The 72089-nt window shown below is 37.4% G+C and overlaps 1 protein-coding gene across 4 annotated transcripts; it reads left to right on the forward strand.

The window, feature by feature from the left end:
• Positions 1-2846: 2846 nt before the first annotated feature.
• Positions 2847-58928, forward strand: Cyp2c7 (cytochrome P450, family 2, subfamily c, polypeptide 7). 4 transcript variants are annotated; one of them, XR_015684655.1, is made up of 9 exons: positions 2847-3129; positions 12186-12348; positions 12514-12663; positions 21283-21443; positions 23262-23438; positions 36647-36799; positions 54110-54297; positions 57347-57488; positions 58506-58928. XR_015684655.1 is itself a non-coding variant. In NM_017158.2 (9 exon segments), coding segments are annotated over 9 exon segments (1473 nt in total). In that variant the 5' UTR covers positions 2941-2961; the 3' UTR covers positions 58688-58923.
• The last annotated feature ends 13161 nt before the right edge of the window (positions 58929-72089 follow it).

Raw genomic sequence — 72089 nt, forward strand, 5'->3', positions numbered from 1 at the left:
GGGCTCATAGGCTCACAGGGTCACAGGCTTACAGTCCCACAGACCCACATTAGAGACACGCTCCACTCAGAGACTGTAAGACCAAGTAACATCGGAAACAACTAGATTGTGAGAGGCAAGAGCAAGAACCTAAGCACAAGAAACCAAGACTACTTGGCATAATCAGAACCCAGGTCTCCCAACACAGTAAATACTGGATATCCCAACATACCTGAAAAGTAAGATTTGGCTTTAAAATCACATCTCATGATGCTGTTAGAGGACTTTAAAGAAGGACATAAACAACTACCTTAAAGAATTACAGGAAAACCCAACCAAAAGGGTGAAGGAATTGAACAAAGCCATCTAGGATCTAAAAATAGGAATAGAAACAATAAAGAATTTACAAAGCAGGATAACACTGGATATAGAAAACATAGGAAAGAGATCATGAGTCATAGCTGCATTCATCACCAATAGGATACAAGAGATTGAAGAGAGAATCTCAGGGACAAAAGATACCATAGAAAACATTGACATAATAGTCAAAGAAAATTCAAAAGCAAAAATCTCCTAACCCAAAACTTTCAGGAAATCCAGGCCATGGGGACCCACATGAAGACAAGATGCACATATGTTGCATATGTACAGGTGTACGGGTATGTTCAGTCCATACTTGCTCTTGGTTGGTAGTTCAATCTCTGGGAATCTCCAGGGGTCCAAGTTAGTTGATTCTGTTGGAGTGCCTATCTTCTTGTGGTCTCTCAATCCTTCCCCAACTCTTTCACTAGACTCTCTGTGCTTTATTTAATGTTTGGATTTGTGTATCTGTATCTGTTTCCATTGGCGTCTGGGTAGAGCCTCTCAGATGACTGTTATGCTAGGCTCTGGTCTGCAAGCATAATCTATTATGTCTAGTATCCTTAATAGTGTCCAGGATTGGATTTTGCTCATGGGATGGATCTCGATTTGGTTGGCTCTTCCTCCATCTTTGCTCCTTCTTTGTCTCTGCACATCTTGTAGGCAGACTACACTTTAGGTAGAAAGTTTTGTGGGTGAGTTGGTGTCTTTATTTATCCACTTTGAGTCCTGCCTGGCTCCAGGCCATGGTCACTTCAGATGCCACATCCCGCACTGCTAGAAGTCTCAGCTAGAGTCACTCCCATAGATTCCCTGGGGCCTCCCCTTTGAGATATTTATTAACAAAGAGTGTAGTCTATGACATGGAAGGACATTTTAGAAGAGAAATATTATTAGGATTCCTAATGTGGAAGAAACAACTGGTAAAAAAAGTGTTTATAATTTCCAAGTCATTACATAATGACTTGATATTAATAAAATGGTATTATGAATTCTATTCAATTTTGTAATCAATATGCACTAATATTTTTTTTCAAAATGACATAGAAATGCTTCAAAATATGTGTTGATGGGTGAAGATACATGCCAATAAATGAAATGATATGAAGAAAAGTGTCAAGAAAAAGTTTACACAAAATCTTTAATCTTAGATAGAGTTGCAATGATTGCTGATACGCCATGCATCACTAACAGCTCCTTCCTCAAAAATCAAGCAAAATGTAGTCTACTTGAGCTCAGAGCCTCATCTCTCTCTAAGTATTCTGTAATTCTTATATTTGATAAAGGAAAAGTTGATCCAAAGGCCCAAAATGTCTTATAAGTAAGTGAAATTGTACCAGAATCAATATCTCTCCAGGCATAAAAAGATATCTGATTGTATGCATACATATAATCTATTTTTTGGGGGGGATTTTAGAGTTATATAATATGATAACAACAAACTTCTTCTTTCTCTGCTGTAAATGATGAGAATAACCCTGACATTGGGCCACTGAAGTTCTGAACATTACAAAATAAATAAACCTTTTTGACTCTAAGGTTAAAGAATATAATTATTAACTAGAGTCATGTTTATTTTTTGTGATAGTGGTTATCATCAATATATTTACATAATGAATAGTCAAGTAATTATGGACATAATAGTTCAGAATTGAGCTTTTGTTTATGTAGAAATGTCCTCCTTAGCCTCAGACATTTGAACACTAGGTACCCAGTTGGTACTGCTGTTTGGGAACACTTAGCTGGTATCAGTTATTGTTATTTTCTCTGTACAGAATCATGCTTAACCAGTTTCATATGTGCATTAGTGGAAAATGGAGAATCATGAAACTTTTCTTCAAGAATCTATAATAAAGTCAGGGTAATAAGCATGCTCGTTAGATATTCACAGTGGATTTTAAATTCTTCCAACTATGATCTGTGAGATACTGACAGTTCTTTTTGTTTCACCACCCTTAGAAAAAGAATAATGGTCTTTTATAATTGAGTAAAGATGTGTGACTGACATGTATGTTTCTGTTCTTTGTTTTGTATTGGACAAGAGTAAAATAAGGAGCTATAAAGCATATGTTATTGAACAAAATCTGTTGGAATGTTTAGTATAGAAAATAAACATTTTAAGTATGCATGATCTTTGTGGTATGTAAATATATTTCTGGTTATTGGGGCAATGTAGCAGAAGAGCTGTCAGTTAGAGACCTGCCTATGTTATATAGTATGATTTTGTTAAAAATAAACATATTTCATTGAGTATATAAATATCATAAGTAATATATGACTTAAGTCATATATGGAGGAGTTTTCTTGAATCTTAAAATTAATATATTAATTCTGAAGAATTACCACACATTAGAAAATATTTGTTTACTTTTATTATCAGTAATTGGGCACCAATCCTTAGTATTAGCCAGAAATTCAAATGGGCACTGTATAAAGGTCAAAGTAAATGATATCTTATATTTATCTCTATCAAAGGGACAAAGATCACTTGATAGAGAGCAAGTGGGATTAAAGATTCCCTAATGGACTAATCAATGATGCTCAAAGAGGTGCATGTTGTTTCAGCATGTTATAAAATCTCTGTGCTGCCTGATCACAACTGCATCAGTAAGGAGGGTCTCCATGGATCTGGTCACTTTCCTGGTACTTACTCTCTCCTCTCTCATTCTCCTCTCACTCTGGAGACAGAGCTCTAGGAGAAGGAAGCTCCCTCCTGGCCCCACTCCTCTCCCAATTATTGGTAATTTCCTCCAGATAGATGTGAAGAACATCAGCCAATCCTTAACCAAGGTAAGTATTGTCGGTGATCCTGTAATAACTTGATAAGGAAGATAAATTAGAACTTCTTTTAAATGAAAATATAGTACTGAAGACAGTAATGTTATAAATAATCATAAAGTCATACCTCTCACCAAGTATTGTGTAGCTTATGCCTTTTATAACTGGCACTTGTCAGGAATTGAATAATGAACAAGGTTTCATGTTGAAGAAAGTTAGGTCATGGCATTAATTTATTAATTATTTTAGTAACTCAAATCCTGACTGTAGTTTCTTCTTAGCTCTTCCTAATATTTGGTTGTTAGTTTCCATCTATTTCCAACTGCTGATTGTTGAAGCCTATCAGATGACAGTTATGCTAGTCTCATGTCTGTAAGTATAGCAGAATATCATTAATAGGGTCATGGATAGGCTTTTTCTTAAGGAATGTCTCTCAAGTTGGGCCAGGCATTGTTTGGTAATTTCTTCAAATTTTGCTCCAGCTTTATCCATGCACAACTTGTAGACATGAAAAATTGTGACTTGAAGGTTTTGTGGCTGGGATGGTGTCCCTGCCTGTCCACTAAAGTTTTGCCTGGTCTTAGCAGGTGGCTATTTTAGCGTCTATATCCCCTACTGAAACAGTTATGGCTACAGTCACCCTCATAGATTACTGGAGTTTCTATTTTACTAGGTTCCTAGCTTGTTCAAGAAGGATTTCTTTTCTTTTCTTTCCCTTCCTTCCTTCCTTCCTTCCTTCCTTCCTTCCTCCCTCCCTTCCTCCCTTCCTTCCTCCCTTCCTTCCTCCCTCCCTTTCTTTCTTTCTTCCTTTCTTCCTTTCTTCCTTTCTTTCTTTCTGTCTGTCTGTCTGTCTGTCTTTCAATACACACCCCAGGGGATCAATGAGTTTGAGGCCCTTTCCATGTTCTCTCAGATAAATCATCTAAACTGACCCACGAGCCCAAGGCAAAAGAAGCAGTCATTAGAAGTCTGCCAACCAAAGATTAAAACAGGGGCAGAAGGAACACCCATTCAGAGCCCGCCCCACATGTGGCCCATACATATAGAGCCACCAAATTATACAAGATGGATGAAGCAAAGAAGTGCAGGCCGACAGGAACCGGATGTAGACCTCTCCTGAGAGCAACAGCCAGAATACAGCAAATACATAGGCGAATGCCAGCAGCAAACCACTGAACTGAGAACGGTACCCCCATTGAAGGAATCAGAGAAAGGACTGGAAGAGCTTGAAGGGGCTCTCAACCTTACATGGACAACAATGCCAACCAACCAGAGCTTCCAGAGACTAAGCCACTACCCAAAGACTATACATGGACTGACCCTGGGCTCCAACCTCATAGGTAGCAATGAATAGCCTAGTAAGAGCACCAGTGGAAAGGGAAGCCCTTGGTCCTGCCAGACTGAACCCCCAGTGAACGTGATTGTTGGGAGGAGGGCAGTAATGGGGGGAGAATGTGGAGGGGAACACCCATATAGAAAGCGACGGGGAGGAGTTAGGGGGATGGTGGCCCAGAACCGGGAAATGGAATAACAATAAAATGTAAATAAAAAATACCCAAATTAATAAAGATGGAAAATAAAAGAATACTTAAAAAATATAAATGTTACCCCCTTTCCAGGTTTACTGTCCGTCAGCCCCATAACCCCTCCTCCCTTTCTGTAAGAGTGTTCCCCTTCCCATCCATCTCCCCCTAACCTCTGTAAACAATCCCCTGAACTGGGAGTCCAACCTTGGCAGGACCAAGGGCTTGCCCTTCCATTGGTACCCCAACAAGGCTATTCACAGCTACATGTGTAGTTGGAGCCCAAGGTCAGTCCATGTATTGACTTTGGGTGGTGGTTTAATTCCTGGAAGTGCTGGTTGGCTGTCATTGTTATTCTTTTGGGGTCGCAAGCCCCTTCAGCTCTTTCAATTCTTTATCTAATTCCTCCAACAGGGGTCCCATTCTCAGTTCAGTGGTTTGCTGCTAGCATTCACTTCTGTATTTGACACGTTCCGTTGTGTCTCTTGGGAGAGATCTATATCTGGTTCCTGTCATCATTCACTTCTTTGCTTCATGCATCTTATCTGTTTTGCTGGATATATGTATATATATATATACATATATATATATATATATATATATATATATGTATGTATGTATGTATATGGGCCACATGTGGTACCGGCTCTGAATGGCCATTCCTTCAGTCTCTGCTCTAAATTTTGCTTCCATATCCCCTCCTATGGATATTTTTTATTTTCCTTTTTAAGAAGGAATGAAGCATCCACATTTTGTTCATCTTTCCTGAATTTCATGTGATTCATGCATTGCATCTTGGGTAATTCGAGCATTTGGGCTAATATACACTTATCAATGAGTGAATACCATGTGTGTTTTTTGTGATTGGGATACTTCACTCAAAATGATATTTTCTAGTTCCTTTCATTTGCCTATGAATTTCATGAAGTCATTGTTTCCATAGCTCAGTAGTACTCTATTGTGAACATGTAATACATTTTCTGTATCCATTCCTTGATTGAAGGGCATCTGGGTTCTCTCCAGCTTCTGGCTATTATAAATAAGGCTGCTATGAACATAGTGGAGCATGTGCCTTTGTTGTATGACAGAGCACCTTTTCTTTTGAATATATGCCCAGGAGAGGTATAGTTGGGTCCTCAGGTAGTGCAATGTCCAATTTTCTGAGGATCCTCCAGACTGATTTCCAGAGAGGTTGTACTAGTTAGAAATCCCACCAACAATGGAAAAGTGTTCCTCTTTCTCCACATCCTCATCAGCATCTGCTGGTGCCTGAGTTTTAGATTTTAGCCATTCTGACTGATTTGAGGTGGAATCTCAGGGTTGTTTGATTTGCATTTCCCTGATGACTAAGGATGTTTAACATTTCTTTAGGAGCTTAGCAGCCATTTCATATTCCTTAACTGTTTATTCATTGTTTAGCGCTGTACCCCATTTCTTAATGGTGTTATTTGGCTCTCTGGATTCTAACATCTTGAGTTTTTGTATATTTTGGATATTAGCCCTCCATCGGATGTACAAGTGTTAAAGATATTTTCCAAATCTGTTGGTTACCGTTTGTTCTAATGACAGTGTTCTTTGCCTTACGGAAGCTTTGCAGTTTTTTGAGGTTCCATTTGTCAATACTTGATATTAGATTATAAGCCATTGGTGCTCTGTTCAGAAAAGTTTCCCCAGTGCCCATGTGTTCAAGACTCTTCCCTACTTTTTCTATTACTTTGAATGTATCTGGTCAGATGTGGAGAGAGTACTCTCCTCCTGTTTCTCAGAGTATATCTCCCCCCACTGTAAGTGATTTGGGTATAGGGAACGGTTTGACTGGTTAGTTCAGATCTGGGCACAGATCTGGATCTTGGGGCTCCTGCAGCTGACTGCTGCTATATATATATATATATATATATATATATATATATATATATATATTTTAACTTTTTGAAACTTAATTTTTATTTTAAATCTTTTTTTATTAACTTGAGTATTTCTTATATACATTTCGAGTGTTATTCCCTTTCCCGGTTTCCAGGGCAAACATCCCCCTCCCCCCTTCCCCCTCCCCTTTCTTATCGGTGTTCCCCTCCCCATCCTCCCCCCATTGCCGCCCTCCCCTCAACAATCTAGTTCACTGGGGGTTCAGTCTTAGCAGGACCCAGGGCTTCCCCTTCCACTGGTGCTCTTACTAGGATATTCATTGCTACCTATGAGGTAAGAGTACAGGGACAGTCCATGTATAGTCTTTAGGTAGTGGCTTAGTCCCTGGAATATCTGGTTGCTTGGCATTGTTGTTCATAAGGGGTCTCGAGCCCCTTCAAGCTCTTCCAGTTCTTTCTCTGATTCCTTCAAAGGGGGTCCTATTCTCAGTTCAGTGGTTTGCTGCTGGCATTCGCCTCTGTGATTGCTGTATTCTGGCTGTGTCTCTCAGGAGCGATATACATCCGGCTCCTATCAGCCTGCACTTCTTTGCTTCATCCATCTTGTCTAATTGGATGGCTGTATATGTATTGGCCACATGTGGGGCAGGCTCTGAATGGGTGTTCCTTCTGTGTCTGTTTTAATCTTTGCCTCTCTATTCCTTGCCAAGGGTATTCTTGTTCCCCTTTTAAAGAAGGAGTGAAGCATTCACATTTTGATCATCTGTCCTGAGTGTCATTTGTTCTAGGCATCAAGGGTAATTCAAGCATTTGGGCTAATAGCCACTTATCAATGAGTGCATACCATGTATGTCTTTCTGTGATTGGGTTACCTCACTCAGGATGATATTTTCCAGTTCCAACCATTTGCCTACGAATTTCATAAACTCGTTGTTTTTGATAGCTGAGTAATATTCCATTGTGTAGATGTACCACATTTTCTGTATCCATTCCTCTGTTGAAGGGCATCTGGGTTCTTTCCAGCTTCTGGCTATTATAAATAAGGCTGCGATGAACATAGTGGAGCACGTGTCTCTTTTATATGTTGAGGCATCTTTTGGGTATATGCCCAAGAGAGGTATAGCTGGATCATCAGGCAGTTCAATGTCCAATTTTCTGAGGAACCTCCAGACTGATCTCCAGAATGGTTTTACCAGTCTGCAATCCCACCAACAATGGAGGAGTGTTCCTCTTTCTCCACATCCTCGCCAGCATCTGCTGTCACCTGAGTTTTTGATCTTAGCCATTCTCACTGGTGTGAGGTGAAATCTCAGGGTTGTTTTGATTTGCATTTCCCTTATGACTAAAGATGTTGAACATTTCTTTAGGTGTTTCTCAGCCATTCGGCATTCCTCAGCTGTGAATTCTTTGTTTAGCTCTGAACCCCATTTTTTTAATAGGGTTATTTGTCTCCCTGCGGTCTAACTTCTTGAGTTCTTTGTATATTTTGGATATAAGCCCTCTATCTGTTGTAGGATTGGTAAAGATCTTTTCCCAATCTGTTGGTTGCCGTTTTGTCCTAACCACAGTGTCCTTTGCCTTACAGAAGCTTTGCAGTTTTATGAGATCCCATTTGTAGATTCTTGATCTTAGAGCATAAGCCATTGGTGTTTTGTTCAGGAAGTTTTTTCCAGTGCCCATGTGTTCGAGATGCTGCCCTAGTTTTTCTTCTATTAGTTTGAGTGTATCTGGTTTGATGTGGAGGTCCTTGATCCACTTGGACTTAAGCTTTGTACAGGGTGATAAGCATGGATCAATCTGCATTCTTCTACATGTTGACCTCTAGTTGAACAAGCACCATTTGCTGAAAATGCTATCTTTTTTCCATTTGATGGTTTTGGCTCCTTTGTCAAAAATCAAGTTCCCATAGGTGTGTGGGTTCATTTCTGGGTCTTCAATTCTGTTCCATTGGTCTATCTTTCTGTCTCTGTACCAATACCATGCAGTTTTTATCACTATCGCTCTGTAATACTGCTTGAGTTCAGGGATAGTGATTCCCCCTGAAGTCCTTTTATTGTTGAGGACAGTTTAAGCTATCCTGGGGGTTTGCTATTCCAGATGAATTTGCAAATTGTTCTGTCTAACTCTTTGAAGAATTGGATTGGTATTTTGATGGGGATTGCATTGAATCTGTAGATCGCTTTTGGTAAAATGGCCATTTTTACTATATTAGTCCTGCCAATCCATGAGCATGGGACATCTTTCCATCTTCTGAGGCCTCTTCAATTTCTTTCTTCAGAGTCTTGAAGTTCTTATTGTACAGATCTTTTATTTGCTTGGTTAAAGTGACACCGAGGTACTTTATATTATTTGGGTCTATTATGAAGGGTGTTGTTTCCCTAATTTCTTTCTTGGCTTGTTTCTCTTTTGTGTAGAGGAAGGCCACTGATTTATTTGTGTTAATTTTATACCCAGCCACTTTGCTGAAGTTGTTTATCAGCTTTAGTAGTTCTCTGGTGGAACTTTTGGGATCACTTAAATATACTATTATATCATCTGCAAATAGTGATATTTTGACTTCTTCTTTTCTGATCTGTATCCCCTTGACCTCCTTTTGTTGTCTGATTTCTCTTCAGATCGTATAAATCTTTTGCCGTTCTCCTATATTTCTATGCTCAGAGTCACTACGCAGTTTCCGCTTGTGCCTGTGATGTAGGCAAATGTGGGCAGAAGTTGCAGTCTGTACTGCCCTGCAGTCTCAGGATTGCCTGCACTTCTGAGTGTTCAGTTCTCTCTCCCATGGGTTTGGGAGCAGGGAGCTGTGGGCTGGGATCAGATATGTTCTGGCCACAGTCAGAAACCAGAAGTGCCCGTTCCTAGAGTACTTCTATCTTTGTGTGTCCTGAGTCCACCAGGCAGGTCACTTGGAGCAAAACAGTTGGCCTTACCTCTGCTCTCAGGCACATAGTTGCTCCTGACAGCTGGCTTTCAGCTCTTGGTGAGGGCAGCAACTGGAAGGGTCCTGCCTCTATTGCTCCTAGTTCCCTGTTCCCAGGGCAGAGATGGCACTAGGTATTTTCCTCTTTAGACCAGAAGGTGGGTAGAGAGTAGTCTCCTCTCGTATCTCAGGAGTGTCCACACTTCTGAGGGTCTAATTCTCCACCCCCACGGGCTTTGGATGCTGGGAGCTGTTTGACCTGTTCAGTTCAGATCTGGGCACAGATCTCCACCTTGCTCCTGCAGATGACTGCTCCTATATTCCTGTGTCCAGAGGCACTATGTAGTTTCCTTTTGGGCCAGGGATGAGGACAAGGCTAGGCAGAAGTGGCAGTCTGTTCTGCCCTGCAGTCTCAGGATTGCCCGCACCTCTTGGTGTTCAGCTCTCTCTCCCATGGGATTTGGGAGCATGGAGCTGTGGGCCAGGATCAGAAAAGTTACAGCCACAGTAAGAAACTGTATTTTGATTGATATTAATAACCAATGATTATGAATTGCTGTTATTCTCATGATAATGGAGTGTGTGTGTGTGTGTGTGTGTGTGTGTGTGTGTGTGTGCGCGTGCGCGCGCATACACCTTCTTTTGATTTTATTTGTAAGGAATTACTTATTTCTTGTGTTTTCATGGGTATAGTCAATATCCTTGAGTTAAAGTTTTCCTTCCAGTATCTTCTATATGGCTAGATTGTTGAAAGATATTCTTTTAAATTTGGTTTTGTCATGGAATATCCTACTTTCTCCATCTATGGTGAATTTGAATTTTGCAGTGTATAGTAGTTTAGGTTGGTTTTGATGGTTTCACAGATTCTACAAGACATTTGTCTGGGATCATTTCATTTTTAGAGTCTCTATTAAGAATTCAGTATAATTCTGTTAGATCTCCCTTTGCATGTTACTTGGTATTTCTTCCTTGGATCTTTAAATATTCTTTGTTTGTTCTTTAGGTTTTATGTTTTCATTAATATACGGTGGAAATATTTTCTTTTCTGGCTCAATCTAGTTGGAATTTTGTAAGCTTTGCATATGTTCATAGGCAGTTTTTTCTTTAGCTTGGGGAAAATTTTCTTCTATGATTTGATTGAAAATACTTTCTGGGCATGTAGCTGGCAATCTTCTTTTACTCCTATCATTCTTTGGTTTGGTCTTTCATACTGTCCCAGATTTTATTAATGTTTTGTGTCAGAAACTATTTATATTTATTATATTCTTTACAGATGAATTTATTTATTCTATCATACCTTTTTATGCTTTTGATTATTTCTTTGATATCTTTTAATTTGTAGCTTCTGTTCTTTTACCTAATTGTTTTATCTCCAGGATTTTTATATTTGTGTATTTTTTGTTTGTGTTTGTTGGTGTTTGGTATTTATTTGTTTGCTTACTTATTTACTTATTTATTGCTTTATTTCCATTTTGAGATCTTAAACAGTTTTATTCATTTCCTCTTAAAGTCCTCTATCATCTTTATTGGATTTAAGGTCATTTTTTCATGTTTTAACTATGTTAGCATATATGCGGCTTGCTAGAGTAGAATATCTAGGCTCTGGTGGTGCCATTTTGCCCAAGTTTTTCTTGATTTTGTTCTTAAGCTGCTTTTACCAAAGTGACTGTCCCAGTTACTGGCAGGCCTCCAGGAATGCAGGCAGAGTTTTGAGCTGCACAATGGAACACAAGAGACCATGTGCAGCTTAGGACCCTTTGGTATGATTTAGAGGGTATTGGTTTGCAGGGAACTTGGAGGTGAGCATTTTTACCTGGTTTCCCCCACTGCATGCAGTCTCAGAGAATGGAGATACAGGGACAAAATGGAACACAGGGGGTAACGTTCAGGTTGCTTTTGCTTGGTGGCCCCTGGAGGCAAGCAGTCTGGGGCTGGTTCTTACCAAATTATCCTTGGTCCATGTAGGTCTCCAGAAGAGTTGGAAGAGCTCAGGGGACAGGGCATAGATCGTTGGTGATGGGCATATGAGACATGGAAGGCACACTTTGTGAGGGAGGGGTCCAAATGCTTATCCCTGGTGCTTTCAGGCCTCCAGGAATACAACTGAGCTATAAGTTGTAAATGGCGCTCCAGCTCAAAACATTTTTTAAATAAAAAATAAAAATCCACTCAAACTAGAAAATTTATGAATATTTGTTTTCTTTTTTAAAAACAGCTTTTCCGATTAGTTTTGTTTGGGAGTCAATAGTGAGTAACATTTTATTCAATAAGTCAGGTATACTTTTAGACATATATCTTTATTGAGGTTATCTACTTGACACTGGACTCTAGAGAACTAATACCTAATTTATCTAAATACCAATGGACATGGAGTAACACAAGAAATGCAAAAATATCATTCTGCATATTTAGTGATATTCATATCCATTTTTGGTTCATGCATGCCTAAATCTGGTGTTAAGAATACTGCCATATAAGGGACCAGTTTTTCAGGAAATACTGTATACCTGTGGTGTTCACACCTGCTTCTGCAGTGTTCATTCTCTGTGTTTGTGATAGCAGTAAGCCAAATCTGGACTGATCAATAGAATCATTGGTGTTGTCTTAAAAATTTACACTTCAAACATTAATTGGGCCTAATTTTGCTGATTTATGTCTGCATCATTAAAATGCAAAGACAATGTTAGTGTGAATGAGGTTTACACTGTGTAGATTAAGATAACATATGTTTGCTAGTATTTGCATTTTCTTTCCTATTTCCAGTTTTCAAAAACCTATGGCCCTGTGTTCACTCTGTATTTGGGCTCACAGCCCACTGTCATATTGCATGGATATGAAGCAATAAAGGAAGCTCTGATTGATAACGGGGAGAAGTTTTCTGGTAGAGGAAGCTATCCAATGATTGAAAATGTTACTAAAGGTTTTGGTAAGTAAGTGTACATATTCATGTGTGTGTTGTATCATGTTTATATTAAGATATAAGTTTGAAAGAAAGGGGTGGACTTCCTTCTTAAGCACAGTAGGACGTCTCTATGGCTTCCATTTTCATCTGTTCCTAGCATCTATTTCTAGTATCTTCTCATTTCTTTAGGCATTGTTTTTAGCAATGGAAACAGATGGAAAGAGATGAGACGATTCACAATCATGACCTTTCGGAATTTGGGAATTGGAAAAAGGAACATTGAGGACCGTGTTCAAGAGGAAGCACAGTGCCTAGTGGAAGAACTGAGGAAAACAAAAGGTAAATACAAATTTATACATTTACATCTTAGTTAGGGTATGCATGGCTAAGTTATGTTGATAATGTTCTATCTAAAACAATTTCATTGTTTTTAATCAGAAATAACAATATATGCTTCATGTAATTTTATGCTGAGTTGTGGAACTATGTAGTCTTATTAGAATAGATGTGGTTTCCCCATTTTGTATCATTTCATCAAAGAATAAATGCTACTGATAAAGGTGGCAGATGATATTTGCTTACATTTTCTTGAACTACAGATAAATTACACTGTATTAACTACAGATTCATTCCAACATCAAACTAAATGGAGGGAAACTTGAAGAAATCCCACTAAAATTAGGGACTATCCAAGGTTGCCCACTCACTCTACATTTTCAATATAGTAGTTGGAGTCCTAGCAAAAACAATTAGACAATTAAAAGAGGTTAAAGGGATACAAATTGGAAAAGAAGATGTCAAAGTATCATTATGTGCAGATGATATGATAATACAAATTAAGTGACCCCAAAACTTCCATGAGAGGAATGCTAAACTGATAAACAATTTCAGCAAAGGAGTTACGTATAAAATTAACTCAAACAAATCAGTAATCTTCCTCTACTCAAAGGATAAACAGGCTGAGAAAGAAATTAAGGAAAAGACACCCTTTACAATATTCACAAATAATATAAAATACCTTGGTGTGACTCTAATCAAGGAAGTGAAACATCTGTATAACAAGAGCTTCAAGTCTCTAAAGAAAAAAGTTGAAGATCTCAGAAAATGAAAACATATCTCATGCCCATGGATTGGCAGGGTTAATATAATGAAAATGGCCATTTTTCTGAAAGCAATCTACAGATTCCATTCAATCTCCAGCAAAATTCCAAGTCAATTCTTCATCCACCAAACCCAGTCACTACTGCTGATACCAAGAAGTGCTTGCTGACAGGAGTCTGATAGAGGTCTCCTGAGAGGCTCTGCTATATCCTTACTAATACAGATGATGATGCTTGCAGCTAACCACTGGACTGAGCACAGGGACTCCAATGGAGGAGTTAGAGTAAACACTGAAGAAGTTGAAGTGGTTTGCAACCTGATAGGAAGAACAACAATATCAACTAACACTAACTAGACCTCTCAGAGCTTCAGGGACTAAACCACCAACCAAAGTGTTGGGAGACATTTAATGACTACTTCGATTTCTTAGGGGTTACAGAACTATTTGGATTGTTTATCTGACCCTGATTAAACTTTGGTACCTGGTATCTGTCTATAGAATTGTCCATTTCATCCAGATTTTCCAGTTTTGTTGAGTATAGTCTTTGGTAGTAGGACCTGGTAATTTTTTGAATTTCCTCAGTTTCTGTTATGTCTCCCTTTCCATTTCTGATTTTTTTAATTTGTATACACTGTCTGTTCCCTCTGGTTAGCCTGGCTAAGTATTTATCTATCTTGTTGATTTTCTCAGAGAACTAACTTGTGGTTTTGTTGATTCTTTGTATAATTATTTTTGTTTCAACATGGTTGATTTCAGCACTGTTTGATATTTTCTACATTCAACTTCTCCTGGGTGTATTTGCTTATTTTTTTCTAGAGTTTTCAGGTATGCTATCAGGATTGTTGGATACATTATATATGATTTTACAACCAAACAGCTCTGCCAAGGGTCATGCAGGAGAAATGACAAATGGCTTTAGAATTTATGTAATTCAGTCCATGGGTTACCATAGCACTATGGGAGGGCCTTTTTGTGTCACAGCCCTGAGACCTATGTGTCCCGTGGACATTATGCTGTTATGGAGTTCTGCTCTGTTTGTTGCACTCTTAGTTTAAGAGTTATATGAAAACTTTAAGCAGGCTTCCATTCCCTCACTGGGAAGTCTTGGTGGCATTCACAATATTAGTGCCTGATTTATTTTTGGCATTACTACTGGAACACCACCTTAGAGAAGAACTTAGAGATTTAGATTGTGAACAATGACTACCACCCTTAGAAAACTTTGGGAAAAATAAGTCAGTTAAGCTTGGTTGAGATAATTTTTACTACTGTCTCCGATGTAAAAAAATCTTAGGGAACAGTGTGAAGTTCAGAAAGGTACACTTTTAGTTAAGCTAGGGACCTTTTATGGTCAGGGAACAAGAACAGTGTCATTATTCTCTGATGTCATTACATCTCATTGAGGATGGACTGGTGATAACTGATTTCATATATCATTTTTTGCATTCAGCTTTCCGATATGATTTATTAACTATTGTTGATGAGTAGATGTACATTTTGAGGATTTAAGACAGATATGACTGTGAGTAAGAGAGCTGAACACCCAAAGTGCAGACCATCCTGAGACCTCAAAGCAGACTGCCACTTCTACCCACTTTTGCCAATATTGCTTGTTCAATAGGAAACTTCATAGTGCCTCTGGACACAGGAATATAGGAACAATCAGCTGCATATACCTGCCATTCTGGTCTTTGCCCAGAACTGAACTGAACTGGACAAACAATTCCCTGAACCCAATCCCTCAGGGGAGAGAGTTGGACCTACAGAAGTGCAGACACTTCTGAGAAATCAGAGGAGACTACTCTCTGCCCACATACCCCACCAAGAGGGAATCACATAGTGCCAGCTGTGCCTGCTGGAATCAGGGAACTAGGAGCAGTCAGGGACAGGACCCTTCTGATTCTTGCCTTCATCGAGAGCTGAAAGACAGTAACCAGGAGCACCTACACACCTGAGAGCAGAGATAAGACCTATTTTTCTGCTCCAAGTGACCTGCCTGGTAGACTCGAGACACACAGAGGCAGAATTCCAAATCCAAACAACCCTGAGATTCCACCTCACACCAGTCAGTCTAAGATGAAAAACTCAGGTGATAGCAGATGCTGGCAAGAATGTGGAGAAAGAGGAATACTCCTCCATTTTTGGTGGGACTGCAATCTGGTTCAACCACTCTTGAAATTAGTCTGGAGGTTTCTCAGAAAATTGGACATGGCACTTCCTGAGGAGCCAGCTATACTTCTGCTGGGCATGTACCCAAAAGATGCTCTAACATACAACAAAGACACATGCTCCACTATGTTTACAGCAGCCTTATTTCTAACAGAAGCTGGAAAGAACCCAGATGCCCTTCAAAGGAATGTATTAAGAAATTGTGGTACATCTACACAATGGACTATTACTCAGTAATCAAAATCAATGACTTCATGAAGTTCATAGGCAGATGGAATGAACTAGAAAATATCATCCTGAGTGAGGTACCCCAATCACAGAAAAACACGTATGGTATGCACTCAGTGATAAGTGGATATTAGCCAAAAATCTCGAATTACCCACGATGCAATCCACAGACCACAGGAAGCTCAAGAAGAAGGATGACCAAAATGCAGATGCTATCACTCCTTCTTAAGAGGGGTAGCAAAAATGTCCATAGGAGGGGATATGAAGGCAAAGTTCACAGCAGTGACTGAAAAATGGCCATTCAGTGCCTGCCCCATATGTGACCCATATGTATACAGCCACCAAAGCTAGATAAGATTGATGATGTTATGAAGAGCATGTTGAAAGTGATTGCATATACATCTCTCCTGAGATACACAACCAGAGTATTTCAATTACAGAGGTGAAGGCTAGCAACAAACCACTGAACTGAGAATGGTGCCCCCTTTGGGGGAATTAGACTAAGGGTTGAAAGAGCTGAAGGGTCTTCAAACCCATAAGTACAGCAATGCCAACCAACCAGCAATTCCAGGGATTAAACGACCATCCATATACTGATCCAGGGCTCTGACTGAATAAGTAGCAAAGAATAGCTTTGTTGTGGCACCAGTGGAAGGGGAAGCCCTTGGTCCTGCCAAGGGTGGACTCCTGGTTCAGGGGAATGTTGGGGGGGTTATAAGGGGTGGTTGATTGGGGAAACATCCTTATGGTGGAGAGAGAATGGGAGGGTGATTATGGACAGGAAACCGGGAAAGGGAATAACATTTGAAATGTAAATGAAGAAATATGTCTAATAAAAAAGATAGATATGACTGATTTTTATATAAAAGTTTAGATTTGTGATTATGATTTTACAGGATTACTTTTAAAGATAAATAGTATTGTAATACTTCTTTCTTTATAACAGCAAATTGCTGCCTTCCAGTAAGAGAAAAAACCGTGAGAAACTCTCTTGCTTGCTTACATTTTGTTAAACTATAGATGTTGCTTGTTTATGAATGCATATGATTTTTTAAGATTAATTTGATCTTTACATGCGCTATGTAATATTATATTTCCTAAAGTTAGGAGAAAACATACTGTTTCTTCATAATCATTCACCAGAAGAAAACTAACATGTAATCACATTATAATTATATACTGCTTGAAAGATTTTGCTGGGATATATGAGCTGTAGAAGAAAGAATAAACTAAGATAGGGTGTGGCTAGAACATTGTTTCTCTCATGCATCAACTATGTGTATGTTAATGGTTTGGCTGGGACATTGCCTCTCACAGCCATCAGCTGTAAGTGTGTGTGTAGAGTTTGTGCAAATGGGACTTGGAACATTGTTCCTTCCATCCACCAGTTGTGTGTATGTATGTATGTATGTATGTATGTATGTATGTATGTATGTATGTATGTGTGTGTCTATGTATGTATGTATATATGTATGTATGTAATACTTGGACTTTGCATGCTGAAGCTTTTTTCTAACCATTCAATAGGTGAATATTTATTTGTCTGTCTGATCATCTGTATGCATGTGTGTATGTTTGTATGTATATATGCAAGCATATTTGTGTGTATGAAGTTGGACTCTGCTTTTTGATTTGTCCATTCTGTCTGTGAGTGTGTGTGTGTGTGTGTGTGTGTGTGTGTGTGTGTGTGTGTATGAACTTTCTCTTTCATCCTCTTTCTCTCTGACCCCAAGGAGTTAAAAGAGTTCATAGGGTTTTTTTTTTTTGTTGTTGTTGTTGTTTGGCTGTTTTTCTGGGGGGCGGAGGACTGGCAATATAGAGTGCCAGACCCAGTCAATTAAGTTCCCTTCCTTCAGCAAATATGTCTGCTGAGCAACTTCTCTAATCTGCCTTTAGCAGCAGCCCCTGTAGGTATCTGGATCAACCCTTCTCAGTGACTTTAAGCACTGACCTCCAATGGTTCAGTTTACCCACCATGTGGATGACAAAGCCAGTCACTAGCAATTAACAACTTATGAAACCAATAAGTGGGCTTATCATTACAGAGGTTAATTTTCCTCACCCCATCAGTCATATATAGCTCTCTGTCTAAGGGTAGCGTTTGAGCTTTTTATCTTCCCACATTAACACTCCTAATGATTCAGTCATTTTTCTAATTATTTTTGCAGCCATGTCCAGGACAAGTTTTCACAATAGATTTCATGCTATTCTTGTTCTTACAATGTTTCTGCCTCCTCTTCTGCATGTTCCCTGATCTACAAATGGAGAAGTTGAGACTTAGATGTGTTGGTTGAAGTTGATATCCCTACAATCTGTTGATATCTGCATTGTATCCAATTGTGCCTTTCTGTGATGGTCCCACATATGCTCTAAGAAGAGATATCTTTTATAAGGTGTGGCAGCTATACTTTTAGAGGAATTTGACACTTCCTCTTCCAGAAGCTAATAATTGCAAATAATCCCTTCACTATGTACAGCACATCATGCCCAGCTACCGTTTTAGGATATGTTATGACTTTGGCTTGCACAGGTCTTGCTCATCCTATTATATTTGCTGTGACTTCATATGTGCAGCTGTCCTGCTGTGCCCAGAAGACATTTTTTCCTTGTGGTTATCCACCACCTTTCTGTTCCCTATTTCTCAATGGTCCCTGAATCTTTCAAGGAAGGAGGATAATACATAAGTTATATTTAGGACTGAACATTTTGAAGTCTCTTATTCTTTGCTCTGTGTTCTCTTGTTGTCTCTGTGTTGGTCATCATCTACTATAAACAGAAGCTTCTCTGACAGTGGTTAAGAAATGTCATGTATGTGTGGCATTCTTCTAGAGTACAATTGACATATTATAGACAGCCATACTTTTAAAGAAAGTCAAATAATTCTGTCTTAAGAACTAAGAAGTGCCAGTAATTCTTGACTATTGGTGGAACTTTGGAGCCATCTCACCTCTCCATCCTTTATGATCTAGTCGTATTCATTCCAGAGATTCAGGGACATTTTAATTAATAAAAATCAAGAAATATAATCAATTTAATTATTTCTTCTTTTATATACTCAGAATTCTGACGTATGTTCTAATAAAATACATATGACATCCCAGATCTTTAAAAATGCATAGAGAAGCTGTGGAAATATTTTCAAACTAAATCATTTTTTAAATTAAATCTCAACTATTTCAACTAACTCTGCTGCCTGCCATTTCTACACAAGTTAACTCTTTGTGAGTGTTTGTCTGAAAAAAGATTTTTCTTTTCCTACTACAGTGGATGGTACTACTCAACAAGTTTCTGAAGGAAAAATTTGATTAGCCATTTGATTTCTAATGATTTTTAAGTTAGTCTTCCAAATAAAGAGAAAGGAAAGAACGAAAAATCAAATTTAACCTGTGGGTAGCATGTATACACTCTTGAAAATTCCCAAATGTTTATCTTCCACTCCTTTTTGGTAAATTAAAACATTACTTGACAATATAGAATATAATTATGTTTTAAAAGTCCAGTATACTAACAGCAATTGTAAGGATTTTATTTTATTTAAATGTTCATTAATTTATTCAGAAAAGTGGTAATTTAATGATCCCTATGTGAAGTCTTCAGACTTAAATTAAGGATCACCTGGAAAATAAAGACTACTGATCATTTGATCAAAAAAATTCTCTATAGAAAGGACATCAGAAGAAACTTCCCTGAGAGATGGCTTATCACCTAGGAGAGTATGTTTCTCCAGAGGAGCAGCAATGGGTTCCCAGCAACTATATAAGGTAGCTCCATGACATATGACATGCTTTCCAGATCTCCCTAAGTATAAACACACACACACACACACACACACACACAACACAACACACACACAGACACACACACACAACACAACACAACGCTTCTGTGATGTATTCACAGAACTAAAAAAAAGAATTTTCTTATGAATTTTGAACCTGTAATATTATTGACATCAATGTGATGCATAATTTTAAGCATTATATTTACACAGAAATTTGATGATGATGATTTTTGAAAATGTTTACAAAAGTATAAATCTCGTTTTCCCCCAGACATTTTGTGTAGAGTGTGATTGAACATGCTTGTTATTTAGTTCTCTTGTAAAAAAAGATCAATACTAATAGTATATATAGTGAGGGTTTCATAAAGATCCTTATTGTAGTGTACCATGTGCTTTGAACATGCTCACATACCATCACCTTTCTGGAAATTCTATTTCAGTTTTTCCTATTCCTTCCTTCTCCAGAATTGTTACTTAAATATTTGTGTTTATTTTTAGTTTCTTTATATAAATGCTTACCTACAAATATAGGAGTGCACCACTAACATGCTTGGTGGTCACAGAAGTAAGGAAAGTGTGTCTGGTGATCCCCCTAACTATGCAGTTTTGAAACCAATTCTCCATTCTTTCCAATGTCTTTCTGAGGGTTCTCGGGTATCTATATGCGATCCTTTCTGTTTATCTCTCAGAATCCTGTCTACAGCTGAGATAAAGACCTAGTACTGACACTTCTCTTTTCCATAACTTGGGTACCATTAGCTAAAAATGTCTACCTATGGACTGTCTTATCTTCTAGCACCTTGTGTTGTTGAGTTCCTTTGTGAAATTTCTTAATCTTTGCCCTAAGCACCCTGAAACTTTGGCCTATGGTACAAAATTGTGAATGCAAGACATGGCACTCAGCAAAATATATCGCTTTCAGGTGACAAAATGAATATAGAAGTCTCTATCAATTCTTTCATGTTTTTCCCCTCCTAGAATATGTACGGTAAAATTTTATATTTAATTTAGTCATATCAACAAATCCACAGAGAACTGGCTGTTCTTGGAGTTGCACCATCTTCTTGTATAGCAAGGAGCAGTTCTCATCATGGTTTTTCCTCTCATACGGAAACCACCTGTAGTGTGGTCCTCTCCTCCTTTTTTGGATCAATAGTTGCTTTTTTGATTTATTGATTGTGGATACACAACTTCCAGGTATACACTTTTCTATTTCCTTCTGAGTATCAAATAGCCTATAGGCAGTGAAGTAAGATAAAATTCTGCTCTGAATCTCTGAATACATGAAAATTTTATTATAACGTTTTTGTTTCCTTTCAGTACAGAAGAGACTTTAAACTGCTGAATTGGTATAATAGATTTTCCTTAAGAGTTTTAAACCTGTAAGATCATATACTTCAATATGATGCAAAATTGTAAGCACTATATCAGCACAGAAATTTGATGATATTGGAAAATATTTACAAACCTATAAATTTTGCTTCTCCCTAGAAAAATCACCTCAGGTTTAAGATCAAAGAGATATGTGAATTTTATATATAATAAATGCTTAGCTATTAGGAAAATTGTAGGCAAGATATGATTTAAAACTCCTAAAGAATATTTACCTTTTAACAGAAACAACGTGTCTTATTTGTCTATTTTAATGGTATTTTTCTAATTTTTTCTAAATCTTCAGGCTCACCCTGTGACCCCTCCTTGATCCTGAACTGTGCTCCATGCAATGTCATCTGCTCCATTACTTTCCAGAATCATTTTGATTATAAAGATAAGGAAATGCTTACGTTCATGGAAAAAGTGAATGAGAATCTCAAGATTATGAGCTCCCCATGGATGCAGGTGATGTCAATATTTTTTTAACTTGTGAGAACACAAATGATACTTTACTGGCACAGATCTAATTCAATATTTCCCAAAAAGTGATGTGATAAGACACCTTGGTTCTGACCAATGTATTATGTAAAGAATATTCATTGATCTTCCCATGAATGTACAGAGAACTGTTGGTATAAAGCACAACATTTAATACACTTAAAGTGTGCCCAAAAAATCACAGGACATTATTCAATGCAACATTCTTGTTGTCTTTAAACTACTAAGCAATACTCATCATATTTCTGGGCAGAAATACCTTAGTTTAGAATCAATATTCTCGTAAGGAGAAAGAATATCAGTGGCAATGAAATCTGCCTTGAAAGCATGTTTATTTTCAATGCTTTGATTTTTGAGCCACAATCCTAGTGATTAGGTGACAGGTAGAAATAGAATATGAATAGTTCAATGCTGTGTAGACCACAAATGTCCTTACATGGTTGTCATAGCTCGAATTAGCATCTCCTGAATTCTGCATAATAACTTTGTGGTCATAGAGAATCTTGTAAGTGGTATGATGTACATTTGCATTCAAGGCTCTTAGGAACCCCAACCACTTCTGAATATTCACTCTTTGCTGAGACTGGTTTTAGGAAGTTAAATATACCTTTTGTTCTGTAAATCAAGTCACTTAACACTTCCCTTCTGCTATCATCTGACTACTATAAATGGCAATAATTAACATATCATATTTCAAACTCAATAATGTGGAAACTTATGATCTTTGATCAATTGGTCAGGAATTTTTCACCCAATTCTTTCTATACTCAGAGGGCATTACATTATTCCATGCCTGAAATGAAATACATTTCTTTATGTTAGACACCATTTTTATTCATGTCTGCATTCATAAACCCATGCTGGACATTGTATATATTTTAGATATGTGCATTTCTTCAAATCTATCCATTGAAAAGGATTCTTTGGCAAATGTATAATGAATATCATTTTGTATGTGTGTAGTAAATTAGCACAGAGGGTGCTTTTCTTTATCTTAGCTAGTTGCCCAACAATGACACAGATAGATCAAGACAGTTTCCAAGTTAAAACATAATATCTAGCATTAAAATTATATTGTAATTCTCTAATCAAATCTGTCTGTCTACCAGCAAAATCCCCAACCATTTGAATTTTTGGATTGGTTTGACTATCTGGAATTCAAATGTATATTGCTTTTTATGTCTGTCTAGATCCCTTCCTCATGCTGAATCCTCTCTTCCTTTCTCTTCCTTATCCCCTGGCTGGTAAAAGTCCTGCCCTATACTTTCTATTGCCTAGTTATTTCCAGCTTTTATGGACAAGTCAGAGAATAAATGATGAACCTTGTTTACACAAACCTCATACAAGAGTTGCTTAACATAAGCAGTATAACGCTGTCTCAGATTGAAACAAGAGAGTAGGATAGGGTAATCAGCATTTGAGTGATAGAAGGATACATTTTACACAGTACACAATATATTATGCCTATAGTCAGGGACTGAATAGATGCATCAGTGCTTAAGGTTGTGTGTTACCTTCCAAAGGATCTGAGTCCAATCTTCAGTACCCATGCCAGGTGGTTCACAACCACTAGTTTCAGAGGCTCTAATACATCTGGCCTTCAAAGGCACCCATCCATATATCATACACTTGCATGTGTATGTATAGACACACACAGATACACAAGCACAAACAATGACACACAGGCACACAAATACATACACATATTCACACACATACACGCACACATAAATAAAATTAAAGCAACACATATTAACAAAATAAATTATTGGTCTGGTTTTATAGGTCTGCAATAGTTTTCCTTCACTCATTGACTATTTTCCTGGAACTCATCACAAAATAGCAAAAAATATTAATTATATGAAAAGCTATTTGTTGAAGAAAATAGAAGAACACCAGGAATCATTGGATGTTACAAACCCTCGTGATTTTGTTGATTATTACCTGATTAAACAAAAACAGGTAAAATGTTAATATAAGATTATTTTATTTTTCAAACATTTTCTGGTTTGTTGAACATTGAAACGTTTGTCAGAGATGTTTGACGTCAGTATACTTTGAAAAAGATTTCTGTATATGTTATATGTTAGAATGTAGCATACATATACTTGTGATATTAAGGGAATTTGTTAATCAGAGCACATTAACTCCACTGCAGTTGTGGAGAAAACAAGCCAAAGGGCAGATAAGATTGGAAAAATGTAAAAAAAGTGTGGATGCTACAGTCCTACTCAGTAGGGGAAGAGAATAATCTCTGGGAAGTAGAGGGAGACAGGTATCTGGGAGGGAGAGAGGAGGGTGAGGGGAAAGTGAGGGCAGTTCAGATAAGGGAGGAGATTGGGAAGAAGTACAAAGAATCAAAATTTGAAGGTAAATGTGTAGAAATGGGGGAGGGGGAACTGGGGAGTAGCCACTTGAAAGTCCCAGATGCCAGGGACACAAGAGGTTTCCAGGACCCTACAGGTAGGACATTAGGCAAAATACCCAACAAAGGGGAGATAGAACCTATAGAGACCATATCCAGTGGATAAGTATGGCCCCAGGTTGAGGGATGGGACCACCCACCCACCTCAAAAATATTAATCCAGAATTCCTCCTGTCAAAAGGAAATGAAGGGACAAAGGGTGGAGCAGAAACTGAAGGAAAGGCCATCCAGAGACTGCCCTACCTAGGGATCCATCCCATCGGCTGACACCAAACCCAGACACTATTGCTGATGCCAAGAAGTGTTTCCTGAGAGAAGCCTGTTATAGCTGTCCCCTGAGAGGCTCTACAAGAACCAGACAAATACAGATGCAGATGTATACAGTCAAATATTAGACTACACATAGGGACCCAAATGGAGAAGTTAGGGCAAGGACTATAGGAGCTGAAGGGGTTTGCAACCTTATAAGAACAACAAGAATATCAACCAAACAACCCCACTAAGAGTTCCCAAGGACTAAAACACCAACCAAAGAGTATACAGGGGGTACCTATGACTCCAGATATGTAGCAGAAGATTGATTGATTTATCTGGCATCACTGGGAGGGTAACCTCTTGGCCCTCTAGAGGCCTGATGATTCTTGGTGATGGAATGCTAGGGTGCTGAGGCAGGAGTAGGTGGGCAGGTGGAGGAGGACCCTTATGGAAGAAGGGAGGTGGGAGGAGTGGATATGGGGCTTATGGAGGGGAAACAGAGAAGGGGGATAACATTTGCAATGTAGATAGGTAGAATAACAATAAAATGAAAAAAATTCTAATCAAGTAAAAAGCAACCAACTGTCATGGAAGTATGCATATTGGCAACATAAATGCACATATTGTGTGGCTAGATTTCCTGCATGTCTAGCGGATTAAACTTTATCTAGCTATATTGTTTATTTTATAATGATAGGTATAGAAGCTAATTTCTGAACGACTGAATGGTATATGAAAAGGCATGTTGTGGGAAGAGTTAGTGTATCAAAGAGCAAGACTTTGAGTATAACCTCAAGTTAATATTCACCAGAAGTGATTGAAGAGTGGTATCTGTTGCTTATCCTGGTAGCATGGACTGTGTTCGCACCATACAGTTTGCGCAAAAGACATTTCTCAACTGAATTTTCTTCAGACTCTGTATAAATGTGTTGACAATAGATTTTTGGGGTTGTTTGTGCACATCGATTCTGCTCCACTGATCTTAACTTTCTTTTGCTAGTCCACCACCATGATTTCTTCACTCCTGTAATTGTATAGCAGTACTTACTATCCAAGTGTTTAATGTCTTTGATTTTGCTGTAATTTGATTTCTCTTGAATAACTATTTTGTCTCATCTGTGTCCTTTAAATTTGTATTCTTGTAAGATTATAATTCAGAAAGTCAGATCAGGATGTTTAATTGGTACCTCAGGGCAATAACCCTGTTTCTTTTATTTTATGGTGGTATTTTATGTGCCTACAAAACACTGCAAGTGCCAGTTTCTGCTGTTTGGAGAGCATCTTATCACTATGTAACCACTTATGAAAACCCCTGATGTCCTGTGATGTCTTGTAGATTTTATTTTATTTCTTATTTTGTTATTTTGCGTTTAGGTTCTTCTAAGTGTCTCTTGGCAGTAACTTCTGTGGCACAGTTCAGATTCCCCTGGGACAACTCTCAGCAGCAGTCTTCTCTTCTACTCTCTGATCCTACTCTTTTGTCTCTTGGTCTATTCTCCTGTTTAGTCTGCAATCTTCTATTTTTTATTTTTATTTTACTGGGTTTTTAATTTACATTTCAAATGTTATTCCTTTTCCTGGTTTCAGAGATATAAGCCCCCAATAGTATTCCCCTGCCCTTCTTCTATGAGAGTGCTCCCCTCCCCATCCACTCCCTCCCTTCATGCAAGCCCCCACCACCCCATGATATTTCCCTACACCAGGGGTCAAGGGCTTGGCAGGATCAAGGGCTTCTCCTTCCACTGGTGCCCAACAAGGGCATTCTCTGCTAAATATGCAGCTGGAGCCATGGGTCAATCCGAATATGTTCTTTGGGTAGTGGTTTAGTCCCTGGAAATTCTAGTTGGTTAGCAGTGTTGTTCTTCTGGGGTTGCAAGTCCCTTCACCTCTTTCAATCCTTTCTCTAATTCTTCCAATGGGGGACCTATTCTCAGTTCAAAGGTTTACTGCTAGAATTTGCCTCTGTATTTGCCATGCACTTACTGTATCTCTCTGGAGACATCTATATCCAGTTCCTGTCAGCATGCACTTCTTAGCTTCATCAATCTTTTCTAGTTTTGGTGGCTGTATATATATGGGCCACCAAACTTTGATTCCATATCCCCTCCTATGAATATTTTTGTTCCTCCTTTTAAGGAGTGAAATATCCCTACTTTGGTAACCGTTCTTCTTGAGCTTCATATGGCCTGTGGATTGTATCTTGGATAATTTGAGCTTTTGGGCTAATATCCACTTACATAATGTGCATTTTTTTTGGTTGCGTTACCTCACTCAGGATGATATTTTCAAGTTTAATCCATTGGCGGGTGAATTACTTGAAGTCATTGTTTTTGATAGCTGAACAGTACTCCATTGTGTAGATGTACCACGTTTTCTGTATCTATTCTTCTGTTTAACAGCATCTGGGTTCTTTCCAGCTTCTGGCTATTATAAATAAGGCTGCTATGAACATAATGGAACATGTGTTTGTGAATTGGTTTGGAATTTTGATGAGAATTGCATTGAATCTGTAGATTGCTTTTGTCAAAAGGGCCATTTTTACTATACTAATTCTGCAAATCCATGAGCATGGGAGGTCCTTCCATCTTCTGAGATCTTCTTCAATTTCTTTCTTCAGAGACTTGAAGGTCTTCTCATACAGATCTTTCATTTCCTCGGTTGGAGTCCCTCTGAGGTATTATGGTATTTGGGACTATTGTGAAGGGTGTCAATTCCCTAATTTCTTTCTCAGCCTGTTTATTCTTTGAGTAGAAGAAGGGTCCTGATTTGTTTGATTTAATGTTATACCTACCCACTTTGTTTTTCAGGATTAGTAGTTCTCTGGTGGAACTTTTGAGGTAGCTTAAGTATACTACCATATCATCTGCAAATAGTGATATTTTGACTTCTTTCTTTCCTATTTTTCATCCCTTTGACCTCATTTCGTTGATGTTCCTTGAATTCCTGAACTTCCCAGGTCTTTTATCATGAAGGGGTGTTGAATTTTGACAAATGCTTTCTCAGCATCTAATGAGATGATCATGTGATTTTTATCTTTGAGTTTGTTCATGTGGGGGATTACGTTGATGCATTTCCATATATTGAACTATCCCTGCATCCCTTAGATGAAGCCTACTAGATTGTGATGAATGATAGTTTTGATGTTTTCTTGGATTCGTTTTGCAAGAATTTTATTGAGTATTTTTGTGTCAATATTCATAAGGAAAATTGTCTGAAGTTCTCTTTCTTTGTTGGGTCTTTGTGTGATTTAGGCATAAATATAACTGTGCCTTCATAGAAAGAATTTGATAGTGTTCAGTCTGTTTCTATTTTCTGTAATAGTTTTGACAGTATTGGTATTAGGTCTTCTACGAGGTCTAATAGATGTGTGCACTGAACCCATCTGGTTCTGGTCCCTTTTTGGTTGGGAGACTTTTGATAATTGCTTTTATTTCTTTAGGAGTTATGGGGGTTATTTAGGTAGTTTATCTGTTCCTAATTTAACTTTGGTAGCTGGTATCTGTCTAGAAAATTGTCCATTTCAGTCAAATTTTCCAGTTTTGTTGAATATAGGCTTTTGTAGTAGGATCTGATGGTTTTTTGGATTTCCTCCAATTCTGTTGTTTTTGTCTCCCTTTACATTTCTGATTTTGTTAATTTCGATATGCTATCTTTGCCTTCTGGTTAGTCTGGCTAAGGGTTTATCTATCTTGTTGATTTTCTCAAAGAATCAGCTCCTGGTTTTCTTGATTCTTTGTATAGTCCTTGTTTTCTGTTTGATTTCAGCCCTGAATTTGAGTATTTCCTGTCTTCCTGGGTGTATTTGCTTCTTTTTGTCGTAGAATTTTTGGTGTGCTTTCATTGTGTCTCATAAGTTTGGGTATGTTGTGCCTTCATTTTTATTAAATTCTAAGAAGTCTTTAATTTCTTTCTTTATCTCTTCCTTGACCATGTTATCATTGACTAGAGAGTTGTTCAACTGCCACGTACATGTGGGCTTTCTCTTGTCTTGTTGTTATTGAAGACCAGCCTTAGTCCATGGTGATCTCATAGGATGCATGGGATTATTTCTACCTTCTTGTATTTGTTAAAGACTGTTTTGTGGCCAATTATATGGTCAATTTTGGAGAAGGTACCATGATATGCTGAGAAAGTGGTATATCCGTTTTTTTTTTTTAGGATGAAATGTTCTATAAATATCTGTTAATTCCATTTGGTTAATAACTTCTGTTAGTTTCTCTGTGTCACTGTTTAATTCTGTTTCCATGATTCCTCCATTGATGAGAGTGGTGTGTTGAAATCTTCTAGTATTATTGTGTGAAGCATAATGTGTGATTTCTTTTATGGATGTAGGTAATCTTGAATTTGGAGCATAAATATATAGGATTGAGAGTTCATCTTGGTGGATTTTTCCATTGAGGAATCTGAAGTGTCCTTCCTTAACTTTTTTGATATCTCTTGTTTGAAAGTTGATTTTATTTGATATTAGAATGGCTATTCCAGCCTATTTCTTCAAACAATTTTTATTGGAATTTTACCTCTTACTCTGAGGTATTGTCTGTCTTTGACTCTGAGATGTATTTCTTTTATGTAGCAAAATGCTGTGTCTTGTCTGTTAGTCTATATCTTTTTGTTGGGGAATTGAGTCCATTGATGTTACAAGATATTAAGGAATAGTGATTGTTGCTTCCTGTTATTTTGTTGTTAGAGGAAAAATTATTTTTGTGTGTCTCTCTTATTTCAGTTTCATTGCAAGATTAATTTCTTATATTTTCTAGGGTGCAGTTTTCCTCCTTGTATTGGGGTTTTATGTCTATTATCTTTTTGTAGGGCTGGATTTATAGAAAGATATTGTGTAAATCTATTTTTGTCATGGAATGCTTTTGTTTTTCCACCTACATTAATTGAGAGTTTTGCTGGATATATTAGCCTAGCATGGCATCTTTGTTTTCTTATGGTCTGTATGACATCTGCCTAGGATTTTCTTGCTTTCATAGCCTCTGGCGAGAAGTCTGAAATAATTCTTATAGGTTTGCCTCTATATGTTACTTGACCTTTTTCCCCTACTCCTTTTAATATTATTTCTTTGCTTTGTGCATTTTGTGTTTAAATATTATGTGATGGGAGAAATTTCTCTTTTGTTTCAATCTATTTGGAGTTCTGTAGGCTTCTGGTATTTTTATTGGCATCTCATTCTTTAGGTTAGGGATGTTTTCTTCTATAATTTTGATGAAGATATTTACTGTCCCTTTAATTTGGGAGTCTTCACTCTCTTCTATACCTATTATTCTTAGGTTTGATGCTTTCATTGTGTCCTGGATTTCCTGGATGTTTTGGGATAGGAACATTTTGCATTTTACATTATCTTTGATTTTCTTGCCAATGTTTTCTATAGTATTTTCTGCCCCTGAGATTCTCTCCTTTCTCTCTTGTATTCTATTGGTGATGCTTGCACCTATGACTCCTGATCTCTTCCCTAGATTTTCTATCTCCAGTGATGTCTCCCTTTGTGCTTTTTTATTGTTCTTATTTCCATTTTTTTAACCCTGGATGGTTTGTTCAATTCCTTCACCCGTTTGGTTGTGCTTTCCTGAAATTCTTTAAGGTATTTTTGTGTTTCCTCTTTAATTCCTTCTACTTATTATTCGTCTTGCCCTGCATTTCTTTAAGGGCATTCTTTATGTCCTTCTTAAAGTTCTTTATTATCATCATAAAATTTAGTTTTAAATCTAAGTCTTGCTTTTCTGGTATGGTTGGATATCCACAACTTGCTTTGTTTGGAGTACTGTGTTCTGAAGATGCCTGGTAGTCTTAGATTCTGTTGCTTAATCTCCTTTGCTTGCCTCTCACCATCATTTTGTCCCTGGTGTTAGCTTGACTTGCTGTCTCTGACAGTGGCTTGACCTCCCTGTTGGCCTGTGTGTCAGCACTCCTGTAGACCTGTTTTCTTTCATCCTGATCTGGGAACATAGAGCTCTGCTCTCCATTGTATAAGTGCTCCTCATGACTGGCTTTCTACTCTCCATGCAGGCAGAATCCAAAAAGGTCCTGCCTCTGACTGCTCCCAGGTTCCTGTGCCCAGTGGGCACAGATGGCACTAGGCAATTTCCTCTTGGGTCAGAAATGTGGGCAGAAAGTAGTTGTTTCCTCTGATTTCTCAGGAGTGTCCACACTTCTGAGGACCCTGCTCTCTTACCTAGGGAATTTGGGTGCAGTGAACTGTGTGAACTGTTAAGTTCAGTTCCTGGCACAGGCAGAAACCTCTGTTCCTGCTGCTGACTGTGCCTATATTCTTGTATCTAGAAGTACCATGCAGTTTCCTCTGAGTCCAGGTATGTGAACAGAAGTGTGCAGAAGTGGAGGTCTGTTCTGAGGTCTCAGTATTATCTGTGCTTCTGGGGTTTCAGTTGTGGCATCGGTTCAGTTCAGTTCTGGGAACAGTCAGAAACTAGAAGTGCACTGTTCCAGAGTACCTCTGCCTTTGTGTGTCCTGAGTTTACCAGGCAGGTTGCTTGGAGCAAAAAGATGGTCTTACCTCTACTCTTCGGTGTTTAGGCAATCTTGGGAACAGGCAGAAACCTGAAGGGTCCTGCCCCTGACTGCTTCTAGGTCCCTTTGCCCGGAGGTCACTGATGGCACTAGGTGATTTCCTCTTGGGTCAGGAATGTGGGCAGAAAGTGGTTGTCTCCTCTGAGTTCTCAGGAGTGTCTACACTCTGAGGGCCCACTTTCGCCCCCACAGGATTTGGGTTCAGGGATCTGTGGGACATGTTCAGTTTTCTAGTGTCCAATATTACTAGTCAACTTTCAGCCTCTGTTATGCTTTTGTAACCTCTCCCATTCCCAGAATTCCAAGAGGCAACTGACACTAAAGGTCATAGTATGAAGCAGTTCTAGAGAATAATAATTCGAAAAGAGTTAGTTGACTAGCCATATGTCATCCATTAAAGGGATAACTTTGCAAAATAAAGCACCTTCTATTTCCTGTCATTTGTTTTAGCTACTGATTATGCAGTTTTGAAGCTGCTTTTCCATTTTTCCAAATGTCCTTTCCAGGGTTCTTAGGTGTTTGATGTGGTCTTTCTGTTGACCTTTCAGTATCCTATCCACAACTGAGATAAAAACCTAGCAGTGATGCTTTTCTTTTCTGTAACATGGATTCTGCTTCCTGAACCTTTTATATGTAGAGACTATCTGATATTCTATAATCTTCTATTCTGGAGTTCCTTGCTGCAGTGTTTTAGTCTGTGCCCACACCTTTGTGAACTTTTGGGTTGTCTCAACTTGGTAATTCAAGATGTAGTATTCAGAAGAGTCTTTTTAAAGTCCAGTTCACAGTCCTATTGTTGCTCAGCATTGTGGATGGCTCTGTACTGCAGGAGATCAAAACCCTGCTGATAGGTCTTTCAGAAATATATGGTAAATGTTTCTCATTCAGGCTTTTCCTACTTGCAGAAGAAAGCAGTGACTTGATAGGCTCTGTTCTTTCCTCTTTTGGGATCAGTGGTCAAGGTTTCCAGAATATCTCCCATGCTTAACTCTGAGATTTATTAGTTTTTTAGTATTCATAGTTTCTTTTTGAAAAAATATAAACAAGTCCATGTCCTTAAGACAAAACATTCTCTGATGTTAACACATTCTTATAGTCCACAGGATGATTTAATTCCAGTTTTTTCTATAACCCCATGTATTTCAGCTGCTGTCCTTTTTTGTATGGCGTATAAACTTTAATTTTCTAGTTCTGCGAGATGAAACATGTCCACCTGCCAGTTTTCATTTGTTTTGGTACTCTTAAAGTTGATTCCAGCAGGAAGTGGAGTTGGGTTATACAAAGGGCCAGTAGAACATTTTATTGTAATTACCTCAGTTTGTTTCCAGGAGATAGAAAAGTTTTTCTTTAAACATTTACTGTTAACTTGAGATTAAATGTGATATTTTGGGGTTACCAATATATTTCCTACTAACAATTGATCAGCGTTTTCATTTCTTTTGTCAAAGTATTTTGCAAGCTTGTATATATGAGATAGAAGATGGTTAATATGATGTATAGTTTCCATTTATGATTGCTTATTGCATTTGCTTAAATAACAAGGATAATTCTGAATTATCTATTAAAATTCATCTGTTTCTATATTTAAAATAACTCGACATATTTAGAATTAGTAATTATATTCAGAGTTTCAGGAAAATCTAATAATTCAATGATAATTACATAACACTCTGATTTTTGAAGGGAATTATATGGGCCTTCTATCAGTTTCTGACTTATAACTAGGCATTCCCAAATTTTTACATCAGAATAGATTATAGGTGGTTAAAGAATTGATGTTCCTTTTCCAAAACACAGAATTCAATTAGTGCTTTTTATAAGCTAAAGATGCTTGCTTTTAAGATATTGTTGTTAATTTCCCCCAAATAGTTTCTATAAGCTCTTTGACAATTTTTAGTGATTACACAAAACATAGAATATTTTTACTTTGTGTACCAAGAAAATCTTTTCTAAAATACTTTCTTATATAATTGAAAACTCAGTCCTTGTTGTGTTCTGTTTGGATAAACTGCAAAGTATATGGTTGTTTTGGATGTTATTTTTCTGTAGTTTCCCAAGGAGTATGTTCCATTTCACCCTTAATTTTAGGGACTGTATTTGGTATCGAGAGAATATTAATATGAGTTCCCCAGCGCTGTACTGAAAGTCATCACTATAAGTCCAGGACTTTGTCAGTCATATAAGGTTTTAACTTTCCTATTTAACCTTCTAGTCCCACACGTGTAAGGTATCACAAGTTTGTTTTATGTGAGGTGACTTTCCAATACCTAGATATTTTTTTGAAGTGGCCATTATGAAACCAAAGGTTTGTGTGAAATAATAGTTACATTGGCTTCTGTATGCAATACATCTTCTATTTCAATATCATTCACTTGTGACTTTATTATTGGACTCTGGTGATTAATAACTGCAAGAATTCATGTTTTCCTGTAATTCCAAACTCTTCTGATCTTTCAACTGGAACAGCTTTATCATTAACATAGAAAAATAATAACAGCTGAGCAATGTCATCATATATGTTAATTGCATATTTTCTTTATTTTTTTTAAACTCCAGAATTTATCCCCCTCCCAGTCCATCCTCAGATTGTTTCACATACCAAATGTCCTCCCCTCCACTCCACAAGGATGTCTTCATTCCCCCACCCCAACATCCTGCTCCTCCCTGGGGCCTCCAATCCTTGAGCGTTAGGTGCACCTTTCCTGACTGAATATGGTCCTGGCAGTCCTCCACTTTACATGTGTTGGGGGCCTCATATCAACTGGTGTATGCTGCCTGGTTGGTGGGCTAGTGTCTGAGAGATCTTGGGGTGTCTAGGATAGTACACTTTCGAACCAATAGCATTTGTATTCTTTTTTTTTTCTGTTCATCCTTGGGCATTTTCTATGGTTTTAGTGGTGTAATAACTTTTCCACATTCTTAATTCCAATTATTGAATTTTAGGTTCTCTACCAACACCTTGATTCTGATTAGATATGATTATGTTTGCCACTGGGATCAATCTTTGTAAAAAGAAAACAAAAAACAGTGAAATCTTATCCTAAGCCTTATATAAATTTTGTAAAAAAGTTAGAAATGTTTTTTATCTGGATTCTCAAATTTGTTCCAAGTTCTTAAAACTTCTAAATAACATAGTTCTGTGATTGCATCTTCAAATTATACCTGTTCTTGTATATTAGCATAATAACCTTCAGTAATATACTGATCCCTCACTACATTATTAATTTCCTTAGTTCTATTGAGTTGTGCCACATTTTTGGCTTCATCTCTTAACCATGACAACCACTGCAATTCAGGGCCAGCATCTAGTACAGCTGTTACCAATCCCATCAGTCTTGGGGTATTCTATTTTGAGTAGCCCAATTATTTAGAGTTTGTTTCACATGGTATGAGTCCACACCATTAGACATCATTGCCTCTTTTGATTTATCTATCTATCTATCTATCTATCTATCTATCTATCTATCTATCTATCTACCTCTATCCATTTATTTTAATAATCCATATTTTATTCCTCTCCCAATCTACCCCATAGAATTCCACATCCCATATCTCCTACCCACCCACCCTTCACTCCCCCTTGCTATGTTTCCACAAGGATGTCCCTACTTCACCCACCCCACCAGACCTTTAAACATCCTGGGGCCTCCAGTCTCTTGAGGGTTTGCCTGCAAAAACTCAGGATTTCCTCATTCTTTTTTTTTTTCTTTTTTTCAGAGCTGGGGACCGAACCCAGGGCCTTGCGTTTACTAAGGATTTCCTCATTCTTAATAGCTGAGTAGTACTTCATTGTGTAAATGAACCACATTTTCTGTATTCATTGTTCTGTCATGAGACATCTGGATTGTTGCCAGTTTCTGGCTATCACAAATAAGGCCACTAAAACAGAGTGGAACATGTGTCCCTATGTCATAGTGGTGCATATTTGGGGTATATTCCAAAGTGGGGTATTTCTGAGTCTTTAGGTCTATTTCCAATTTTTTGAGGAAACACCAAATTGATTTCCAGAGTTGTACCAGTTTGCAATTCCACTAGCAATGGAAGAGTGTTCCTCTTTTTCCACATCCTTGCCAACATGTGTTGTCACCTGAGGTTTTGATCTTAGCCATTCTGACTGGTGTGAGGTGGAATCTCAGGGTTGTTTTGATTTGCATTTCTCTGACCATTAAGGACTTTGAACATTTCTTTAGGTGCTTCTCAGTCATTCGAGATTCCTCTATTTTATATTATCCATTGATGACAGTTGGGTGTTGAAATCACTTACTATTATCATGTGAGGTGCTATGTGTGCTTTGAGCTTAGGTAAGGTTTCTTTTATGAATGTAGGTGCCCTTCCATTTGGAACATAGATATTTAGGATTGAGAGTTCATCTTGGTGGATTTTTTCTTTGATGAATATGAAGTTTCCTTCTTATCTTCTTGAATGACTTTTGGCTGAAAGTCAATTTTATTTGATATTAGAATGAAACTCCTGCTTGTTTCTTTGGGCCATTTGATTGAAAAGGTGTTTTCTAGCCATTTACTCTGAGGTAGTGTCTGTCTTTGTCTCTGAGATGTGTTTCTTGCATGCAGCAACATCCTGGGTCCTACTTACTTGTCCAGTCTGTTAGTCTATGTCTTTTTATTAGGGAATTGAGTCCGTTGATGTTGAGAGATATTAAGGAATAGGGATTGTCACTTCCTGTTATTTTCATTGTTAGAGGTGGAATTATGTTTGTTTATTTTTCTTTTGGTTTCATTGCAAGTAAATTATATACTTGCTTTCTGTACAGTGTAATTTCTCTCCTTGTGTTGGAGTTTTCCATACATTATCCTTTGTAGACCTGGATTTGTAGAAAGATATTGCACAAATTTGGTTTTGTCATGGAATATCTTAATTTCTGCATTTATGTTACTTGAGAGTTTTGCTGGATACAGTAACTTGGGCTGGCATTTGTGTTCTCTTAGGGTCTGTGTTATATCTGTCCAGAATCTTCTGGATTTCATAGTCTCTGGTGAAAAGTCTGGTATAATTTTTGTAGTTCCGCCTTTATATGTCACTTTGACAATTTTTACTGCTTTTAATATTCTCTCTTTGTTTTGTGCATTTGGTGTTTTAACTATTATGTGATTAGAAGAAATTCTCTTCTGGTCTAATCTATTTGGAGTTGTGTAGGCTTCTTGTATATTTATGGGCATATCTTTCTTTAGGTTAGGAAAATTTTCCTCTATTATTTTGTTGAATATATTTACTGGCCCTTTGAGTTGGGAGTCTTCACTTTCTTCTATACCTACTATCCTTAGGTTTGCTCTTTGCATTGTGTCCTGGATTTCCTGTATGTTTTGGCCTAGGACCTTTTTGTGTTTTACATTATCTTTGACAGTTGTGTCGATATTTTCTATGGTACTTTCTGCCCCTGAAATTCTCTCTTCTATCTCTTGTATTCTGTTGGTGATGCTTGTATCTATGACTCCTTGTATCTTCCTTAGGTATTATAAATACAGAGTTGCCTCCCTTTGTGCTTTCTTTATTGTTTCTATTTCCATTTTCAATTTGTTTACCTGTTTATTTGTGTTTTCCTGTAACTCTCTATCTATTTATACATATATATATATATATATATATATATATATATATCATAATCGAAAGGATATGTTTATTTCTCCTCTACTCTATATTCTAGGGTCTTTGTTACCATCACCATAAAACTTTAAAAACTATATAAGGTTTAGTATAAAGTAACCTTGTAAATGAATAAATATATCATGTGAAAAATTATACCCAAAATCTATTCAACTCGGTGAATTTCTATACAGTTGGAATAGCCATTGAACTATGTACTTTCTCTTGAATTTTAAAACTTCAATATCAACTATTCAACTGTACAAATTGTACAAACATTCAAATGTACAACTGTAGATTCACTGTAATAAGTTGTGTTGGTAAGTAATTTACTAGATTTCCGCATCAAATTATTTATAGGCAAACAACATCGAACAATCAGAATATTCACATGAAAATCTGACATGCAGTATCATGGATCTCATTGGTGCAGGGACAGAGACAATGAGCACAACATTGAGATATGCTCTCCTGCTTCTGATGAAGTACCCACATGTCACAGGTATGTCACAGGTAAGGGCACAGGTGGTGAACAAAAGTGGTTCCGTAAGATACTGGAAAGATGATACCAGGATTCAGCATGTTGTTTTAGTTAGAGCAGTCTCAGTTCTTCACTTTTTGCGCTACTGACTATGATGAATAGCATGACTGAGATGAATGGATTCTGGCTGTAGGAAAAGCAATCAACTGCTGGTCGGTATCTGGGTTCCCTGGGTAGAATATATTGCCTGACGGAAACATATCTTTCTTTTTTATTTTATTTTATTATTTTTACACTTTGGATTTTATTCCCCTCCCAGTACACTCTCTAACTATTCCATATCACAGACTTCATCCCCATACCCCTCATCCCTAATCTCTAGGAGAATGTCTGCCCCTGACACCTCACCCCATCAGACCTCTAAACTCTTTGGAGCCTCCAGTCTCTTTAGAGTTAAGTACATCTTCCCTGACTGAAGCCAGAGTATTCTTCTGTATGTATGTTGAGGGGCTCATATCAGCTGCTGTATCTGCCTAGTTGGTGATCCAGTGTCTGAGAGATCTTGAGGTTCTAGGTTAAATTGAGACTGTTGTTCCTCCTACAGGATTTCCCTCCCCCTCAGATACCTCCAGATTTCTCTAATTCAAGCAAAGGGGTCAGCAGTGTCTATTTCTCAGTTGGGTGCAAATATGTACATTTGACTCATTCAGCTGCTTGGCCTTTCGGAGGGCAGCCACAATGGTCCAATTTTTTGTCAGAGTTCTATACTTTAGTAATGGTATCAGGTCTTGGGGCCTCCACTTGAGATGGGTCCCACTTTGGGACTGTCATTGGCCCTTCTTTTCCTCAGGTTTTTCTCCATTTCCATCCTTACAGTTCTTTCAGACAGGAAGACTAATGGTTTGGGTTTTTGACTGTGAGATAGCAACCTCATCCCTCACTTGATGCCCTGCCTTTCTGCTGGAGGTGGGCTCTACAAGTTCCCTCTCCCCACTGTAGGGCATTTCATCTAGTTCTCCCAATTTGAGTCCTGAGAGTTTCTCACCTCCCAGGTCTCTGATACATTCTATAGGGTACACCCAACCTCCAACATCCCGAGGTTGCCTGTTTCCATTCTTTCTGCTGGCCCTAAGGGCTTCAATTCCCCACCCAATACCAGATCATGTTACCTTCTCCAGCCATCCCATTCCCTTTGTCTCCCAGTACCCTCCTACCCTTCCCCCTTATGGTTGCTTTCTTCAACCTATCAAGTAGTACAGAGGTGTTGTTACTTGGGACTTTTAGTTTGTTGACCTTTATGACTTCTGGGGACTGTATCATGGGTAGTTGGTACTTTTTTGGCTAATATCCACTTATTAGTAAGTACATAACATTCATGTCCTTTTGTAACTAGAAGATACATATTCTTTCATTCTTAAAATTCTTTAAATTTTCTTTAAAAACTCTGTAAGTCAGCTAAAATCTTATGGTCTCATGTCCTTATTTTGATGAATTTAATTTTAGCATAGAAAAAAAGAGAACTTACTTCACTGAAGCATAACCTGAAAGTCAAGAACTTATTATGATTGAGATAATGTACCCACTGACAAGAAATCAAAATATTTAGATTATCTAGTGACGTGTTTCTATTCATGCAGAATATTTAGATAATCACACCACACTGTTAGTCCACTTACTTAACCTTCTGTTGAACAATGGTGTTTTTCACCTCTACCAATGATGTTTTCTTTTACAGTGTACTTTAAATCAGATCGAGTGCTTCACCATAAATGAAACACACCTTCACTTCTTTGCCTAACATTTCCTACTTTAAAAAGTACAAATTTAATATTTTTAATGTATGAGAAGATAACAATAAGGCTTCTCAAATTTACTAAAACAAAATATGATGTTTAAGAAAAAAAGAACAAGATTATATTGAAATTTAAATGTTATAAGGACACACATGCATTAATCAAAACATGTTAAGGATGTATATCTACAAACCAGAAAAGACTAGTACTGTTCAACAGTCATAAAAGTTTAAATAGAAAACAAGGTTATACAGACCATGCTCATCTTGCTAAAAATGCCTTCCTACTCGAATCATCAGAGGACTTACCTTCCAGATTCACTGAATTCTTAAATAAGGGTATAGGGTTGTCTAAGAGGTCTTTTTCCTGAGACATCAGTTGTTAACAGGGAATGAGCAATGAATAGGTATGAAAGGGGAGACGGGCAACATTTGATTCCTGAATTCTCCTTCTATCTGTGCCTCTTCCCTGATTTGTTCCATGAATGTAAGCTTTAGGCTCAATCCTCTAGACACAGAGTGTTAATACTGTTCCATATTTTACTATCCTAGTAGAAAAGACTTTCCAAGTATTCATCAGAATGGATTAAAAACATCCACCAAAGACACAGGTTCATAGTTTCATGAGTCTTCTCTTTATGTGGACTCATGAATAGAAGGGTGAAACCCTTCAGGGAGATCCCTGAGTCAAATGTAAACTATTCTCTTAGAGACTACATCAGAATTTTCAAGAGAAATGGATTTCTGGTAAGTTTATAAATTAAAATCCAAATGAGACCTCTGTTTGCTTCCCCCATTTTTCAGGTCTACTTGAATCTGTGAGATTGTTTTTTATTCTATGATCTAAAGCAAAGTCACAGGAATTCATGGAGTCCAGGAGTCTGAATAACTAATCAAAGAGAATGAGGGTTTCAATGAGGTTCCTGGGTCCCAGGTTTGCTAAGTCCCAAAGTCAGTATTTATATTATTGGTGCTGCAGGTGTGAATGAAAAAGGAGATGAAAGGAAACATTCTGTAGCCTAAAGCTCCCATTATCGAGTATAATTACCAGCATCTTAAAAAAAATCTATCTCAATATTAAGTATAATTCTTTATCAAGGAATGCAAATTTACAAATAAAAATGTATCCAATTATCAAAATGTGCTAATGAAAGGTAATCACAATTTATTTTCATGACAATGAAAAGTCTTTATTATCATGAATAATATTTTGTGATTAAAATTAATCTAACAATGAATATTGGTTTAACAAAGAATTATAATTTAATCTGCTTTTTTTTCTGTTAATTGAAAATTATTTTTTCTCACCTACTATATCATAATTATGGTTTCTCCTCCTTCTTCTCAACCCTATTTTTCCTCACCTTCCACAACCTGCAGATCTACTTCCTTTCTGCCTCTAATTAGAATACAATCAGGCAGCTAAGAGCCAGGACAGTTTCACAGCCCTCACACACAAACTTGCCCTCAGACAACTGGTCCATCAGTAGCACTATCCCTTCTAAATCCTTAGCCGACAGGTGAGACTCTACTACCTTCCGCATTGTCTATCCAAGGAGAGATCCAACAGAATGCACAGTGCTGAGGAGCCACAGTGCAGTCTGGGAATGGACCCTTCTAGTCTCCATCTGTGCCAGAGCTGGGTTTTTCCCCACAGCATTATGGACAATAAAACTGTACACAGAGAGCTGGTCTGCAAGGAGCACTCTCCCTACTAAACCCACAGCCCACAGGAGATATCACACTTTCTCCCCACTGACTATCTAAGGAAACATATACTGGGAGCACATGGGCACAGAAGATGTAGCACAGCCTAGGACAGGACCCTTCCAGTCTCCATCTAAGCCCAGAGCAGGGGTTGCCCCATAGCTCTCTGACCCAAAACATGCCCACAGACAGCTGGTCTTTCAGGAACTCTCTCACTCCAAAGATCACAGGCTCAAAGGCTCACAGATCCACAGGACAGAGAAGCTCCAGTCAAGGACGGCAAGACCAACTAACATAAGAGATAACCAGATAGCGAGAGGCAAGCACAGGAATCTTAGCAACAGAAATTTCTAAAGCTCAAAACATTTATTACACTGCACACGATAATAGTAGGAGACTTCAACATACCACTTTCATCAATGGACAGATCATGGAAACAGAAAATAAATGTAGACACAGTGAAAATAACAGAAACTTGGAACCAAATGGATCTATAGAACATTTCATCCTAAAACAAAAGAATATACCTTCTTCTCAATACTTCATCATACCTTCTCTGAAATTGACTATATATTTGGTCACAAAACAGGCCTTAATAGATACAAGGATATTGACATAATCCCATGCATTCTATCAGGTCACCATGGACTGAGGCTGGTCTTTAATAACAACAAAAACATGAGAAAGCCCACATACACGTGGAAGCTGAATATTGCTCTTCTCAATGACAACATGGTCAAGGAAGAAATAAAGAAATTAAAGTTTTTTTTTAGAATGTAATGAAAATGAAGACACAACATACCCAAACTTATGGGAAACAGTGAAAGCTGTTCTAAGAGGAAAACACATAGCTCTGAGTGCCTGCAAAAAGAAACAGGAGAGAGCATACATCAGCAGCTGGACAACATACCTAAAAGCTCTAGAATAAAAAGAAGCAAATACATCCAAGAAGAGTACAAGGCAAGAAATAATCAAAACCATACAAAGAAAGAGAACTTCAGACCAATTTCCCTCATATATCGATACAAAAATACTCAATAAAATTTTCACAAACTGAATCCAAGAATACATCAAACTGATCATTCACCATGATCATGTAGAAGTCATCCCAGGGATGCAATGATGATTTAGTAGATGGAAATCCATCAACATAATCCACTAGTAAAGAAACTTAAAGGAAAGCTGACATGATATCCACAGATGCTGAGAAAGCTTTTGAAAATACTCAATACACAGGAAAACACACTTGGTATGCACTCATTGATAAGTGGATATTAGCCAAAAGGCCCGAATTACCCATGATGCAATCTACAGACCACAGAAAGTTCAAGAAGAAGGATGATCAAAGTGCAGATATTCACACTCCTTCTTAAAAGGGGAAAAATATTCATAGGAGAGGATATGGAATTATAGTTTAGAGCAGTGACTCAAGGAATGGCCAATCAGAGTCTGACACACATGTGGCCCTTATATATACAGCCACCGAAACTAGATAAGATTGATGAAGCTAAAAAATGCATGCTGAAAGGGACTGTATATAGTTCTCTCCTGAGAGACATATCCAGAGCACGTCCAATACAGAGGTCAATGCTAGCTGCAGACCACCGAACTGAGAATAGGACCCCCTTGGTGGGGGGATTAGAGGAAGTATTAAAACAGTTGAAGGAGTTTGCAACCCCATAAAAACAACAATGCCAACCAGCTAGAGGTTACGTGAACTAAACCACTACCAAAAGACTACACATGGACTGACCCAGGGCTCCAACTGTATATGTAGCAGAGGATAGCCTTGTTGGGGCCCAGTGGAAGGGAAAGCCCTTGTGCAGGGGAATACCCATATGGGGGAGAGGTAGAGGAGGGAATGGGGGCTTATGGACAGTAAACCCGGAAAGGGACTAACATTTGAAATGTAAGTAAAGAAATATATAATAAAAAATTCAAAAAAAGAAAAGTAAAGAAATATATAATAAAAAATTTTAAAAAAAGGAAAAATAGTAGCTTATTTGAATTTCCTGGTTTGGATTATATAGTGATACTTTTATTTTTTTATTTTCTTTCCATTTTTGATGTATTTATTCTTTGACCATCTCACACATACATATAATGAATTCCCATTGTTCTCTCCTCCATTATCCTTTGTCACATCACCACTCACCCCACTGAAAACCCTTCTACCCAGAACGCTCCCCAAAAAGCCACTACTTTAATGTCTTCTTTGTCTATTCAACCCACACATTTCTTTCTCTTTTTTTTAAACATTTTTTGATATTCCTTTATGTACATTTCAAATGTTATTCCCTTTCCTGGTTTCCAGTCCATAAGCCACCTATCCCCTACCCTCCCCTTCTTCTATCAGTGTGCTCCCTTCCATATCCAGCCCCCCCCCCTTTTCCTCCCTCTAGATATCCCCTTACACTGGGGGTCCAACCTTGGCAAGATCAAGGGATTCTCTTTCCACTGGTGGCCAAAAAGGCCAAGCTCTGCTACATATGCAGCTGGAGCCATAGGTCAGTCCATGTAGTCTTTGGGAGTGGTTTAGTCCCTGGAAACTCGGGTTGGTTTGCATTGTTGTTCTTTTTTTTTTTTTATTAACTTGAGTATTTCTTATTTACATTTCGAGTGTTATTCCCTTTCCCGGTTTCTAGGCCAACATCCCCCAACCCCTCCCCTTCCCCTTCTTTATGGGTGTTCTCCTCCCCATCCTCCCCACATTGCAGCCCTCCCCCCAACAATCACGTTCACTGGGGGGTTCAGTTTTAGCAGGACCCAAGGCTTCCCCTTCCACTGGTGATCTTAGTAGGATATTCATTGCTACCTAGGAGGTCAGAGTCCAGTGTCAGTACATGTATAGTCTTTAGGTAGTGGCTTAGTCCCTGGAAGCTCTAGTTACTTGGCATTGTTGTTCATATGGGGTCTCGAGCCCCTTCAAGCTCTTCCAGTTCTTTCTCTGTTTCCTTCAATGCGGGTCCTGTTTTCAGTTCAGTGGTTTGCTGCTAGCATTCGCCTCTGTATTTGCTGTATTCTGGCTGGGTCTCTCAGGAGAGATCTACATCCAGCTGCTGTCTGCCTGCACTTCTTTGCTTCATCCATCTTGTCTAATTGGGTGGCTCTATATGTATGGGCCACATTTGGGGCAGGCTCTGAATGGGTGTTCCTTCTGTGTCTGTTTTAATCTTTGCCTCTCTATTCCCTGCCAAGGGTATTCTTGTTCCTCTTTTAAAGAAGGAGTGAAGCATTCACATTTTGATCATCCGTCTTGAGTTTTATGTGTTCTAGGCATCTAGGGTAATTCAAGCATTTGGGCTAATAGCCACTTATCAATGAATACATACCATGTGTGTTTTTCTGTGATTGGGTTACCTCACTCAGGATGATATTTTCCAGTTCCAACCATTTGCCTACGAATTTCATAAACTCGTTGTTTTTGATAGCTGAGTAATATTCCATTGTGTAGATGTACCACATTTTCTGTATCCATTCCTCTGCTGAAGGGCATCTGGGTTCTTTCCAGCTTCTGACTATTATAAATAAGGCTGCTATGAACATAGTGGAGCATGTTTCTTTGTTATATGTTGGGGCATCTTTTGGGTATATGCCCAGGAGAGGCATAGCTGGGTCCTCAGGTAGTTCAATGTCCAATTTTCTGAGGAACCTCCAGACTGGTTTCCAGAATGGTTGTACCGGTCTGCAATCCTACCAACAATGGGGGATTCCTCTTTCTGCACATCCTCGCCAGGATTTGCTGTCACCTGAGTTTTTGTGCTTAGCCATTCTCACTGGTGTGAGGGGAAATCTCAGTGTTGTTTTGATTTGCATTTTCCTTATGACTAAAGATGTTGAACATTTCTTTACGTTTTTCTCAGCCATTCAGCATTCCTCAGCTGTGAATTCTTGTTTAGCTCTGAACCCCATTTTTTAATAAGGGTATTTTTCTCCCTGCGTTCTAACTTCTTGAGTTCTTTGTATATTTTGGATATAAGACCTCTATCTCTTGTAGGATTGCTAAAGATTTTTACGCAATCTGTAGGTTGCTGTTTTGTTCTAACCACAGTGTCCTTTGCCTTACAGAAGCTTTACAGTTTCATGAGATCCCATTTGTCGATTCTTTATCTTAGAGCATAAGCCATTGGTGTTTTGTTCAGGAATTTTTTTTCCAGTGCCCATGTGTTTGAGATGCTGCCCTAGTTTTTCTTCTATTAGTTTGAGTGTATCTGGTTTGATGTGGATGTCCTTCATCCACTTGGACTCAGGCTTTGTACAGGGTGAAAAGCATGGATCGATCTGCATTCTTCTACATGTTGACCTCCAGTTGAACCAGCACCATTTGCTGAAAATGCTATCGTTTTTCCATTTGATGGTTTTGGCTCCTTTGTCAAAAATCAAGTGACCATAGGTGTGTGGGTTCATTTCTGGGTCTTCAATTCTGTTCCATTGGTCTATCTGTCTGTCTCCGTACCAATACCATGCAGTTTTTTATCACTATTTCTCTGTAATACTGCTTGAGTTCAGCGATAGTGATTCCCCCTGAAGTCTTTTATTGTTGAGGATAGTTTTAGCTATCCTGGGTTTTTTTGTTATTCCAGATGAATTTGCAAATTTTTCTGTCTAACTCTTGGAAGAAATGGATTGGTATTTTGATGGGGATTGCATTGAATCTGTAGATTGCTTTTGGTAAAATGGCCATTTTTACTAAATTAATCCTGCCAATCCATGAGCATGGGAGATCTTTCCATCTTCTGAGTCTTCCTCAATTTCTTTCTACAGAGTCTTGAAGTTCTTATTGTACAGATCTTTTACTTGCTTGGTTAATGTCACACCAAGGTACTTTATATTATTTGGGTATATTATGAAGGGTGTCATTTCCCTAATTTCTTTCTCGGCTTGTTTCTCTTTTGTGTAGAAGAAAGCTACTGATTTATTTGGGTTAATTTTATACCCAGCCACTTTGCTGAAGTTGTTTATCAGCTGTAGTAGTTCTCTGGTAGAACTTTTGGGATCACTTAAATATACTATCAACATCTGCAAATAGTGATATTTTGACTTCTTCTTTTCCGATCTGTATCCCCTTGATCTACTTTTGTTGTCTGATTGCTCTGGCTAGAACTTCAAGAACTATATTGATTAAGTAGGGAGAGAATGGGCAGCCTTGTCTAGTCCCTGATTTTAGTGGGATTGCTTCAAGTTTCTCTCCATTTAGTTTAACGTTAGCAACTGGTTTGCTGAATATGGCTTTTACTGTTTAGGTATGGGCCTTTAATTCCTATTCTTTCCAGGACTTTAATCATGAAGGGGTGTTGAATTTTGTCAAATGCTTTCTCAGCATCTAATGAAATGATCATGTGGTTTTGTTCTTTCAGTTTGTTTATATAATGGATCACGTTGATGGTTTTCCCTATATTAAACCATCCCTGCATGCCTAGGATGAAGCCTACTTGATCATGGTGGATGATTGTTTTAATGTTCTCTTGGATTCAGTTTCCAGAATTTTTTTTTATTTATAATACATTTTATTTATTTATTTTTTTTATTAACTTGAGTATTTCTTATATACATTTCGAGTGTTATTCCCTTTCCCGGTTTCCGGGCAAACATCCCCCTCCCCCCTCCCCTTCCTTATGGGTGTTCCCCTCCCAACCCTCCCCCCATTGCCGCCCTCCCCCCATAGACTAGTTCACTGGGGATTCACTCTTAGCAGGACCCAGGGTTTCACCTTCCACTGGTGCTCTTACTAGGATATTCATTGCTACCTATGGGGTCAGAGTCCAGGGTCAGTCCATGTATAGTCTTTAGGTAGTGGCTTAGTCCCTGGAAGCTCTGGTTGCTTGGCATTGTTGTACTTTTGGGGTCTCGAGCCCCTTCAAGCTCTTCCAGTTCTTTCTCTGATTCCTTCAATAGGGGACCTATTCTCAGTTCAGTGGTTTGCTGCTGGCATTCGCCTCTATATTTGCTGTATTCTGGCTGTGTCTCTCAGGAGCGATCTACATCCGGCTCCTGTCGGTCTGCACTTCTTTGCTTCATCCATCTTGTCTAGTTGGGTGGCTGTATATGTATGGGCCACATGTGGGGCAGGCTCTGAATGGGTGTTCCTTCAGTCTCTGTTTTAATCTTTGCCTCTCCCTTCCCTGCCAAGGGTATTCTTTTTCCTCATTTAAAGAAGGAGTGAAGCATTCACATTTTGATCATCCGTCTTGAGTTTCGTTTGTTCTAGGGATCTAGGGTAATTCAAGCATTTGGGCTAATAGCCATTTATCAATGAGTGCATACCATGTATGTCTTTCTGTGATTGGGTTAGCTCACTCAGGATGATATTTTCCAGTTCCAACCATTTGCCTACGAATTTCATAAACTCGTTGTTTTTGATAGCTGAGTAATATTCCATTGTGTAGATGTACCACATTTTCTGTATCCATTCCTCTGTTGAAGGGCATCTGGGTTCTTTCCATTTTCTGGCTATTATAAATAAGGCTGCGATGAACATAGTGGAGCACGTGTCTCTTTTATATGTTGAGGCATCTTTTGGGTATATGCCCAAGAGAGGTATAGCTGGATCCTCAGGCAGTTCAATGTCCAATTTTCTGAGGAACCTCCAGACTGATTTCCAGAATGGTTTTACCAGTCTGCAATCCCACCAACAATGGAGGAGTGTTCCTCTTTCTCCACATCCTCGCCAGCATCTGCTGTCACCTGAGTTTTTGATCTTAGGCAATCGCACTGGTGTGAGGTGAAATCTCAGGGTTGTTTTGATTTGCATTTCCCTTATGACTAAAGATGTTGAACATTTCTTTAGGTGTTTCTCAGCCATTCGGCATTCCTCAGCTGTGAATTATTTGTTTAGCTCTGAACCCCATTTTTTAATAGGGTTATTTGATTCCCTGCGGTCTAACTTCTTGAGTTCTTTGTATATTTTGGATATAAGGCCTCTATCTGTTGTAGGATTGGTAAAGATCTTTTCCCAATCTGTTGGTTGCTGTTTTGTCCTAACCACAGTGTCCTTTGCCTTACAGAAGCTTTGCAGTTTTATGAGATCCCATTTGTTGATTCTTGATCTTAGAGCATAAGCCATTGGTGTTTTGTTCAGGAAATTTTTTCCAGTGCCCATGTGTTCCAGATGCTTCCCTAGTTTTTCTTCTATTAGTTTGAGTGTGTCTGGTTTGATGTGGAGGTCCTTGATCCACTTGGACTTAAGCTTTGTACAGGGTGATAAGCATGGATCGATCTGCATTCTTCTACATGTTGCCCTCCAGTTGAACCAGCACCATTTTCTGAAAATGCTATCTTTTTTCCATTGGATGGTTTTGGCTCCTTTGTCAAAAATCAAGTGACCATAGGTGTGTGGGTTCATTTCTGGGTCTTCAATTCTATTCCATTGGTCTATCTGTCTGTCTCTGTACCAATACCATGCAGTTTTTATCACTATTGCTCTGTAATACTGCTTGAGTTCAGGGATAGTGATTCCCCCTGAAGTCCTTTTATTGTTGAGGATAGCTTTAGCTATCCTGGGTTTTTTGTTATTCCAGATGAATTTGCAAATTGTTCTGTCTAACTCTTTGAAGAATTGGATTGGTATTTTGATGGGGATTGCATTGAATCTGTAGATTGCTTTTGGTAAAATGGCCATTTTTACTATATTAATCCTGCCAATCCATGAGCATGGGAGATCTTTCCATCTTCTGAGGTCTTCTTCAATTTCTTTCCTCAGTGTCTTGAAGTTCTTATTGTACAGATCTTTTACTTGCTTGGTTAAAGTCACACCGAGGTACTTTATATTATTTGGGTCTATTATGAAGGGTGTCGTTTCCCTAATTTCTTTCTCGGCTTGTTTCTCTTTTGTATAGAGGAAGGCAACTGATTTATTTGAGTTAATTTTATACCCAGCCACTTTGCTGAAGTTGTTTATCAGCTTTAGTAGTTCTCTGGTGGAACTTTTGGGATCACTTAAATATACTATCATGTCATCTGCAAATAGTGATATTTTGACCTCTTCTTTTCCGATCTGTATCCCTTTGATCTCCTTTTGTTGTCTGATTGCTCTGGCTAGAACTTCAAGAACTATATTGAATAAGTAGGGAGAGAGTGGGCAGCCTTGTCTAGTCCCTGATTTTAGTGGGATTGCTTCAAGTTTCTCTCCATTTAGTTTAATGTTAGCAACTGGTTTGCTGTATATGGCTTTTACTATGTTTAGGTATGGGCCTTGAATTCCTATTCTTTCCAGGACTTTTATCATGAAGGGGTGTTGAATTTTGTCAAATGCTTTCTCAGCATCTAATGAAATGATCATGTGGTTCTGTTCTTTCAGTTTCTTTATATAATGGATCACGTTGATGGTTTTCCGTATATTAAACCATCCCTGCATGCCTGGGATGAAGCCTACTTGATCATGGTGGATGATTGTTTTGATGTTCTCTTGGATTCAGTTTCCAGAATTTTATTGAGTATTTTTATGTCGATATCATAAGGGAAATTTGTCTGAAGTTCTCTTTCTTTGTTGAGTCTTTGTGTGGTTTAGGTATAAGAGTAATTGTGGCTTCATAGAAGGAATTCGGTAGTGCTCCATGTGTTTCAATTTTGTGGAATAGTTTGGATATATTGGTATGAGGTCTTCTATGAAGGTCTGATAGAATTCTGCATGAAACCCGTCTGGACCTGGACTCTTTTTGATTGGGAGACCTTTAATGACTGCTTCTATTTCCTTAGGAGTTATGGAGTTGTTTAACTGGTTTATCTGTTCCTGATTTAACTTCAGTACCTGGAATCTGTCTAGGAAATTGTCCATTTCCCCCAGATTTTCAAGTTTTGTTGAATATAGGCTTTTATAGTAAGATCTGATGATTTTTTGAATTTCCTCTGAATCTGTAGTTATGTATCCCTTTTCTTTTCTGATTTTGTTAATTTGGACACACTCTCTGTGTCCTCTCGTTAGTCTGGCTAAGGGTTTATCTATCTCGTTGATTTTCTCAAAGAACCAACTTTTGGTTCTGTTGATTCTTTCTATGGTCCTTTTTGTTTCCACTTGGTTGATTTTGGCTCTGTGTTTGATTATTTCCTGCCTTCTATTCCTCCTGGGTGTATTTGTTTCTTTTTGTTCTAGAGCTTTAGGTGTGCTGTCAAGCTGATGACATATGTTCTTTCCTGTTTCTTTCTGCAGGCACTCAGACCTATGAGTTTTCCTCTTAGCACAGCTTTCATTGTGTCCCATAAGTTTGGGTATGTTGTACCTTCATATTCATTAAATTCTTATGGGGCTGCAAGCCACTTCAGTTTTTTCAATCCTTTCTCTAATTTCTCCAACGGGGGTTCTGTTTTCAGTTCAGTAGTTTGCTGCTAGCATTTGACATGCCCTTGATGTGTGTCTCAGGAGAAATCTATATCTGGTTCCCGTCAACATGCACTTCTTAGCTTCATCAATCTCATCTAGTTTTGGTGGCTGTATATATATGGGCCACATGTGGGGCAGGCTCTGAATGTCCATTCCTTCAGTCTCTGCTCTAAACTTTGATTCTGTACCCCCTACTATGAATATTTTTGTTCCCCTTTTTAAGAAGGAGTGAACGAACTATCTTCATTTTGGTCATCCCTCTTCTTGAGCTTCATGTGGTCCCTGGACTGCATCTTTAGTAATTCGAGCTTCTTGGCGAATATCCACTTATCAATAACTGCATACCATTTGTTTTTTCTGTGATTGAGTAACTTCATTCATGATGATATTTTCTAGTTCGTTCTATTTTCCTATGAATTTCATGAAGTCATTTTTTTTACAGCTGAGTAGTAGGCCATTGTGTAGATGTACCATATTTTTTGAAACCAGTCCTCCAGTGAAAGGCATCTGGGTTCTTTCCAGCTTCTGGCTATTATAAATAAGGCTGCCATGAACATAGTGGAGCATACATCTTTGTTGTATGCTGGATCATCATTTGGGTATATGCCCAAGAGAAGTATAGGTGGGTCCTCAGGTAATGCAATGTCTAATTTTCTGAGGGCCTTCCAGTCTGATATCCAAAGTGTTCTTCCTCACTTTTTCTTCTATAAATTTCAGTGTATCTTGTTTGACATGGAGTTCCTTGATCCACTCGAACTTAAGTTTTGTAATCCCACCAACAATGGAGGAGTGTTCCTCTTTCTCCACATCCTCGCCAGAATCTGCTGTCACCTGAGTTTTTATCATAGCCATTCTGACTGGTATGAGGTGGAATCTTAGGTTGTTTTGATTTGCATTTCCCTGATGATTAAGGATGTTTTGCATTTCTTTAGGTACTTCTCAGGCACTTGCTATTCCTCAGGAGAGAATGTTTTGTTTAGCTCTGTGCCCCATTTTTCCTGGGGTTATTTGGCTGTCAGGATTCTATCTTCTTGAATTCTTTGTATATTTTAGATATTAGCCCTCTACTGAATATAGGATTGGTAAAGGTAATTTCCCAATTTGTTGTTTGCTGTTTTGTCCTTATGACAGTGTGTTTTTCCTTACAGAAGCTTTGCAGTATTATGAGGTCGCATTGTCAATTCTTCACCGTAGAGCATGGTGGTTTTTTTTCCAGGAAATTTTCCCCAGTGCCCATGTATTCAAAACTCTTCCTCACTTTTTCTTCTATAAATTTCAGTGTATCTTGTTTGACATGGAGGTCCTTGATCCACTTGAACTTAAGTTTTGTAAGGGCCATAAGAATGGATTGATTTGCATTCTTCTACATGCTGACCTCCAGTTCAGCCAGCACCATTTGCTGAAAAAAATCTTTTCTTCAATTCTATTCCGCAGATCTACCTGCCTGTTTCTATACTAATACCATACAGGTTTTATCACTATTGCTCTGTAATACTGCTTGCAGTCAGAGGTGGTGATTCTCCCAGAAGTTCTTTTATTGTTGAGCATAGTTTTCACTATCCTGGGTTTTTGTTATTCCAAATGAATTTGCAAATTGCTATTTCTATCTCTGTGAAGAATTGGGTTTGAATTTTGATGGGGATTGCATTGACTCTTTTGGTAAAATGGCTATTTTTACTCTATTAATTCTGCAAATCCATGAGCATGGGAGATCTTTCCATCTTCTGAGATATTCAATTTCTTTCTTCACAGACTTGAAGTTCTTGTCATACAAATCTTTCCCTTACTTGCTTAAAGCCACACCGAGGTATTTTATATTATTTGCAACTCTTGTGAACTTTGTCATTTCCTTAATTTCTTTCTCAGCCTGTTTATCCTTTGAGTAGAAGAAGGCTACTGATTTTTTTGAGTTAAATTTATACCCAACCACTTTGCTGAAGTCGTTTTTCAGGCTTAGTAGTTCTCTGTTGGAACTTTTGAGTTCTCTTAAGTTTACTATCATATCATCTGCAAATAGTTATATTTTTACTTCTTCCTTTCCAATATGTATCCCTTTGACCTCCTTTCATTGTCTGATTGCTCTGGCTAGGACTTCGAATGTTGAATAAGTAGGGAGAGTGTGCAGTCTTGTCTCGTTCCTGGTTTTAATGGGATTGTTTCATGTTTCTCTCCATTTTGTCTGATGTTATGTACTGGTTTGCTTTATACTGGTTTTACTATATTTAGGTATGGGCCTTGAAAATCTGGTCTTTACAGGACTTGCATCATGAAGGGGTGTTGAATTTTGTCAAATGTTTCATAGCATCTAATGAAAAGATCATGTGGTTTTTATCTTTGAGTTTCCTTATAGAGTGGATTAAGTTGGTGCATTTCTGTACATCATATCATCCCTGCATCCCTAGGATGAAGCCTACTTGATCCTGATGGATGATCATTTTGATGTGTTCTTGGATTCGGTTTGAAGAATTTTCTTGAGTATTCTTGTCTCAACATTCATAACAGAAATTGGTCTGTAGTTCTTTTTCTTTGTTGGGTGATTTTGTGGTTTAGGTATAAACATAATTGTGGCTTCATAGAAGGAATTTTGTAGTGCTCTGTTTTTCTATTTTAGGGAGTAGTTTGGATAGTATTGGTATGAATGGAGGAATGTTCCTATTTCTCTACCAGCATCCGCCCTGAGTTTTTTTTAATGGATAATTTTTATTTGCATTTCAAATGTTATCCCCTTCCCCAGTTTCCTGGCCAGAAACCCCCTATTCCATCCTTTTCTCCCTTCTATGAAGATGTTCTCCCACCCATCAACCAACCCCTTCCCATCTCCCCATTCTGATATTCCCCTACACTGGAGGGTCGAGCCTTGGCAGGACCAAGGGCTTTTCCTCCCAGTGGTGCCCAACAAGGCCATCCTCTGCTAATTATGCAGCTGGAATCATGCATCTGTCCATGTGTACTCTTTGGATGGTTGTTTAATCCCTGGGAACTCTGGTTGGTTGGCATTGTTGTTCTTATGGGGCTGCAAACCTCTTCAGCTCCTTCAATCCTTTCTCCAACTCCCCCAACTGGGACCCCTTTCTCAGTTCAATAGTTGTCTGTAAGCATCCTCCTCTGCATTTGTTAGGTTATGGCAGAGCCTCTCAGAAGACAGCTATATCAGGCTACCACCAGCATGCACTTCTTGAAATCAGCAATATTGTCTGGGTTTTGTAGCTGTATGTATATGGGCTGGATTCCTGTTGGGCACTTTCTAAATGGTCTTTCCTTCAGTCTTTGCTCCAAACTTTGTCTCCATATTTACTCCTGTGAATATTTTTGTTCCCCATTTTAGGAATGACTGAAGCATCTGCATTTTTTGAATGTTTAAGGTTAGGAGCTTTTTACCCTTTGTATTTTCCTTGACTGTGTGTTGATATCTTCTATGGTATCTTCTGTACCTGAAATTATCTCCTCTATCTCTTGTATCCTGCTGGTGATGCTTGCATCTGTAACTCCCACCCTTTCCTATGTTTTCCATCTCCAGGGCTGTCTCCCTTTGTGTTGTCTTTAATGTTTCTATTTACATTTTCAGATCCTGGATGGTTGTGTTCAATTCTGTCACTTGTTTGATTGGCTTTTCCTCTATTTCTTTAAGGGTTTTTTTGTGTTCTCTCTTCATGGGTTTCTACTTGTTTATCTGTATTTCTTTTAATGGAGTTATTTATGTCCTTCAAGGCCTCTATCATCTCTATGCGATGAGAATTTAGATCTGAATCTTGCTTAATAGATGTATTGTGGTATCCAGGGCTTTCTGTAATGGGAGAAATGGGTTTTCATGCTGTGAGCAATATTGGTTTCTGTTGCTTATGTTCTTAAGCTTGCCTCTTGCCATCTACTTATCTCTGGTGTTAACTGGCCTATCTGTCCCTGGACTGTTCTTCCAGTGAGCCTCTGAGCTTGTGATTCTGTGAGACTGAATGAGTCAGAATCCCTGGGGTTTGAGCTTACTGGGGTGTGGTCCACGTGGATTGGGATCCAGAACAGAGGCTATACTCCAGGTACAGGTGTAAACCTCAAGGAATGCAGGTCTCTCACTGGGCAGGATATCTGCAATGCAGGGTCCATGGATCTGGTTCCACCAGGTATTGGGCTGGGGTTTGGGAGTCTCATCTGTGATTGTGGATGTGTCAGAATACCTGGTGATTGAAGTTGCAGGTTGTGTGTGGGTTGAGTTTGTTTGGATCCAGAGCAGAGCCTCTGATACTAGCACAGGGGCAAAAGGGAAATAGCACAGGTCTGGAATGAATTTTGGGTTTAAAACCTAACACTAATAACTTTAACCAAGGACTAAAATATGTTGACTAATTATACTGCTTTATTTGATATTTTAATTACTTATACTTTCTTTGTTCTCATGACTCCAAAATAATGAGTATATGCTGTTTTGTCTAAATATTTCTTTTGGCATACTTATATTGAACTCTGTATGTCCTGAAATTATGACAAACCTGTCACTTTCCCCACATTTTCCTGCTTTTTACTATGACCAACCAGCTAAAGTCCAGGAAGAGATTGACCGTGTGATTGGCAGACATCGCAGCCCCTGCATGCAGGATAGAAAACACATGCCCTACACAGATGCCATGATTCATGAGGTACAGAGATTCATTAACTTTGTCCCGACCAACCTGCCCCATGCAGTGACCTGTGACATTAAATTCAGGAACTACCTCATCCCGAAGGTAAGCTCCTTTCTTTGTTGAGCCTCCAAGTTCTTGATGCTTCTAGTTTCATAGTGTGGTACCAGTCCTCTGATATATCTGTGCCTGCCTTCATGATCCAAAGGGCAGCTCTACTGCAGCCACAGATATATTTTGTATTGACACCGCCACATTTGCTTAGCCTTCCACATACTGTTTTGCAAAGATTAGGTATTTCTCTGTGAATGTTTCACTATTTTGTCAATTTTCCAAAAGTCTTTTCTGAAATTTTTATGACTGTGAGAAATAAATCTCCAAGTTTGAAAACAAAATGAAATGCTGAATACTTTAATTTATCAATGCCATTCATTTATGTATTGGGGATGTTAATTTTCTCTATGCCTTGTTTCTTTGTCATAGAGCAGCCCATTCATATCTACTTAGAGTTTTCATGAATGGTAAATATACTTCTGTTATCATTTCTCTAAGTGCCTCTGACATTCTTTCTATCTGCTTAATTATTTATTCACTCTGTTGAATTTAAATTTATCCCAATGTAAATGTTTACTTATATTTATATGCATGTAAATGTATGTGGAATTTAAAGTGTTATGTGAGCTAATTCTTTTGTATGTACTTTTTGTATCCTGTGTTATTAGTTTCTCTTCGTTGTGACAAATTGATGTGCAGACCTGGTTCCCTTAGGCATGACTTGTATCATTTCTCATTAGGCTGAAAAATCATAATTTTAACATCTCCATATCAAATTTGATGTTTTAGAAATACACAGTCATGTTGATCAGATGAACATTTTTTAAGTCTGTTCTGTTTAAAGATATAAAGGACACTTTATTTTGGAACAAATTATGTATGAGTATGACCAAGAATACTTATCTATACTTTGGAATGATATTTCTATCCAAAGTCTCTACATTATTTCCAAAATTTTTCGCAGCAACATTTTAATGATTCTATGCCTTGTTTACTTTTCTTTTAAACTATTGACTGTATATTGTAGAAACATGGATGTACATTGGATATTTTCTGCTTTACGTTGCCTATGGCTTCTATCATAAGAAATCTCTGTTCTTATTTTTGCTTCCTTAAACTTGTTAGAATTTTGATACTAAAACTGAGATGGCTGCTTAAAACTAAGTTGAAAAATGTTCCCTGATGTGGTTCTGTTTTTATATATTTAATTTTTTGTAGTTACTTAATGTAAATTTCAAGACACTGAAAAAATTCTGATTGAGGATATGGTATTACAGATGAAAAATGCCAAAGTTTTATAATGATAACTCCATTCAGAAAGAGTTCAATGCTATCTCTTGGGCAATTTCATATTTTTAGGGAGTTGAGCCAAAATGATACAGGTAGAGTTCCCACTACTCACATCATGTGGTGCTGATGGAACTAACTTTGCCAGGTGGTAATGGGCCTTGCTGTGTAATGCCAGGCTTGGTATAAGTGTTAGGATACCAGTTTGCTCTCTTTAGCCAAATGATATTTTTGAGATATTGTTTTCACTTATTATAGTTGAGATCTATTGCTAATTTTCAAAACTTGTTTATGTTGTATGACCTTAGACCCATCTAAATGGTAAATAGAATGAAAAACAAGATAGGAATGACTTGTGTCATGATAGATTTCTTGAATTTAATGCCTAGCTTGAGGCTAGTGCTGCATCAGTTAAATTTCCCACCCTTTATACTGCTGTTGGCTCATGACATGATTGGTCTCTGTACTCCAGTGGAGTAGAATATTCCATTATTTTCTTTTTCAAATTTACCTGGTTTAGAAATAAGCATCGCTTCACAGCTGAAAAATGAGGTAATTGATTTGTTTGATAAAACTCAAGCCACTGCTCTTAGTAGAACTAATAGAATAAAGAAGAACCATTCATCTTTGCCATAATAAGCATAGTAGATTTCAGGCTTTCTTGACCATTAGGATTATGCTTCTTCTTCAGAAGCTCTGTCATGAGTAGCAGAGAAGTAATCACAGGCAGTGTGTAAACAAATGACTATGAATATAATATGTTCCATGCTTACTGAGACTTGGACTTAATTTTCACACAACTTAACAATGTATTCTTTCGGGATTTTAAATATTAAATATATTTATTTAAGCTGAATTCAAACACATGTGACAGGCTTGTGAGACCTGTGAACAGAACATTCTTAGAACATTTGCAATGATATGAGGTTACTTTGTGCTTTAGTTAAAGAGAATTTTTCAGTACAAGTTCCCAAAATTTCTGTGAATCTTCAGAAGTTTTATGATTTAGCTTCCATCAGGTTATGGCTATTAAGACTTACACTGTGTCTTATTTTGTTTTATTTTATTTTCTTCTTCTCCAACTCCTTCTATTTCTTCCCTTACTTTTCCCACATATCCCTCATCCTGCTTTACAATCACACACACACACACACACACACACACACACACACACAAACACACACATATATATGTATATCTGAGAATTTGCATCTGCACATTACTAAAGATCTATAAATTATATATATATATATATATATATATATATATATATATATATATATATATATATATATATGATAGCACACCTCTACTCTGGCACATATCCCCGCATTTACATTTATATGATATAAATATATAGACAGATGGATGAATAAATAGAGTACATGAAGGGGAAATGTAGTATTTGTCTTTCTATACACTTCCTAATGTGCTTAATGAATTTGGAACTCTCAACATATTATTCCTTTTGGACTCTGATTCATGTGATGTGTATGGAGTCAGATGTGATGAGCTAGAACAGTGAGTGCTACGAGAAGCAAGAGTCCAATCTACAGGAAAGGGAGAAGAAACTCAGAAATTTTCATTCAAGAACTCATGTGAAATGTTACTGGAAGGCACTTTGGCCACATCAGTATGACTGGCCTCAGATAAATTTCCACCCCCTCCTCCAATACTTTGTGCATTAAAATGTCACTGCCATTCTTTGTATTCAACTCCTTCTATATAGAAAAAGATGTGAATTATGTTATTTTCCTGGTAACTTTAGCCCTATGATTTCTTTGTAACTTGATGCTTCTGTGTATTGTTCTAGGGAACAAAAGTGTTAACATCACTGACATCAGTGCTGCATGACAGCAAGGAGTTCCCCAACCCAGAGATGTTTGACCCTGGCCACTTTCTAGATGAGAATGGAAACTTTAAGAAAAGTGACTACTTTTTGCCTTTCTCAGCAGGTAATAGAAACTCATTTTTATGGTTTCAGTGACATGAAGATCTGTGGAGACTTACACAGTGGCTCCCAATTCCTGAGAGACTTGCAATTTATACACAATTGAAAGCATACTTATCCATGTCTCAGTGTCATCCTAGAAGGCAAACTTCATTTACAATTTACTATCTCACTACAGAATTGAGGGAATCATAATTTAAATTCATATTTCTTGTGTCACTCACCTCCATGCTCAGTTAGCCAATATCAAGTATCAAAAATATAGAAACCCACAAGGGAGCCTCAAGTACACTCAGTATTCGCATGAATGACTACTACTTTTTAAACGTCTGCTGGAGAGGATAATGAAAAAGTCTCCAAGATCTCTGGGTTTTTGAGAAGATAGCAAATTTCTTGCTCAAACCTTAAATTTTACAACTGCAAAACATATCACCATCTTAATAATTGACTTCTTAGTTGTTTCAGAATATGGGTAATGGAGAATTATAAGGAGAAACTGCATATCAATGAGGAAGCATTAGATCAGAACCTTTCTATGTGAGTCGAATAACAGAAACTTCAAGATTATTATGAGATGATGGAGACTTTGTATTTATGCCATGATTTTCCACAGTGAAACCTTGGGAAATCACTGGGAACCTTGTTTTCCTCCATTCAAGCTGAGAGTTATGGATTTTGAGTCTAAACTTATTTTGTAGGGTCTGACTTCTGATATGCAGTTTCTTTCCTTGGGTTTGATTTTTGATAGTAAACATAGAATACTTCTTAAATATCCCAGACAGTTTGATTATAAATGTGAACTGTTACACTTTGCTAAAAAGTATTTGCAATTCTCTATATTATATTAGTTGAAAAACAAATTTGTTCTATCTTTGACTGTTTATCTAGTCCTTTCCCCTAGCCACCCAGCTAACTACCAATACAATGACTCACCATTCATTCATAATCTTATGGGTCAGATACAAGAATCGTGTATTGCACATTTAGGGATATTTAGTAATCTACTTTGACTTTTTTCTAGGAAAACGAGCTTGTGTTGGAGAGGGCCTGGCCCGCATGCAGTTGTTTCTATTCTTGACAACCATTTTACAGAACTTTAACCTGAAATCTCTGGTTCACCCAAAGGACATTGATACGATGCCAGTTCTGAATGGTTTTGCCTCTCTGCCACCCACTTACCAGCTCTGCTTCATTCCTTCCTGAATAGATCAGGCATTTTGGCTTCTACTGTGTTGCCTTCTGCAATCCCCTTCAGGTTTTTATCCAGTCCCTTCCCTCTATCATCCATCCTGACTCTTGTCTTAAGATCCAGAAAGCACATGCAGTTTCTGGAGTTATAGCACAAATCCACTTGTATTATCTCTTTCATATAACAATTTATGATCCCTTGTGTCATTGTGTATCCATTCCTGAGTTAAAATAAAGCTTCACTATAAAATAATAATTATCATAATTCCTAGTTATTTTTTATTTTGCATATTTTCAATAATATTTATACTTTATTTGTGTACCTGCTCTAAGACTTGCTTAAAATTTATGTAATAAATTGGCAACTTAACACATCCTTCAGGTCTACATCAAAAGAAGCATAGAGAATGCAAGAGAAACTGTTAGGGAATATATATTGTTTTCTAAACTGCTTTCAGCTGTATACAATCTCTAGCACACACACACACACACACACACACACACACGTGTGTATATATTGACACAGGGACAGTCAGATAGATCAGCGGACTAGAATTGAAGACCCAGAAATGAACCCACATACCTATGGTCACATGATCTTTGACAAAGGAGCTAAAACCATCCAATGGAAAAAAGATAGCTTTTTCAACAAATGGTGCTGTTTCAACTGGAGATCAGCATGTAGAAGCATGCAAATAGATCTATTCTTAACACCCGGTACAAATCTTAAGTCAAAGTAGATCAAGGACCTCCACATCAAACCAGATACTCTCAAACTAATAGAAGAAAAAGTGGGGAGGAGTCTCAATCATGTGGGTACTGTGGAAAATTTCCTCAACAAAACACAAATGGCTTAAGATTCAAAGATCCAGAATTGACAAATGGGACCTCATAAAACTGCAAAGCTTCTGTATGTCTAAGGGCACTGTCATTAAGACAAAACAGCAACCAACAGATTGGAAAATACCTTTACCAATACTGCATTTGATATAGGGCTAAAATCAAAAATATCCAAAGAATTCCAAAAGGTTATTTGACTCCAGAGAGCCAAATAACACTATCAGAAACTGGGGTATAGATCTAAACGAAGAATCTTCAGCTGATGAATATCGAATGAAAAGTACCTAAAGAAATGCTCAACATGCTTAGCCATCTGGGAAATGCAAATCAAAACAACCCTGACATTTCACCTCACATGAGTCAGAATGGCTAGGATAAAAACCTCAGGTGACAGCAGAAAGGGGAAAACTCCTCCATTTTTGGTGGGATTGTAAACTGGTACAACTCTGGAAATCACTCAGTATCTTCCTCAGAAATTGAGACACTCCACTACCTGAGGACCCAGCTATACCTCTCCTGGGCATATACCCAAAAGATACTCCAGCATACAATAAAGACACATGCTCCACTCTGTTCATAGCAGTCTTATTTCTAATAGCCAAAAGCTGGAAAGAATCCAGATGACCTTCAACAGAGGAGTGGATACAGAAAATGTGGTAAAGTACATCTACACAATAAAGACTCAGAATGCTCATAAAATTTACAAAATCCAAACACATTCACCTTCAAAGGTATATAAGCAGGAAAAGTTGCTAGAGGTTATGTCTAATTAACTCAGCTTTATGAAATTGTTCCAAATGTCTATGAGTAAGACCTTAGCTATGGGCTTTTAAGACGTTCTAATAAATTCATTGATTCACTAAGAAAAAAAACAAGAATTAGATGGAACTTCTCAACAGAGACACTAAAATTCAGAAGAACCTGGTTAAAGGTCATGCAAACTCTAAAAGAACACAAATACCAGCCAGGTTACTATACCCAGCATAACTCTCAAACAATATAGGTTAAGAAACAAAAATATTCCTGGACAAAACCAAATTCAAACAGTACCTATCTGCAAATCAAGCCATACAGAGTACTCTAGAAGGAAAACTCCAACATAAAGAGGGTACTCACAACAAAGTCAAAATGAGAGAAACACATGCACATAATGCCATCTACAAAAAATAAATAAAAAAATGACAGAAGCTAACCACCATCTGCCTTATCATCTCTCGATGTTAATGGACTCATGTCACCTATAAAGAGACACGGGCTGGCAGACTGGATATGTAAACAGAGTCCAGAGTTTTTCTGCATACACAAAGCACCTAAATAACAAAGACAAACATTACCTCAGAGTAAAAGGCTGGAAAAAATATCTTCCAAGAAACTGGTCCCAAGAAACAAGCAGTACTTGCCATTCTAGTATTCAATAAAATAGACTTTCAACCAAAAGCTATCAAGAGGAATAAGAAAGGACACTTCATATTCATGAAAGAAAAAATTCACCACGAGGAAGTCCCAATTCAGAACACTATTCCCCAAATACAAGGCCAACAACATTCATAAAAGAAACTTTACTAAAGCTCAAAACGCACATTGATCCTCACACAACAATAGTAGAAGAGTTCAACAGTCACTCTCACTAAAGGTCATGTCATTGAAACAGACTAAGCAGAGACACAGTGAAATTAATAGAGGTTTTGAACCAAATAGATTTAACAGATATCTACAGAACATTTCACTCTAAAACTCTTCTAACGACTGCCTGTATTTATGTGTTATATACTTGTTTATGTGCTATTTAATTGTTTATCAGATCTTGTTTTTACTTCAGTATATTTTATATATATATATCAGTAAATGATATATATTTTTAAATTATATATATATATGTATATACATATAATTAATAAAGAAAAGTATCCATTTATTTATAGTTTTTTATTTTATGGAGAACATGTCTTTAAAGTATGAGTTGATGATTCATTGAATTTCCTTGCTGTCTGATGTTATGTCTCCCATTTCATTTCTGATTTTGTTAATTTGGACATTCATTTTCTCCTTTTTAGGTAGTTTGGATCAGGGTTTTTCTATGTTGATGATTTTCTCAAAGAACCTACTTTGTTTTATTACTTCTTTGTATTGCTATCTTGTTTTCATTTTATTAATTTCAGCCTTTATTCTCCTATTGCTATTATTCTTTTTTAGTCAACTAGAGTTGGTCTTTTCATAGTACTGCAGATTTCTTGGATGTTTTGTTTCAGAAAGCTTTTTTACATATAACCTTTTCTTTGACTGATGTATACATTTCTTCTATTATTTTGCAATTGGCTGAGGTTGGTATCTGTAACTTCTGTTTACATACCTAGATTTTCCATTTTCAGAATTTTCTTTTTGTGTTTTATTCATTGCTTCTTTTTCCATTTTTCATCAATTGTCTGTTCATTTGTTTGTTTTTATTTTTCTTCTTGTTTGAGGAATTTATTTATTCCCTCCAATTTTTTGTTTGTCTTTTCCTCAATTTCTTTAAGGAATCCACTCACTTCATTAGGGTCTTCTGTCTTGTTCATAATGTTGATACTGATGTCTTTTACTTTTGCTTTTAACTGTGTTAGAGTATTCCAAGCTTTCTGCAGTAGCCTAGCTGTGCTGTAATAGTGAAATAATGCTTTGGCTATTGATTTTGTTCTTATCTTGACATCTAAGCACCTGGGTTTGGTGAGATTATACATCTAGGTGCTGATTTTCAGGTTTTTCTTTGCTACATGTCTGTTTTGTTCCTTGCTTTATGTTTCTACTCTGGCCTTCTGGCCTGTATGATCAGGTTAAGTAAGAGGTTTCCACTGAGTTTGGAGGCTAGATAACTGGTGGCCAGCATAATCTTTTGTCAAACTGGGGGTCACTGTCAATTGAGGAACTGGTCTTCTAGTAGGCTGTAATAAAATGCTTAAATGGAAGATAGTAAAACTTGTGGCTATGGTTGGTGGTCATGATCTACGTGTAGCAACTAAAGAAACACAGTTCTGAAAACACATGAGATTTGAGGTAGTGGTTCTAGGCTCTCTTCAATTAATAATCAAAGTGAATTCATATTCATTTTAAATTTCTAATGGGTCCTCGTGATCTTCAGAACTTTTACAAGATTGGATTTTGTAGCAACATACTAATTTAAATAACATATTTAAAATTTAAAAAACAAAAAGTTATTTTTGACATATCGAATTATTTGAAAATTAAATGTTAGTTTCAAAATTTTTGGAATATTGCTGTTCTCATTTATGTGCACATTGCCTATCACTGTTTTTCTACTATAGTTGCATATTTCAAAAGCAGCAGGAAATGCTTGTGAAGTAAAGTGTAAAGTGTTTTTCACAAAGCCATCTGTAAGCAAATTATTACTCTTGTCTTTACCTATTGTCTGAAGTGATATTAGTTGCCCCATCTGTTAAAGAAGTTATTATTTTCATGGTTAGTAAGAGTGTAGAGTCAGTTATAAAAATCATGATATTTCTTTACCAAGTAATTCCAAGAATGAAAAGAATATGATTCAGTTCATAAGACCCAAAGTGTACAAGCATATTATCCATTACAGGTTAGATGGAGGGTTATGAATATATCAAATGTGGTAATTGATATAAAGCTTGACTATACTGAACTCATGCTGAGGGGATCTGTGTCATAAGACATCTCTCATTCTTCAGTCTCTTTAGCATTTATTTATCTGTAATGATTTAACTTAAATGTTGCCACATTATACATAAACCCAATATTTAGAAACAAGAAAATATGTCAGAAAGTTCATTTGGCTACAACTTAATAAAAAAAACACTTTCCAAATCATATAAATTCTTTTAATTTGACAGAGAAATGTTACAGTTATATTGATCAAAAATGACATGAACATGCCTATGTATTAGACATACCTATTCTCTCGTCTTTACCTCGTAATATTCATGCTAATCCTGTCAATTGTCTGGATGAATTATGAATTGATAGTATAATCGACATTTTGAGTTTCTGAAGATCTTTCCATTATTTGGGTACACACATATTCCAAGTGTTCTGATATATTTCTATAAACATCTTATTTTCATGAATTTACAAATTAGCAGCAGTTCAAATTACTGATTAATGAAATTCATCATTTGGGTCAATAATAAGTTAAATGATAATGAAGTACAAACATATGAAAATAAATTTACAGATAAAATGTTCACCAGAAGTCACCTTTAATTTTGCATATAGTTTTAGAAGAAACATCTGTAACTAGCAAAATATATGAGATTAGGTAAGATAAGATCATGTAATGATTAAATCATTTTGAAACAGTAGCTTTAAAAGTAATAAGAAAAGAATATTCATAATTCAAGAAAACTCAAAACTATTTACGAGTTATAGCATTAAAAGGAAATTATTGTGACTTATTATGACTGAAATACACCAAACATAAGTCAAAGTATGATATAGCCTTTTTCATAACTTGAAGAATTATGCATATAAACTACTTTGAATTATTTGTAGTTTTTTTCAGTATTAAAAACTCCCAAACATCTTTTTTGTGTTCAACACAAATTGGAAAATATACCTGAAATTATAAACAATTAATTTTCATACAAAAATCTTAGGAAAAGAAAGACAAAACAAATGTGGAAATGCCCATGTCCTTGCTTTCTTAGAACTGCTTTCCCAATTGTGAACCTGCATAAGTAATAGGAAGCACAGTGTTATGGACAGTACTTGAATCAAACTGAAACTGGGAAGATCAAGAGCACAGAAGTGTAGCAGAGAGAACGAAGCTTACTTTGGGTATGAAGTAGTTTCTGAATTTAGTATCACAGGTCACTTCATACACTATATTGTTTGGGACAATGTTACTCTATCTCTGTACCTCATGCACCATGGCATTTGTGTACGGCATGTGACTCCTGTCCTGCATACAGGGGCTGGGGTTTCTCCCAATCACCTGGTCAATCTCTTCTTGGACTCTAACTGGATCTTAGCAATGAAAAATATTGTAAAATGAGAAATACAGCCTGTATTTCCCATTAATGCATAAATACCTAGGCCATGAAGAAAGTGACCCAATAGCATTTTGAACTTACATTTCACACTGAGGAGTAAACTTAGATACATAGAATTATTTTAATACAGATTTATACTATTATTCTATCACATAAATAATATGATTCATTATTATATGCCAATTGTTTTTATTCATGGTATCAAATAATATGATATGTAATTCAATATTGGTAATAATAAAACAGAATACAATTAATTTGACATTTATAGACAATATTAAAACATATCAGAAATAAGTTATAAAGTGCTGAATGCAGTACTGATTTTAAAATTATATATGTGAAGATCTTGTTTGTGTCATTTTATGTTCTTTTTTTAACTATTTGTGTGAAGGTTCATCACCAACAACTATGGAGAAATATATTTGTATTTTAAACAATAACTGTTTTTATGTACTCAATCATATACAATATTTTATTAAAATATTGGTATCAAATGAGAACGTATCCATTATATCTATAGTTTATTTATAAATACACATCTACAAGTAGATAATGAACTTACATACCATATACATGTAAATGTACACACATGCATCATTCTTAGATTACCATATTTAGTAATATAGACAAATTGGGGAAAGAGTTAGTTGTAGACATATAAATATAATACCCAGAAGCTGGAAGAACGCAGATGCCCTTCAACAAAGGAATGGATTTAAAAAATGTTTTACATCTACACAATGGAGTATAATCAGCTTTCAAAAAATGAGTACATGAAATTCATAGGCAGATGGAATGAACTAGAAAATATCTTCCTGAGTGAGGTTACTCAATCACATAAAAACACACTTGGTATGCACTTATGGATAAGTGCATATTTCCCAAAAACTCAAATTACCCATGATAAAATCCACAGGAAGCTCAAGAAGAATGAACAAAATGCAGATGCTCCCACTCCTTCTTAAAAGAGGAAAAAAATGCATAGGAGGGTATATGGAAGCAAAGTTTAGAGCAGCGACTCAAGGAATGGCCATTTGGGGCCTGACCCACATGTGGCCCATATATATACAGCCACCAAAACTAGAAAAGATTGATGAAGCTAGAAAATGCATGCTGAAAGAGACTGGATATAGATCTCTCTCCTGAGAGACACATCCAGAGCATCTCCAATACAGAGGTCAATGCTAGCAGCAAACCACTGTACTGAGAATAGGACCACCTTGGGGGAATTAGTAGAAGTATTGAAAGACATGAAGGAGCTTGCAACCCCATTAAAACAACAATACCAACCAACTGGAGCATCCAGGGACAAATCCACTCCCGAAAGTCTATATATGGACTGATGCAGGACTCCAACTGCATATGTAGCAGAGAATAGCCTTTTCGGGGCACAAGAGGAAGGGGAAGGAAGCCATTGAATCTGCCAAGTTTGGACCCCTAGTATAGAGGAACATGGGGGGGGCAATAAGGGGCTTGTATAGGGGGAATACCCTTATGGTGGAAGGGGAAGTAAAAGAATGTGGGCTTATGGACAGGAAACTGGGAAAAGGAATAATGTTTGAAATATAAGTAAAGAAATATATCTAATAAAAAGTAATAAAAGTAAAAAATGCACCCCATGGAACTGGAAATTTTCTTTAAGCAAAAGGATATGGTCCATATTGCAAATAATCAACTTACAAATTGTGAAAAACATTTCATTAACTCCACATCCAATAGATGGCTTAAATCCAAAATGTATAAAGAACTCATGAAATTTAACACCAAAAACGCAAACAACCCAATCCAAAAATGTGGTATAGAACTAAATAGAGAATTCTCAACAGAGGAACTGTAAACGGTTGAGAAGAACTGAAAGAAATGTTCAAGTCACTAGTGATCAGTGATATATAAATCAAAATGACACCTTATACCAAGCAGAACGGTTATGGTCACAATTTCAAGTGACAGCACATGCTGGCAAGGATATGTTTAAAGAGGGCCTCTTCTCCATTGGACGTGGAACTGCAAATTATTACAAATATTCTGGAAATAAATCTGGAGGTTCCACAGAAAATCGGATATAGATTTACCTGAAGAACTTGCTATACCACCTAAAGATGCCCTACCATATCACAAAGGCACTTGTTCCACTATGTTTTTATCAGCTTTATTTTTGATCGGGAGAATGTTGAAACAATCCAGAGGTCCCACAAAGGGAGAATGGATACAGAAAACATGGTTCGGGTACGCAATATAATATTACTCATCTATTAAGAATGAGGGCATCCTGAGGTTTTTAGGCAAATGGATGGAAATAGAAAATGTCATCCTGAGTGAGGTAACTGAGACCCAAAAGTACATTCATTCTATATCCTCATTAACAAGTGATTATTAGCCAAAAATTTACAGACTACCCAGGACAATCATCAGAACTAAAGAAGGTTAACAAGCTGAAGGGCCCAAGTGAGAATACCTCAGTTCCACTGGTGAGAGAAAAGACAGCAATTGGGGGTTGGGGGCAGAAGGAGGGAGGAACCTAGTTTGGAGAGGGCACAGAATGTGTTAAAGGTGAACATGATGAGGTATTGGTGTGGGAAGCAAGACTGAAGCCCTCAGAGCCAGCAGAAAGAGTGAAAACAGGCAACATCAGGAGGTAGGATGTGGCATATCCTTTATGATGTTCCAGAGACCAGGTAGATGAGAGATTCTCAAGATTCAAAGAGAGGGACCTTAGATGAAATGTTCTACAGTTCAGATAGGGAGAATTCAGAGTCTACCTCCAGTAGAGCGACAGGATAACATGTGAAGTGATAATGTCGCCATCCCACAGCCAAAATTCTGACCCAGATTTGTTACTGTCTGAAAGAACTGCAGGAACAAAAATGGATAAGAGCCTGAGGGAAGGGAAGCAGAATGACTGGCTCAAATTGGGATCTAGCTCAAGGGAAGGCTCCAAGCCCTGACATTATTACTGATGACACGCTGTGCTTACAAAAAGGAGTCTACCATGGCTGCCCTCTGAGAGGCCAAACAAAGAGCTGAAAAAGTCAGATACAGATACTTAAACCCAATCAGTGTACAGAAGCCAGGGGCCCCTTTGGTTGTATTAGGGAAAAGCTGGAAGAAGCTCTGGAGAAGGGTGACCCCATAGAAAAATCACCAGTCTTATCTAACCTGAACTCCTGAGATCTCTCAAGACAATGAGCCACCAATCAGGTAGCATACACGAGCTAATCTGGGGCCCCTGACACATATAAAGTGGCCTCAGTGAGGGAAGATGCACATAATCCTTGAGAGACTTGAGAACACAGGGAGTGGGGAAGTCTATTGTGTTGGGGTTTGTGGTTGGGGATATCTTGTTCGAGACAAGGGACAAGGTATAGATTGAAGATCAGTCAGTGGGCAGACGGGGAGGGGCATAAAGAATAGATGGTAAAAATGGAGTAAAAACAACAACAACAACAGTAATGGGTAAAAGTCAACATACATAAAAAAGGCCAATCTCTGTGAGTCCTCACTGGCCTCCTTACAGTAATTGACAACATATCTTTAAATTCATATGGAAGTTTAAGGATGTAGAATGATCAACAGTCTTGAAAATATGTAGCAAATTCCAGGGACATACAGTCTGGGCTTTTAAAACAGGGTTTGAATGTTTCATTAATGGGGAACTGGGACACTGCACCACTAGTAAAGGATATAAACAAAGACAAAGGGAACAGAACTGACTCCTAACAACTAACCTCAATGTCATTAAATGTTTTATAAATTAGATTGTCACATTGTGGAAAAACAGTTTTTCCTAAATTACACAATGCCAATAGTTAATCTTGACAGTTTATTTAATAAACACCTATCTTTAATCCAACTAAGGCAAATTCATCAAAATTATTCTCAGAACATTCATTCACCTACTCATTCTAATGGTACAACACAATTATCTGTTTAAAAACCTCTATAGGGCTTATTGGTACAAATATGTCCATATCTTTTTAAATACACATGAAATACAAGTGATGCACACACTGGGTAATGGTGGTGAAAATTTTCATATTAATACAGAACTATTTATGATTTGTAAGAATGTTGAATTTTGCTTCATTTTATCTGCCATTTATCTTACGCTATTCTGCTTGATTATTTTAAATTTTCCTGCAGAATCACCATCCCTCATCTCAAGCTATATTACAGGTAATTGTGATAAAAACTGTATTGTATTGGAACATAGACAGGAAGGTTGAAAATGGAATGGAACTGAAGACCCAGAAATGAACCCCCACAGGTAAGGTCACTTGAACGTTGACAAAGGAGGTAAAAACATACAGTGGGAAAAAGATAGCATTTTTAACACATGGTGCTTGTTCAACTGGAAGTCAGCATGTAGAAGAATGCAAGTTGATCCATTCTTTTTCCCCTATCCAAATCTCAAGTTCAAGAGGATTAGGACCTCCTCATAAAACCCAATATACTCAAAGTAATAGAATAAAAATTGGGAAAGTGTCTCAAACACAGATGCACTGTGGAAAATTTCCTAAACAGAACACTAATGGCTTATGCTATAAGATCAAGAATTGACAAATGGGACCTCATAAAACTGCAAAGCATATGTAAGGCAAATGACACTCTCATTACGACAAAACAACGACCAACACACTTGGAAAAGATCTTTACCAATCCTACCTCAAATAAAGGACTAATATCCAATATATACAGAGAACTCATTAAGTTCAACTTCAGAGAATCAATTAATACTATTAAAAATGGAGTACAGAGATACAAAAATTCTCCTCTGAGGAATATAGAGTGGCTGAGAAGTACCTAAAGAAACGCTCTGAATCTGTAGGTTGCTTTTGGCAAAATGACCGTCGTTACTATATTAATCCTGCCAATCCATGAGCATGGAAGGTCTTTCAATATTCTGAGATCTTCCTCAAATTCTTTATACAGAGACTTGAAGTTCTTGTCATACAGATCTTTCACTTGCTTGGTTAAAGTCACACCAAGATATTTTATATTATCTGGGGCTATTGTGAAGGATGTCATTTCATTAATTTCTTTCTCAGCCTGTTTATCCTTTGAGTAGAGGAATGCTACTGATTTGTTTGAGTTACTTTTATACCCCGACACTTTAGTGAAGTTGTTTATCAGGTTAAGTAGTTCTCTGGTGGAAGGTTTGGGGTAACTCAAGTACACTATCAAATCATCTGCAAATAGTGATATTTTGACTTCTTCATTTCCAATCTGTATCCCTTTGATCTCCTTGTTGTCTGATTGCTCTGGCTAGAAATTTAAGAACTATATTGAATAAGTAGGGAGAGAGTGGGCAGCTTTGTCTAGTCCCTGATTTTAGTGGGATTACTTCAAGTTTCTCTCCATTTAGTTTAATATTAGCTACTGGTTTGCTGTATATTGCTTCTACTATGTTTAAATATGGGCCTTGAATTACTGATCTTTCCAGGACTTTTATCATGAAGGGGTGTTGAATTTTGTCAAATGCTTTCTTCAGCAACTATTAAAATGATCATGTGGTTCTTATCTTTAAGTTTATTTATATAGTGGATTACATTGATGGACTTTCGTATATTAAACAATCCCTGCATCCATGGGATGAAGCCTACTTGATCATGATGGATGATTGTTTTGATGTGTTCTTGGATTTGGTTTGCAAGAATTTCATTTTTTGTGTCAATATTCATAAGGAAAATTGGTATGAAGTTCCCTTTCTTTGTTGAGTCTGAGTGTGGTTTCTGCATAAGAGTAATTGTGGCTTCATAGAAGGAATTTGGTAGTGCTCTGTCTGTTTCTATTTTGTGGAATAGTTTGGACAGTATTGATATGAGGTTCTAGGAAGGCCTGAAAGAATTCTGCACTGGACCAATCTGGACATGGGCACTTTTTGGTTGGGAGAGTTTTAATAACTGCTTCTATTTCTTTAGGAGTTATGGGGTTGTTTAGATGATTTATTTGTTCTTGATATAACTTAGGTACCTGGTATCTGTCTAGAAAATTGTCCATTTCCTCCAGATTTTCCAGTGTTCTTGAATATAGGCTTTTGTATTAGGATCTGATTTTTTTTAATTTCTTCAGATTCTGTTGTTATGTCTCCCTTTGCATTTCTGATTTTGTTAATTGGGGTACACTCTCTGTGCCACCTCGCTAGTCTGGCTAAGGATATATCTATCTTGTAGATTTTCTGAAAGAGCCAGTTCCTGGCTTTGTTTATTCTTTGTATAGTCCTTTTCTTTTCAACTTGGTTGATTTCAACTCTGAATTTGATTTCCTTCCTTCTACTCCTCCTGGGTTTATTTAGTTCTTTTTGTTCTAGAGCTTTAAGGTATGCTGTCAAGCTGGTGACATATGCTCTCTCCTGTTTCTTTTTACAGGAACTAAGGGCTATGAGTTTTCCTCTTAGTACTTCTTATAGTGTATCCCATAAGTTTGGGAATGTTGTGTCTTCATTTTCATTAAATTCTAAGAAGTCTTTAATTTCTTTTTTTTTCTTCTTTGACTAAGTTGTTATTCAGTAGAGCATTGTTCATTTTCCATGTATGTGTGGGCTTTCTCTCATTATTGTTGTTATTGAAGACCAGTCTTCATGCTTGGTGATCTGATAGGATGCATTGGATTATTTCTATCTTACTGTATCTGTGGAGGCCTGTTTTGTGACCGATTATATGGTCAATTTTAGAGAAGGTTCCATGAGGTGCTGAGAAGTATGTGTATCCTTTTGTTTTAGGATGGAATGTTTTATAAATATCTGTTAAATCCATTTGTTTCACAAATTCTGTTAGTTTCTCTATGTCTCTGTTTTCATGATCTGTTCAGTGATGAGTGGGGTGTTGAAAACTCATAGTATTATCATGTGATGTGCAATGTATGCTTTGAGCTTTAACAAAGTTTCTTTTATGATTGTAGGTGCCCTTGCATTTGGAGCATAGATATTTAGGATTGTGAATTCATCTTGGTGGATATTTCCTTTGATGAATATAAAGTGTCCTTCCTTATGTTTTTAATGACTTTTGGTTGAAAGTTAATTTTATTTCATATTAGAATGGCAACTCCAGCTTGTTTCTTTGGACCACATGCTTGAAAAGTAGTTTTCCACCCATTTTCTCTGAGGTAGTGTCTGTCTTTTTTTCTGAGGTGTGTTTCCTGCATGCAGTAAAATGCTGGGTCCTCTTTACGTATCCATTCTGTTAGTCTATGTCTTTTTATTGGGGAATTTATTCCATTGATGTTGAGAGATAGTAAGTTATAGTGATTGTCACTTCTTGTTATTTTCATTGTTAGAGGAGGAATTATGTTTGTCTCTCTTTTTGTTTCATTGCAAGGAAATTATATTCTTGCTTTCTGTACAGTGTAGTTTCTCTCCTTTTCCTGGAGTTTTCCATCCATTATCCTTTGCAGGTCGGTATTTGTAGAAAGATATTGCATAAATTTGTTTTTGTCATGGAATATCTTGGTTTCTCCATCTATGTTAATTGAAAATTTTGCTGGATACAATAACTTGGGCTGGCATTTGTGTTCTCATAGGGTCTGTATGACATGTGTACAGTATCTTTTTGCATTCATAGTCTCTGGTGAGA

Source organism: Rattus norvegicus, chromosome 1, assembly GCF_021556685.1.
Source record: "Rattus norvegicus strain SHRSP/BbbUtx chromosome 1, alternate assembly SHRSP_T2T, whole genome shotgun sequence".
Taxonomy (NCBI): Eukaryota; Metazoa; Chordata; class Mammalia; order Rodentia; family Muridae; genus Rattus; species Rattus norvegicus.

Coding starts and splice junctions, on each gene's coding strand:
- Cyp2c7 (XM_087655191.1), top strand. CDS start 2,893: ATGTTGTTTCAGCATGTTATAAAATCTCTGTGCTGCCTGATCACAACT. Junction 23,439..36,646: donor ACCTGATTAAACAAAAACAG/GTAAAATGTTAA, acceptor AATTATTTATAG/GCAAACAACATCGAACAATC. Junction 36,789..40,903: donor GAAGTACCCACATGTCACAG/GTATGTCACAGG, acceptor GCATTCTATCAG/GTCACCATGGACTGAGGCTG.